Source organism: Crocuta crocuta, unplaced genomic scaffold, assembly GCF_008692635.1.
Source record: "Crocuta crocuta isolate KB4526 unplaced genomic scaffold, BGI_CrCroc_1.0 scaffold64, whole genome shotgun sequence".
Taxonomy (NCBI): Eukaryota; Metazoa; Chordata; class Mammalia; order Carnivora; family Hyaenidae; genus Crocuta; species Crocuta crocuta.
This window is the reverse complement of record NW_027530640.1, coordinates 16,543,440-16,615,528: the sequence shown is the minus strand read 5'-3', so window position 1 is coordinate 16,615,528 and position 72,089 is coordinate 16,543,440. Positions and strand designations below refer to the sequence as shown.

Sequence of the window (72,089 nt, the reverse complement as noted above, 5' to 3'; positions counted from 1 at the left end):
TGGATGAAACACCTAAATGTGAGACAGGAAACCATAAAACCCTAGAGGAGAAAGCAGGCAATAACTGCTTTGACTTCAGCTGCAGCAACTTCTTACACCATGTGTCTCCAAAGGCAAGGGAAATAAAAGCAAAAATGAAATTTGGGGCCTCATCAAGATAAAAAGCTTCTGCACTGCAAAGGAAACAATCAACAAAACTAAAAGGCAACCGATGGAATGGGAAAATATATTTGCAAAAGACGTATCAGATAAAGGGTTAGTATCCAAAATCTATAAAGAACTTATCAAACTCAACACGTGAAAAACAAATAATCCAGTGAAGAAATGGGCAGAATACAGGAGCAAACACTTCTCCAAAGAGGACATCCAGATGGTCAACAGACACATGAAAAGATGCTCAATGTCACTCATCATCAGGAAAATACAAATCAAAACCACTCTCTGATACCACCTCACACCTGTCAGAATGGCTAAAATGAACAACTCAGGAAACAACAGATGCTTGCCAGGATGTGGAGAAACTGGAACTCTCTGGCACTGCTGGTGGGAATGCACACTGGTGCCGCTGCTCTAGAAAACAGTGTAGAGGTTCCTCAAAAAATTAAAAATAGAACTACCCTATGACCTAGCAATGGCACTGCTAGGAATTTATCCAAAGGATACAGGAGTGCTGATGCATAGAGGCACATGTTTATAGCAACATGTGCCCCAATGTTTATAGCAACACTTTCAACAAAAGCCAAATCATGCAAAGAGCCTAAATGTCCATCAACTGATGAATGGATCAAGAAGATGTGGTTTATCTATATAATGGAATACTACATGGCAATGAAAAAGAATGAAATCATGCCATTTGCAGCAATGTGGGTAGAACTGGAAGGTTTTATGTTGAGTGAAATAAGTGAGTCAGAGAAGGATAGCTATCATGTTTTCACTCATATGTGGAACCTGAGAAACTTAAGAAAAGACCATGGGGGAAGGGAAGGGGGGAAATAGTTACAGAGAGGGAGGGAGGCAAACCATAAGACACTCTTAAATACAGAGAACAAACTGAGGGTTGATGGGGTGGTGAGGGAGAGGGGAAAATGGGTGATGGGCACTGAGGAGGGCACTTGTTGCAATGAGCACTGGGTGTTGTATGTAAGTGATGAACCATGGGAATCTACCCCCAAAACCAAGAGCACATTTTACATACTGTATGTTAGCCAATTTGACAACAGATTATATTAAAATAAATAAAATATATAGTTCAATGACAATCTGTCTTTATAGCACATCTGTCCTTTTGAGAAGAAACTATATAGCCATTAGCAGTAGTTTTCATTTCCCCCCACATCCCACCCTTAGACCTATGGAATCAGTAATATACCTTTTGTTCCTAGAGACAGATATAGACCCATTACAGATATTCGGTACAAATGGAATCATTTGTGACTGGCTCCTTTACCATCCCTTTTATTGCCAAATTTTCTACTGTATGGAAGTTCCACACTCTATCAATTCATTATTTGATGAGCATTTGGGTGTTTACCCCTTTTGGCTCTTAAGCACAATGCTACTATGAACAACTTTATACAAGGTTGTGTGTGGATGTATGCTTTTAATTTTCTTGGATATGCAACTTGAGATAGAATTGCTGTGTCATATGGTAACTTTATATTTAATCTTTTGAGGGACTGCCAACATTTTTACAAAGTGACTGCAGCATTTTATATTCCCACGCACAAAGTACGAGAGATTTGACTTTTCTTCAACTTTGCCAGCTCTGATCTGGTTTTTGCCTATAGTCATCCTAGTGAGTGTGAAGCAGCATCTCACTGTAATTTTAATCTGTGTTTCCTTAATGACTAATAACATTAAACATCTCTTAAGGGGCTTATTGGTCAGTTGTGTATCCTTTTTATGCTTTGAAGAAGTATTTATTAAATACATTATCTGAATTTTTTGTCCTTTTTACTGTGTTGTAGGAAGATAGTCAAATGAGCTATATCATAAACAAATATTTTCTCCCCTCCTGAGGGGTGTCTTTTCACTTTCTTTGTAGTGTCCAGGCTTAAACTAGTTTTTCCTTGTTTTCTCTTAGTCTGGATACTTAGGGGTTATAACTGCATCAGTTTAAGCCTCTTATTGGTTAGATAAGTCAAGCTCCCTTAAATGGATTTTTACCTTTTGCCATTTGAGGTCTCTGTGCCTCAGAGGCTGCTTTCACAGTTCATGAAGTTTGCATTGTCTTGTTCCCTGCCCAGACAGGGATTAGTAGTTTGAAGATTTCCTCTGTGATCTTTCTTGAGAGGGTACGGCCTTGGACAGGGACACAGTCTTCCAGAATCACAGGGATGAATGTGATTTTGTTTTTAAGCCTGGATTTCTGGAAGTCGCTCCTGGGTTAGTGCAGCTTATCGTTCAGTCAGTGTTTGGTCAGAGGTTTAAGCCCAACCTCACAGTAAGGCTTCTATTCTGTGTGGATGAGTCCATGGGCAGCTCTCAAATCTGGCCACAGCCTAATCTTAATGCTCCTGTGTACATGTACCCTCGTCCACTTCAGGACATCCTCCCTGACCCCTAAAGTTGGCCATGGTCCACAGGGGCTCTTCTTACCTTTTTCCTTTCCCTAACTTTCTCAGTTACACTTCTGGATGTCCTGCTAATGGGTATACAGTTTCTTCTTATAAGGACAGATGTGCTCTAAAGACATGTCATTCCAAGCAAAGTCAGTCCCCTCAAGTAGAATGGAGGAGCTCTTCCTCCTTAGGGCCTGATTTTCACACTGGGCAGAAAACGTGCATGCTCGCACCAGAGCTAGGGACAAGGACTTGCTTTCCTAAAGTGATACCCTCTACTCTACCAGCGAACAATGTGGGTGATGGCAGCCTCTAAGCTTCTCAGTTTATACCTCTTATCATGGAACATTTATTGGGGGCAGGGACAGTCAGGGCCCCATTATTCTTGGCCTACTGTGCTAAGTAGAGCTTCTGTCCTACAAGTGAGATTTGGGTTGGGGGAAGAAGACCCCATTACCTCTGCCACACCTGCTTATAAAAGAGCTTTTGCAGTAGAGCTCTGGATGGGGATCAGAAAGGCTGGCAGGACAGTAAACCTAGCTTTTCTAGGCCTTACCTGCCTGAAATAGAGCACCCGGGGTAGTTTCCTAACCACTAGCTGGGAAGAGTGTCAAGAAAAGGCATAAATGCCATAGACTCTGACTGTGTGGAGACTTAGTAAATTTTTATTAATGAATTTTGCTTTTCCATTTACTGTGTGCCCTTACTGCATTTCCCCAAGACTTTAAATGATGTCTTGTTTTTAAAAAGTATGACTAAATAAATTGTTTTTTGGGGATAGGGTCCATCCAGCTTCTTACTTCACCATTCTGGAATTCCTGTTCTACCCTTGCCCTCCATAGTTTATATCCATTGTCATTTGCTCAATGCTGTATAAGAACTTTTAGTTCTGGGGCACCTGGGTGGGTTAGTTGGTTGGGCGTCCAACTTTGGCTCAGGTCATGATCTCACAGCTCCTGAGTTTGGGTCCCATATCCGGCACTGTGCTGACAGCTCAGAGCCTGGAGCCTGCTTCAGATTCTGTGTCTCCCTCTCTCTCTCTGCCCCTCCCCTGCTCATGCTCTGTCTCTGCTTCTCTTAAAAATAAACATTAAAAAAAAAATAAACCTTTTTGTTCCTTCGGGTACCTATACCATTTTATGTTGATAGATAATTAATTAAGGCAGCTTCCAGTCTGTGGTGTTATAAACTGTACTACTATTATAGTGTATTCATACCTTTTGCTGGAAACTCATGTCTTTACACATTTCTGTCAGATATACACACAGGTGTGGAATTGCTGGTCAAGTTATGTGTGTGTTTAGCATGAATGTGTACTACTGAATAGTTCCCTAAAAATGTTGTAGCAACTTACACTCTCACCAAAAGTTTATGAAAATCCCAGATGTTCCATTATCTTCACTGATAGTTGGTGGCTTTTGTCTGTCTTACTGTAGTCATTCTTGTGTGTGTGCAGGGAAGTACCGTGTTGTGCCTCTTGTTCACATTTCTCTGTTGACTGACAGTGTTGGCCACAGTTTCGTCTTCACATTCTTACTGACGTTTGGGACTGTTCTCTTTGCAAATTAGGAATTGTATGTCTGAGGTTTTTTTGCCCATTTTTCTGTTGCACTGTCTTGTTAATTGATTAGTATAAACTGCGTCCATATTCTGAGTATGTGATTATCTTTTAAAGGAAAGGAAGATAAAATATATAAATAAGGAATCTGATAGGTATATTTTGAGATGACATTAAGAAAATTTCAAAAGTAAGAAGTAGTTTTTATAGTTAATAAATACTGTTAAAAAATAAGTGAGGCAATTTAGAAGCAGAAAAGGATTCTGAAGTTATGTTGGTTATGGTCACTTAGGGTGTGGGTATTATTAAAGATTGGATATATCTCTACCCTAAAAATTCTATAACAATAGCACTAATTTTCAATGAGTTCCAGGCACTATGTTAAGTACTTTGCATCCATCATGCTTAATTCTTCCCATCCCGCAGGGAAGATTATGTTAAATTCTAAGGGAGGCAACTGAGGCAAATTTGCCCAAGGTTATACACTGGGACTAAGGATTACTGACTCCATAAACCCAGTGATTAATGAAATACAATTGAAAAAGACCAACCATCCTTTTAAATACACAGAGCGACTGCTGAACAAAAGAGCTTTAAGCAACAGAAAAGAACGTAGGTCCTAAAAGAAAATGTTAAATACACTCTTATTTATCTTGAAGAAAAAAAGTTTTGTCTAAATTAATGCTTTTAAGTACATGAAGATCTTCTAGGGAAGAAAAATCCTTGGAAACTCTAAGATATGGAATTGGATGCATATTGAAGCATGGAAGATTTCACTTATTAACAATAACTTCCCTGCTTATGATTGATAGCAATTCGAAAATTATTGAGCATAGCATTCAAAGTCTAACCTCATTACCTTATCATTCAATATTCCTTTCAGTCTCCTGTAAAAGCCCAGCAAACTTCTGGGTGCCAAATGCACTTTCATATCTCTCTGACTTTTTGTCTTATGCCCCTTCTTCATCTGACGTCTTACTTCTACAAAAGCTTATTTAAATAACACTTACTCCGTGAAGCCCTCACCAGTTCTCCTTCTGTGTCCAGGAAAAAGTCTCAAATGTCTTTAAATGAGCTTTAATTGAAGCACAGATCATGTGTTATACATGAATTAGTCACTTATGTATGTATCTGTCCCACAGGATTGAGAGTTTTGACTGGGGGAAGCGGGGGAGGGGGAGGGAGCAGGGGTGTCTTTCTATCATTATTTGTAGCTGGCATGTCGTGAGTACCAAATACATATTATTAAATAAAAGTGAGAGCCACAAATGTGTGAAAAGTTTGGTGCATTAGAAGACCAAAAAAAAAAAAAGCATGCTAGCACTGTGATGTGTTGAAGCTGACACTTTGGCTCACTGCCAAGGGACAAGTAAGGAGGAGGACTGTGGAGAACAGAGAAAGCTAAAGTGGAACTGATTCCTGAGCTCTGATCAATTGTTGGAAAGCTGAAATGCAGACACCATGATGTCAAAACCTCCCGTTTAATCAAGAGAGGCAGAAATCAAAACCCATTTGTTCATCCATCCATCCATGTGTTTGTGTATGTATGAAACCACCTGATGTTTACAAAATCTTGCTAAATGACTTTTAAAAATTACTCTGTTGGGGGGCGCCTGGGTGGCTTAGTCGGTTAAGCGTCCGACTTTCGCTTACGTCATGATCTCGCGGTTCGTGGGTTCGAGCCCCGCGTCGGGCTCTGTGCTGACTGCCAGCTCAGAGCCTGGAGCCTGTTTCAGTCTGTGACTCCCTCTCTCTCTGACCCTCCCTGCTCACGCTGTCTCTCTCTCTCTCTCTCTCCTAGAAATAAATAAAACATTAAAAAAAAAATTAAAAAAAAAATTACTCTGTGGGGCACCTGGGTGGCTCAGGTGGTTGAGCACTGGACTAAGGCTCAGGTCATGATCTTGCAGTTTGGGAGTTTGAGCCCCTCACTGGGGCCCCTGCTCTCAGTGCAGAGCCTGCTTTGGATCCTCTGTCCCCCTCTTTGTCCCACCCTCGCTCACACACTCTTTCTCTCCCTCAAAATAAATAAATAAATAAACATTTAAAAATCACTTTATAAGCCAAAAAACAACAAAAATATATCTATAGGTTAGATTTGACTAGTATGTCTTTGACTTGTAATTCCTGGCACAAAGGAATTATTTCTGAACATTCTGCTACCTACCCCTGTTTCCCAGGAACCTATGGAAACACGTGAAAGACCTTTAATAAAACCAAGGAAACTATGCCCTGGAATGGCCTGGAGAAGTCTACTTGTCACTCTGTCTTGGAATTACTTAGTCATTGACTTTAAATCATTGCAGGAGACATGATCTTGTAGGACTCATGCCACTCTGGGGTCTGACAACCTGTGAGATTAGTCACAAAGGGTAAGTACTCAACTAGCTAAAATATGACTCCACATTTGCATTTTGTGTTTTACATAAAGCCTATCAGATTCTTCAAGGGCCTTATGTAAGTGCTTACGTGGGAGATTTGGAAGTGGCTGAAGACTGGCACAAGTCTGATGGTCAACTGGCTTACTGAGTACATGCTTAGCTGGTTTCTCCAACCTCACAAAAATCATAAATAACAAATCAACAACATCGAGGGCAACAACCCAATGTCATCTTTATGAACTCATCTCATGAATCCTGATCAATAGCTTAGTTCAACTAAGTTTTCAAAGACTAAAGCAAGGACTTTCATCTTTTGCCTAAATACGATGACTCAAACAAAAATGAAAAGACCAACTTGCATCTGTACTAAACCTAGGGCTCTTGATGTCATAAGATTCATTCATTAACAAGCCTCGTGAAGCTTTTGTGAAAATTAAATAGGATGCTATAAAGAATTTCACACTTCACCCTGGAACATAGTAGTGGCATGATAAGTATTACTAATTATTTTACTTTTGCTTTTACGCAAGCTAGCCCGACATAAAACATATGAATGCTTTAAAGATAAATGGTTATCTTCTGACTTATGCTCAGGTCATGATCTCACAGTTTTGTGGATTTGGGGCCCACGGTGGGCTCTGTGCTGGCAGTGTGGAGCATGCTTGGGATTCTCTAACCCTCTCTCTCTCTGCCCTTCCCCCACATGCACTGTCTCTGTCTCTCTCAAAGGAAATAAATAAAAACTTAAAAATATTAAAAAAATTTAAAAACAGATAAATGGTTATCTGTTTATTTTTAAGGATGACTGTAGGAAGTTTCCTGTGCCAAAGCTCAAAGAATGTGCTTTCAGGATAGTTACATAGAAACCATCAGTGCACCGGGGTCCAGGGAAAAATAAGCTCATCTAGAGGCCATCTCACTCCAGTCTGATCTAATCTTCTGATGACACAGAGCATGCTTTCCCCACGCCCCCAGGGAAGAGGGTACTTACTAAGGCGTTAGGAGAGAATGGGAATCTATTTCACCATTTCACCTTAGAGTTCAAGTCGGAAATGTCAACTACTATGTCTGGATGAGTGTTTGTAACTTTATAGGACTAGAAAATCTTTCATAAGATACAATTAATGTTTTAAAAATAAGTCCTGCATTTTTCAGTGGGGATGATATGGAGTTATAATTTACAGTGTTAAATGTAAACATTTACAAATGTCTTGTAATTCTGAAACTCTATTCTGGGATTTCTTCAGTTTTTAACATATGAGATTACATAAATAAGTCAGGTGACCTGAGCCTCTCTCCACCTTTGAAATGGTCTGTGGTACTACAGCCCATTTTGTAGAGGAGCTTTGTCAGGACGGTAAGCTCCTGGAGATGTCAGATGTTCATTTCTGGAATAGGGATGCTTTGCTTCATTCATTCATTCATTCATTCATTCATTATTTCCTGTTGCATTTTTCATACCGTCCTTTCTCCATAAAGACTCCAAGAACACTGGGAGGGGGCAAGATGGCGGAGAAGTAAGGAGCTCCGTACTTGCACTCGCGCCCATACATCACACAGANACAAAAAACTTAAAAAAAAAAAAAAAAAAAAAGACTCCAAGAACAAACAACATAACTTCAGTGAACAGTGCCGAACAGCTCCGTTGGTTACTTACATCACATTACTTTACAATGATGCTAGCAGAGGCAATAGAGAAAATTACTTTTCTTTGTAGCAATTTTGGTGATGCTTTTGATACACAATTGATGTTAGCAGTAGACTCTATGCAATCATTTGGAAAAAATGAAGCCATTTCAATAGAACGAAGTGTTCTGATACTCTTATGCATTCATGACTGGTATATAAAACATTGTGAGATGTTATGCTCTATTTCTCTGTTCTCTCTCTGTACACACATACATACACACATATCCACACATCTTTATTTAAGTGGGAAATAAACCCTTATGGAAAGGATGAAGACATTGGTGGGAAGAAAAATGCCTTGAGTCTTGTCTGGGAAATGCGGTATGTGCTATACTTGCATAATGATGCTCAATTAAATTCGAGTTTGAGATAAACAATAACTGTCTCAATGCAAGTGTACAGTATATATTTAGTATACACACATCCCATTGAGTGCTAAATCTGGCAACTCTAACTTGGAAGTAAAGAAAGAACAAAACCACAATAGATGAAACAGCCCTGTGTGGAGTGAGTGAGAGAATGCCCATAGAAGTGACTACACATTCTAGGTGCTCAGTAAATGGTAGCTACCAACATCCCCCAGGTAGGAAGACTAAGTAGGAATTCCTTGTTTCAGATCCTTTTGGAAGATAACAGAAGCTTAGGAAGTCTGAAAGCAAAGATAGAACTCCGGCATATACAAATATTAATATTTAACAAATTAACACCTTCAACACCATTGAGACTTGAGGTGATAAATTATTTATAATTATGGGAATTTTTCCTCAATATTTATTTACCAGGTTGTAGACAATGAGTGGCCCAGAGATAGTTACAAGTTTAAAACTACCTGACAACTTCCTCCTTCAATACTGTCGGTTTATCATTTCAGCTGCTAAATCCACATGGCCCTTGTTGACTACAGGGCCTGGGTCAGTGATGGGATTTGTCTCCATGTGACAAATGTGAAAAGTGAAGTCTGGCTGAGGCTCAGAAAGCCAAACAATGATGGAACAATGTCTAGAACTTGGGAGCAGGACCTCCTTCGTGGGCTGAGATCTGAACAGTCACACGGAGCCTATGTTCAGACATGTCCTGCTCTCGGAGTCTAATGTTTCTCAGTCATTGTCTTGAAATTCTTAATAATTTGTTGTCTAAATTTGTGTTGTGGAAGTGGGGTGGGACAATGGACCATATATGCATACACACATATATAATACACAAAGCATGATCACATATATGATGATTCCATAAATCACCAAATATCCAGTCCACTTTCAAAATCCCCCCAAAACAATGTTCCCAAAAATGCCTGTTTTTTAGCAGTTGATTTGCTCTATCCTGCATCTAAACAGCTCCCATATGTTGCATTTGATTATTATGTCCTTTACGTCTTTTTCCTTTTATAACACAGCCCTCTCCCTTTTCTAATGCTATTAATCTGCTGGAGAAGCTGCTTCTTTTGTCCTGTAGTATGTTTTATATTCCGGCAGAAGCCTGGGTTATTAGCTATCGTGGCACCTGCCTGACATGGTGCAGCATGAGCCTACCAAAAGAGGTCAGCATGTGAGGAAGGAAAATCATGTTATTCCTCCTCATCATTATATATCAATGATTCACACATCTTATTTCCAGCTTACCCTGTGCACTGAACTTCAGACCCATGTATTTTACTCTTTTCTTCCTTTACCTGTCCAAAACAGAGTCTGATTTGTCACCTTCTCTTCAAAAGCACATTTGCAAAATTCTGCATTCATTTATTAAATGGTCTCTATCTTTCTAGTCTTTCAGAGCAAACACTTGATGTCAACACTCTTTCATCCAAACCTATGTCTTTTCCTGCAAGAGAACATGTTTGTTCCAACTTCAGATATATACAGAACTGTCCATTTCATACCATCCCCACTGCTATCAGTCTCATTGAAGCCACCACCATGCCTCTCCTGGACTGGTCCCAACTTGTCTCTTTGCTCCTGCCCTTTCCTTGGGCATCTATTCTCAACAGAGCTACTAGAATTATCTGGTTAAAATGTAAATCCAATCAGGTTACTGCTCTGCTCCCCATCTCTTGTTGGCTTTCCATCTCACTCAGCATAAAGTTGATGTCCTTGCTATGAAGTACTAAGAACTACAAGCTTTACATTATCTGGCCTCCCATTAACTTTCTGACCTTATCTCATGTTTTACAGCCTTTTGTCCATTTTTCCCCCTTGACTAAACTGCTTTTCTTCCAATATAGCAGGCACATGCTCACATGACTTGTTATTCCCTCTGCTTAGAAGAAGCTATTTCCTAGCCCTTTTATTGTTAATCCTCACTAGAATATCAACTCCTTCAATATTTCATATTTTTCTTTGCTGACCGATGTTTCTACTTAGCATTAGAACTCTATAACTGTTCTAGTCTGAATATGTGTGTCACCTCAAAATTAATATATTGAAACCTAATGTCCAATGTGATGGTATTAGGGGGTGAGGCTTTTGAGAGGCACTTAGGTCAAGAGGGTGGAGCCCTAATCATGGGATTAGTGCTCTTGTAAAGTAAAGTTCACAGAGATCCTTCAGCCCTTTTAACGCAGTGCGAAGACACTCATCTAGGAATCAGGTAGCAGGCTCCCACCAGATGAAGGATCTACCAGTGCTTTGATTCTGGACTTGCCTTCCTCCAGAGCTGTGAGAAAACACTTGTTGTTAATTAGCCACCTAGATTATAGTATTCTGTTACAGCAACCTAAGTAGACTAAGACTATAACACATCTTATTTGCTGACTCTTCGACGAGAATAAAAGCATCCTGAGGGCAGGATTTACTTTTCTATCTTATGTACTACTATATTCTCAAGCATGAGGAACAAAGCTATGCACTAAGAATCACTCAAGGAAGTACTCAATATGAACTTACTGAGTAAATGTAGGATAATCATCACCACCACCACCATTGTATCCATTTTATTCTATGAATGTGAGACCTTTTCTTTGATTTCTAGCTGTGTGGTACCTCCCTCCTTATTTGTATATCTGCTTCTCTTTTTATCTTCCATGTTATTCTTCTCAGAAACAGGTTCAAACAAAGCCTTAAGAGCTTCCGTGTCCTCAGTTTTTTCTACCTCGGTGGTCACTGGTATGAAAGCAGTAGGTCTAATTACTTCACTAGACAATTTCTTCTCTAGTATGCAGACTGTCTCTGTTTCTGGTCCTCCAGGCACAGACACACCAAGAAAACAAAGTTAATTAGGCACTTCGGAGTCTAGACAACTGCAGGACAAAATCAAGCCAGAGGATTTCCATTTTACCCTGAAGGTTGGGAGAGTCAGTGACTGAGAGAAATGCTTCCAAGATGCGCTGGTAGAAAATGATGCTAATCAAGCTATCATTGAAAGGCAATTCAGCCATGAAATGGGTGGTCTGCCCTTCTGTCTAGAGTAAAGGCTGCTGGCTTTCTCTTGATGATTTGCAATGTTCCTAATAGACGATCAGCTCTGCTTTAACCCCAAGATTTTTCTCCTGCAGCCTGCTAGAATTTCAACTTGGCAAGGGCTAATAAATGAGAATAATGTAAGTTAGAACATATGATGTCCAACAATGCCTTTCAAGTGGGGTCAATATGGTCAGGAAAAACAAACAAGCAATGTCTGCAGACATTTTTGGTTGTCACCACTGGGAGCATGCCACTGGCATCTAATGCATAGTGACCACGGAAGCTGCTAAACATCCTGTAATTCACAGGATACACTCCAACAACAAAAATGTTATCTGGTCGAAAATATCAGTTGTAGCTTGGTAGAGAAAGACTGTTCTAGAAGAATCATATCTTGAATCTACAAACACTATTCCTATCACTTGACTTATAAACAGCATTTAAGAAAAAGAATCACCACTATCTTCATGTGGATTCAGAAAAACCCACTTTCCTGCTTATTCTATCTTTTTCAGCAAACTTTCTGAGTTTCATTGTGTACTTCTCCTTATCTTCCAAACCTATGACTCAAGGCTCAATTCTTGAATCTTCTTCTGCTACATACTTCTTACATAATCCAGTCTTAGGACTTGAAACACCAATGGCATATTAAAGATTCCTAAGTTTATATTATTTCTGACTTAGAACTCTAGACTAGCATAACCAATTGTTTCTTGACCTGTCTATTATGTGACTATTATATATCTCAAGCATTATATGTCTAAAATTATGTTTCTAGAAGAGGGGTCCAAGAGGGAGTGTGGAAAGACCTAAACTCACCTTCTCCCATGGACATACAAAATCTACACCTGAATATGGAGCAGTTCTTCTGGAAGAACTGACCGCTGACTGAACAGCATCTACACAGCAAAGCAAAGGGTAAAAGAACAACACAGAGAATGGCAGGAGAGACAGAGAAACAGCAATGATGGAAACGCACTCCAACGTTACCAACTGTAGTAGGAAGGGATAACATTGAAGGATCCACAGAGAGATTTAGTCAATCTGGGGCAGAACAAAAAAAACAAAAACAAAACAAAAACAAAAGACTCATTGGTTTAATGGATAATTAGAGAAGAACAAAGATGGTGGTATAACAATTTCAAATTTTAAACTATACTAAAAAGCTATCATCATCTAAACACTACTTTATTGGCACACATAGGCACACAGATCAACAGAATATAATTTGGGGTCCCAGAAATAAACCCATGTTTACATAATCAATTAATCTATCACAAAGGAGGCAGGAATATACAATAGGGAAAAGACAGTCTTTTCAATAAATCATGTTGGAAAAACTGGACAGCTACATGCGAAAGAATGAAAATGGACCATATTCTTACATCACATACAAAAATAAATTCAAAATGGAGTAAAGACATAAATGTGAGTCCAGAAATCATAAACCTTCTACAAGAAAACATAGACAATGATCTCTTGGATATTGCCCTTGGCAACATATTTATGGTTATTTCTTTCCAGGAAAGATAAATAAATGTAAAAATAAATAAATGGGACTATATCAGACTAAAAAGCTCTTGCAGAGCAAAGGTACCATAAATGGGAGCAGGTATTTGCAAATGACATATATGATAAGTGGTTAATATCCAAAACATATAAAGAACTCAACAAAACTCAACAGTGAAAACTCCCCAAACAATCCAATTAAAAATGAGCAGAGGACCTTGACAGACATTTTTCCAAAGAAGATACACAATGGCCAACAGACACATGAAAAGATGTTTAACATAACTAATTATCAAGGAAATGCAAATCAAAACTATAATGAGATGTCACCTCATACCAGTCAGAATGGCTACTATCACAAAGACAAGAAATAACAAATGATGACAAGGATGTGGAGAAAAGGGACCATTGGTAAGAATGTAAACTGGTGCAGCCACTACAAAAAACAGTATGGAAGTTCCTCAAAACATAAATACAAGTATCATGTAATCCACTATGTGTATTTACTTAAGGAAAATGAAAAGTCTAATTTGAGAAGATAAAGGTACCCCTATGTTTACTGCAGCATTATTTACAATACCCAAATTATGGAAGCAACTCGTGTCCACTGACAGATAATGGATAAAAAAGATGTGGTACATATAGGCAATGGAATACTAATCAGCTATAAAAAAATGAGACCTTGCCATTTGTGACAACATGATGGACCTACAGGTATTATGCTAATGAAAGAAGTCAAACAGACAAAGTCAAGTACCAGATGATTTCACTTATATATGGAATCTAGAAATCAAAAGCAATCAACCAATGAACCAAGGGAAACACATAAATAGAGAAAACCATCTGGTGATTGCCAGAGGGGAAGGATGTTGGAGGACAGGCAAAATAGGTAAAGGGAATTAAGAGGTATAAACTTCTAGTTCTGAAATGACTAAGTCAAAGGAGCAAAAGTATAGTGTAGGGAATATAGTCACTAATATTCTAATAATGCTTTATAGAGACAGATGGTAAACACACTTTTCATGGTACAGAATTGTTAAATCATGATGTTGTACATCTGAAACTAATATAATACTATATGTTGACTATACCTCTCTCTCTCTCTGTCTCTCTCTGTCTCTCTCTCTCTCTATATATATATAAAGGACAACTAGTGAAGGGAACCCATTTAGTAACCCTAGAGCATCCACTAAACAGTGAAGGAGCTCCTGAAACTCTCTGGGGAGGTAGGTACTGGTGAACACCATTTTTATGCCCTCCTCTCAAGTTGACAGCACACACAGGAGCAGGGCACAGGTGCTCTACCTCGCTTGCAACTCAGCAAGCTCTGGTCCCCTAGCCCTCACCAGCTTCAGCCATCCTCACAACATCCTCACAAGGCGGCCCCCTATCCATGCCCATCCCAGCTCCATCCATCCTACCAAGGCTGCTCTGGTAACACATTCTGGGAAACCCCCAATATGCACCCACAAGTGCTCTAGCCATTTTGTCTAAGTGATGTGGGCATAAGTACCTGGGACATCATTGGCCTGCACCCACTTCAGCTCCAGATGTCTTGCAGAGGTACCCCCTGTGTTAAGTGCCCCAGCTCAAACACACCTGAGATACAGATGTCCCACCAGGACAGCCTAAGCACAGAGCTCTATGGGACACAGTGGTCCAAAGCCACTTCAGATCCAGCTGGCCCATCAAGGCTCCACCTATGTAAAGCACCTGCCATGGCCCCAGTTGCCCCACTGAGAGGGTCCAGCATTGGGGGACACTGGGATCCACCAGCCCATACATGCTTTAGCTCCAGATGTCCTGCCAGGGTGCCTGCTGCACAGACTGGCTCAGTCACACTTTTTGCAGTTACACATGGTGCCCTGGGACACCTCAGCCTACACCCACTACAAGTTTCCAGGCACATATGGTCTACACAGAGGATATTCCTACACAAGTCCTCTCCTTCAAGACTAGGTGAGGTAGTTGTCTCCTTTAAGCCATAAAAATGAACACATAAAATCAAACAAAATCAGGACACATGGGAATAAGCTCCCAAATCAAAGAATAAGACAAACCTTCAGGGAAAAAAATAAACAAAAATAAAAAAAAAAACACACAAAACACTAAATGTAACAGAGATAAGCAATCTACTCAATAAAGAGCTCAAAGTTACAGTTGATTTTGAGGAGAACATCCTCAGCAGTCTTGAAGGAAAAGTGGGTGAATGGGTGAATTCAGTGAGAATTTCAACATAAAAGATAGTAAATATTTAAAAAGAATCAGACCTAAAGAATACAATAACTAAATTGAAAAATAATCTAGAGGGGGTCAACAGATTAGATCATACAGAACGGATCAGTGATTTAAATGACAGGGGAATGGGGGCGCCTGGGTGGCTCAGTCAATTAAGTGTCCAACTTGTTGGACTGATGGGGGTGGGCAATAGGGGAAATGGGGTGATAGGCATGGAGGAGGGCACTTGTTGGGATGAGCACTGGGTGTTATATGGAAATCAACTTGAAAATAAACTATGAAAGAAAAAAAATATTCCATTAAGGAGAAGACATTCTTACAATATTTTTCTTCAAGAGCAGCATTACCCTAATTCTAAAACCAGGCAAAGACACCACAAAAAAGAAAAAAAAATAATAAAAAAAATACAATTGCAGGTCAATGTCCTTGATAAACATAGGAAGAATTCTCCATAAAATATTATTAGCAAACCAATTTCATCAATACTGTAAAAGGATCATTTACCACCATTAAATGGGATTTACTCCAGGAATGCAAAAATGGTTCAAAATCTGCAAATCAGTCAAAATAATACACCACATTAAAAAATAAAAGATAAATAGCCTATGATCATCTGAATAGATGTTTTTGCAAAATTTAACATTCAGCATGGTAATAATTTTCAATCAGTATGTTTAAAGGAGACATACCTCAATATAATGTAGGTCATATATGTCAAATCCACAGCCTACATCACACTCAATGATGAAAAGCTAGCTTTTCTTCCAAGGTCGGTAATAAGACAAGAATGTCCACTTTTATTCAACTAAACATCCTAGACACAGCAATCAGACAAGAAAAAGAAATAAAAAGCATTCAAATTAGTAAGAAAGAAATAACATTGTCACCATTTGCTGATGACATGAAACTATACATGAAAAACCCTACAGACTCTACCAGAAAGCTACTAGAACAAATGAATTCAATAAAGTTGCAGCATACAAAATTAAGAGACAGAAATATGTTGAGTTCTTATACACTAGTAACAAAGTAGCAGAAAGAAAAATTAAGAAATGGTATTACTTATAATATCCAAGATTCAAGAGATGAATGGATAAAGAAGATATGATACACACACACGTGCACATGCAATGGAATATTAATCAGCCATGAAAAACAAAAGAAAGAAATCTTGCCTTTCAGTATAATGTGGGTGGAAGTAGAGGGGATTTTGCTTAGTGAAATAAATGAGACAGAAAAGCAAATACCATAAGATTTCACTTACATGTGAAATCTAAAAAACAAAACAAATGAACAAACAACAGAAACAGAGACTTATAGAACCAACTAGTGGTTGCAGGGAGGAGGGTGGAGGATGGGCCAAATAAATGAAGGGGATTGATGTATAAACCTTCTGCTGTACAATGAGTCATGGTTTTAAAAGTATAGCATAAGGAATATAGCCAATAATACTGTAATAACTTGGTATGGTGACAGATGGTAACTACACTTAGTGGGATGAACACTTCATAATGTATACAGTTGCCAAATCACTATATTTGTACACCTGAAACTAGTATAAAATTGTATGTTAACAATACTGCAAAAAAATAATAATAAATAATGTCTTTGTGGCTGCTTACTGGTTAACAAAAGCAAAAGAAAATACATTAAATTAAATTAACTTCTAATTCTCTCTACCTCTGAAAACTGCTCTATGCACAGTAACTCAGTTGAAGGTCCAAAATACTGCAGCTACATCTGATCTTTCTTTTTCTCACGTCCACATTCCATCTGCCAGCAAAAAGTGATAGCTCTACTTTCAAATTACCTCTAGAATCTGATCAATTCTTATTACTTCCACTGACCCAGGGTCTAGTCCATTTGAGCTGCTATAACAAAACACCATAGACTGGGAAGTTTATAAACAGCAGACACTTTTTCTTTATAGTTGCTGGAAGCTGGAAGTCTGAGTGGAGAGTGCTGACACAGTTGGGTGAGGTCTGTACTCTCCTCACTGTGCCCTCACATGGTGGAAGAGGCCAGAAAGCTCTCCGGCATCTCGTTTGTAATAGCACGAATCCCCTTCATGGGAGACCTACCCTCACGACCTGCTCACCTCCCAGGGGCCCCACTTCCAACACCATCGCATTAGGTGTCAGGATGCTGACGCGGATTTTACACCAACACCAACATCCAGATTACAGCACCCAGGGTCAAGCCACTGTCTTCTGTTGCTGTAGTTACTTCAGTAGCCTCTTCACTGCTCAGGATTGCTGCTTTGTGCAATGAGGTCAAAATGACTACAGATATACCAGTATTAAAAAATATGTGAAAACATATGGTATTTGTCCTTTTCTGACTGACTTATTTCATTCAGCATAACACCCTCAAGTTCCATCCATGTTGCTACACATGGCCAGATTTCATTCTTTCTCATTGCCATGTAGTATTCCATGGTATAGATAAATCACATCTTCTTCCNTGGGTTGTTTCCTTGGCTGTGCAGAAGCTTTTAATCTTGATGAGGTCCCAACAGTTTATTTTTGCTCTTGATTCCCTTGCTTTTGGGGATGTGTCAAGTAAGAAGTTGCTGCGGTGGAGGTCAAGGAGGTTGTTTCCTGCTTAGGGTGTTGATAGTTTCCTGTCTCACGTTCAGGTCCTTTATCCATTTTGAGTTTATTTTTGTGCATGGTGGATAAACCACATCTTCTTGATCCATTCATCTATTGATGGACACTTAGGCTATTGTCGAGAGTGCTGCTATGAAGGTTGATGGGGGTTGGCAATAGGGGAAATGGGGTGATAGGCATGGAGGAGGGCACTTGTTGGGATGAGCACTGGGTGTTATATGGAAACCAGCTTGACTCTAAACTATAAAATATAAATTAAAATAAATTTAAAAAAATATGTGAATGCAAGTTTGCAGACTTACTAAGATGTCACATGCCGATATGTTATATATAAATCAGACATAAGCATTGTTGCTAATTATAAGAGTTTTCTTTTATTGATGTAACAAATTTCCACTAACTTGGTGACTTATACAACACTAATTTATTTTCTTACAGTATGGTTCAGAAATCTAACTAACAGAGTTCTCAAAGGACTTAAGTCAAGGTGTTTACAAGGCTGTATTCCCTTCTAGAGGCTTGAAGGGAAGATCTGTTTCCAGGCCTTTTTCCAGATTCAAGAGGGATTCCTCATTCCTTGGTCTGTGGCTCCCTTCTTGTATCTTCAAAGCCAGCACTGTGAGTCCAGTCTTCCACATATTCCATTAATTTCTACATCCATTTCCTTTTTCTACTTTTTAATTTTTTCTTTTTAATGTTTATTTATTTTTGAAAGAGAGAGAGAGACGGAGTGTGAGTGGGGGAGAGGCAGAGACAGAGAGAGACACAGTATCCATCACAGGCTCTGGGCTCTGACTTGACAGCACAGAGCCCGATGCAAGTCTCCAACCCAGGAACCATGAGATCATGACCTGAGCCGAAGTCAAGGCTTAACCTATTGAGCCACCACGGCACCCCTTCCTAGGTGTTTCTGAGGCTGACTTGTTTTCATCATTCAGGGCTTTGCCTAACCCACCCAAGCCTAAAGGAGCTTCTGCTACATGCCCTCTCACTCTCTATTCCTTTAGCCTGTCTTATTATTTTTTTTAATGTTTATTTATTTTTGAGAGAGAGAGAGAGAGAGAGACAGAGAGTGAGTGGGGGAGGGGCATAGAGAGAGGGAGAGAGAATCCGAAGCAGGCACCAGGCTCTGAGCTGTCAGCACACAGCCCACTGCGGGACTCGCACCCATGAACTGTGAAATCATTCATGACTTGAGTCAAAGTCCAGGCATAACCAAATGAGCTGCCCAGGTGCCCCTCCTTTCCCTACTTTCAAGGACCTTCGTGATCACACTGGACTGAGATAATTCAGGAAAATTTCCTTCTCAGTTAATTAGCAATCTTAATTCCATATGGATTCTTAATTCCTCTTTGCCATCTAACTGCGTATTCCCAGTTTCTGAAGATTAGGACGTGGATATCTTTGGGGGCAGTGAGAGTTTCTCTCTCTACCACACTAATCAGAGCACTTTCTAGTCCATAGCTGAAACTGTGATCCTTATTGCTTACCTCCTCCAACTTAATTAGAGCAAACATTTCACATTATATATTTACAACATAAAACAACAAAGGAGAATGATGTATCATAAATGAAATATTGAAGTTTAAGCCAAAGAGACTTTCATGGGAATACCTCTTCATTAAAAACATCAAGTCAAAGAAAAAAAATCCTGCTTAGACACGAACTTGGTTCCAAAACCAAATTTTCAGGACACTGTTCATAAAAATCAAGTAACATATCAACTTATTTCTTCATGGGTCACTTCATCTTCTCTATATATTCATTTCTTTGAGATGATAGTAATAACAATCATCGGCTGAGTGCCTGCTTCATGCTGAGCTCAGTTCGAAGTATCTTATCACATGATTCATTTAAGCTCACATAGCATTTTGAGAGAGTTGTTATTTCCTTCTTACAGACAATATAATTGAGGCTAAGACTGACTTGTCTGCTCCAATAAGAGACAGAGTGGGCATTTGAATTGAAGCAAGACAGCCCATAGAGGTTTAAATTGCTTTCCATGGGGAATCCAGAAAGATGGCAGCATCTGGCATTCACGAGTCTCCAATCCAATCCTGTCACTTTTTGTCATTTTTGTCACTGATTGTGAAAAAGATGAAAATTATGCTGATTAAACTTTTTGTTTTTTAAGGGCCTCTTCTGCCCTGGAGAGCCCTCCTTCATAAACAAGTAGTTGGGAAAAGCTCACTTCCAGTGGGCATGTTCACTGTGTTCCTCATTTGGAGAAAGTATATACAATTCCAGGAATATTTTTGCCAGCAATAAATTCACTATAACTGGAAAAGTTACAGAGGATTATCTTAAGTGCCTGCAGAGCAGAAATGACAAGCCAAAGGAATCATCCATTACATTCACTGGTAATTGGATACAAAGTGCTGACCCTAAAAGACTGTGCTCCAATAATGCAATTATTTGCCAAAAATCTTAATAAAAAGCACATTTTTTTCTCCTTGTGCTTCTCAGAGGCAAACCACTTTAAAAACCTCAACCAAAGACAAATGCAAAGGTTCAGAATACTTGAGGTTCTGGTTACATACCCGCACTCTGATCTTAAACTAAGAAGATGAATATAAACGGGGCTGTCAGGACCAAAACACTGCTAAATATGACACCATAAATCATCTCCATTAGTAAATGTAGTGTCAGGTTCTCATATATTTAAGACTATTTTAAACTCACACTTCATTATTTCATGATATGCCTGAATGAATCCTGGTGGTTTGATACTGCAAGTGGGTCAGCAGTCAAATCAACTTGTCTTCACCAGCTCAACTCCCAGAGGGTCCTGGAGGCTGCACTTCCGGTGACAGACTACATCACCTTACCTGTCCCCCAGCTGCTAGACTGATGGGACCCCTGGTCCTCTTCTGCAGAAAACTGATTATACCTCCCCCCATCCGCACTGGAAAGTGTAAGGAGAGGCGAAGTCAGCACATACAAAAATTCACTGGTTCTACCATCCGGGTAGAGCCTGGTTGTCCATCTCCTCTCCTACACCAGAATGACAGCATGACCTTTCACTTCAAAAGCCTGTTCCTTCTTGAAGACTCTAACTTGCAATACCAAGTTTCCTTGCCTTTCATGCTTAAAGGTTGAGATCTATCAGAGGATCTCAAACATCAGTGGCTTCTGGGGTCTGTAAATCCCTAGAAATTGCATATGAAGTTTTATGTGTATAAAGGGGGAAATAGGCATTTTTTTAGAAACATGAATTTATCAGATTTAAAACAAAAGGAAAAAAAAAAACCCCAAATTCTCATGGTCCATAATAGTTTAAAACCACCTGGAGAGACAAATGATAGAAGGGTTTTCCTCCCCTAAAATCAAAATGGAACTCCTAAGTGTACTAATGTTGCAACTCTGCTTTAACAGGCACTGATGGGTACTATGCTTGTTCTATGCCAGAGATCATTTGGAACAAAGCTAGAGTTAAACAAACAAACAAATAGAAAAGGCCAATAGTTAAATTAGGTGCTTGTGATTGGCAGTTAATGAAAATTAAACCCTCCAATCTACCTGGTAATGGGAAAGGAATAGGAGTGCCCAACAGTTTCTGCTGTCAAAACCATAGAAAAGCACCACTTCCAAAAGCTTGCCATAATTAATCATAGCAGGTTCCTTCCTTCCCTACGATTTTCTCTTATATATGGATATCAGTGAAAATACAGCAAGATAAGAGGTACCATCAGGTTACACAGAGAATGCTGCAAGCAATTACAAGAAGCACCTAACCTAGTTTAAGGAGTGGATGGATGCAGAAAGCTTTTTTAAAGGATTTGAAATCCTGAGTTTAATGCTCAATTCTAAGGTCAGACTTAGCTAGGCAAAGATCAGATATTGGCACGAGGAAGGAAAGAGCATTTCCTGACAAGAAGAATAGGACAATCAAAAGCCCAGGGACTGGAAAAACCATGGAATCCTTAAAACATTGAAAGAAGTTCCAAATGGCTGCAAATTAAAATGAGCAGTCTCCTGTCTTCAATGATCACACTGTCCAACTAGCCTGTTTTCAGTCACCAGTGAATTTCTAGATCAAATTCCTTTATAGTACATAATGCCATATGAAATTACCTTTATTCAGTCTTTCTATTGATGAACAGAATGCAGAGCTGAGAGTCATGTCATAGTGAGGACACTGTCAATGACGTGGAGCCTTCATATAATGCTGGCATTGCCAAAGCCTCTGAAGGTAAGCTAATGTGGGAGCCATTTTATGAAATGGGTCAGTTTTCTGAAGATTTCTTCCTTATTTTGTAATTTTGAACAGTTAAAGAAGAATGATATTCTAGACCCTGAGGAGACACCATTATCTCTGAGATAACACACTTTGTAATGATGAGGCTTTGTAAGGGCAAGAGATTTAGGGAGGACTCCTTGAAGGAGGTAGTCTTTCTGCAGGGAAGCAAAATAGTGGTGTTTAAAACTCAGCACTCAAAGAAAGGCTTCAAGATTATATGCCTTTAGTTTAAGAAAGTCAGCTTATGTTTCCTTAATTCTATCCCAGATTGAGTTACTCTTCCCAACTCTCTGGTAGGAGAAAACAATGACATATACATATATCTGAAGGCTGGCAAACAAGATTTATAAACAGCTCTTACACCTCAAAGATAAACAAGCCAATTTAAAAAATGGACAGGTTTGGACACTCCACAAGAGAAGATATATATGAATGTGCACTAAGCACATGGAAGGGCGCTCAAGATCATCAGTTAGAAGGGGAATGCAAATTAAAACCACAAAGAGATACCAGAGCACACCATTAGAGTAAAATATGATAGTGATAACAAATGATAGTATCACGTAAAGATGAAGATACAGAGCAACTGAAACTCTCAGACATTGCTGGTAGAAATGTAAAATGGTCTTGGAGCCTGAGTGGCTCGGTAATTTAAGCCTCTGACTCTTGATTTCAACTCAGGTCATGATCTCACCATTCGTGGAATCAAGCCCTGTATCAGGCTCTGTGCTGACAGTATAGAGCTTGCTTGGGATTCATTTTCTCTCTCTGTCTCTCTCAAAATAATGAATGAGCATATAAAAACATAAAGAAAGAAATGTAAAATGGACTAATCACTCTGGAAGCCATCTGGCAGTTTCTTAAAAGATAAATACGTACTTTTCACATGAACCAGTATTCCAATACTTGGCATTTATACAAGAGAAATGTAAATGTACCTCTACAGAAAGGCTTGTACTGAAACATTCAGAACATGGTGAGTAGTTTGCAACAATAAGAATAGTTAAGACTGTTCTTGATGACAAAGCAATCTTATACTAGAGACATAAAGTACAAAAGGAAGTTAACTTTGTAGATATTTGGGACAAGTGTATTCCATACAGAGGAAACAGCTAGTGCAATACTCTTAGAATCATGTGCAGCATGTTTGAAGGATACCAAGAAGTCCAAAGTGATAGTAGTCTGAGATTGGTTCAGAAAAGAAAAACTGTGGGGGAATAAAAAAGGGGTGTCTGGGTAGCTCAGTCGGTTAAACTTCTGACTTCAGCTCAGGTCATGATCTCAAAGTTCATGGGTTTGAGCCCCCCATCAGGTTCTATGCTGACACTTTGGAGCCTGGAGCCTGCTTCAGATTCTGTGTCTCCCTTTCCATCTCTCTTCTCTTCTCTTCTCTTCTCTTCTCTTCTCTTCTCTTCTCTTCTCTTCTCTTCTCTTCTCTTCTCTTCTCTTCTCCCTCTCTCCCTCTCTCTCTGCACTTCTCCTGCTTGGGTTCTGTCTCTCTTTTAAAAATAAACACCAAGGGGCACCTGGGTGGCTCAGTCGGTTAAGCGTCCAGCTTCGGCTCAGGTCATGATCTCACTGTTTGTGGGTTCAAGCCCCACATCGGGCTCTGTGCTGACAGCCAGCTCAGAGCCTGGAGCCTGTTTCTGATTCCGTGTCTTCCTGTCTCTCTGACCCTCCCCTGCTCTCTCTCTCTCTCTCTCTCTCTTTCTCTCTCAGAAATAAATAAAACATTTAAAAAAATAAAAAAAAATAAACACCAAAAAAAAAATGATGTGGGAATGAGGCCATATAGAGTCTTTCAGGCCATTTCATTTCACTCTGTAAAACAGGAAGCTATTAGAAAATTTTAACCACCTGAGTTACACAAGTTGACTTATAGATTAGCAGAATAACTGTAGATGGTATGCTGAATGCAGACTGTAAGAGACAAGGACAGAGGCAGGAAGACCAGTTTGGATCCTAGAAATAATGTAGGGGAGAGAGACTGACATCAAGCATTTTGGCTGGACCACTGGAGACAATGAAGACGTGGCAGGCTGTGGAAGGAGTGGATTTGAAGGGGATGATGAAGACTTCACTTTGGAATGCATTCAGCTTGACAGGTCTAACTATACAACCATATGTAGATCATAAGGAATTGGGGACATGCATGAGAGGTTGAGGAGAAAGGTCTGGGACAGAGGTATAATTTTGACAGTGGCAATATATCAAAAATATCATATGTTTGCACGTATAGGAGGATTGGGAGGAGCTTGACGGAGGAACAAGGGGGAGAAGAAGGGCGGAGGTGGTGGGGGAAAGGGAGAGAGGCAAACCATGAGAGACTCTTGAATGCTGACAAAAACTGAGGACTGATGGATGTGGGGGGAGGGGGGGATGGGCATGGAGGAGGACACTTGTGGGGATGAGCACTGAGTGTTATGTGGAAACTAACTATAAACTATTAAAAAAAAATATTGAAAGTCACATGACAGGGTAAGAATCACTGTGGGAGAGCATGTATGCAGAAGAGGAGGAAGGAATGAAAGGAAAGATAAGGGAAGGTGAGAGAAAGAAAAGGAAGAGGGAAGAAGAAGACAAGAAAGCCTGATTCCGGAAAGTCAACATTCACATGATTAGAAAAAGGAGAGAAATTTTCCAAGGAACTGCAAATGAACTGCCAGTGGAATAGGAAGTAAATCAAGAATATGATGTTCTAGCGGCACCTGGGGGGCTCACTCAATTAAGCATCTGAATTCAGCTCAGGTAATGATCTCACTGCTCCTCAGTTTGAGACCTGCTTCGGGCTCTGTGCTGACAGCTCGCAGAGTGCAGCCTGGAGGCTGCTTTGGATTCTGTCTCTGTCTCTGCCCCTCCCCTGCTCACATTCTTTCTCTCTCTCTCAAATATAAATAAATATTTAAAAATTAAAAAAATGCTATGAGGTTCTGAGCACCAAAAGAAAATATGTTGAGTGCAATCAAAGATATCAAATAGTCCTGATAAATAAGATGAGAATATAACTGTCCACTGTAGTTACCAAGGTTTAGACCACTGGTGACCTTGATACGAGTAGCTTCAGTTGAGTGGTGAGGATAAAAGCACAATTAGAGCGAACTTAGTGAAAAACTGAGGAGTGAAGTTGGAGACAGGTAGTATAAATGACCTTTTAGAAATGTTTCAAAGCACAGAGAAACAAAAATAAGTTTTCATTTTCAAAGCAATAGAAATAAAAACATATTTAGAAGTTGATGAAAACAATGATGTAGAAACAAAAGAAGACAATTTCTGGAACTGTGCCCCTTGAGTAGGCAATGGGGCTGGAGTTTAGTACACAGTGAAAGTAACAGTTTTAGAAATGGGGCACCTGGGTGGCTCAGTTGGTTATGCCTCTGACTCTTGATTTGTGCTCAGGTCATGATCTCATGGTGGTGAGATCAAGCCCACAATGGGCTCTGCACTGGGTGTGGAGCCTGCTTAGGATTTCCTCTGTCTCTGCCCCTCTCCTGCTTCTTCTCTCTGTCTCTGTCTCTCTCAAAAAAAAAAAATTAAATAGGAAAATGGAGACATCATCTTTGTTAACAAGTAGAAGGTAGAATATGTGCGTGGACACTGCTAGATAGGTGCATAAATAATTTCACTGAATCTTTCTACAACCTGACCTAGAAACCATTTAAAAATTTGCGCTGTACATTCAGACTCTTTCCCCTCCCTTTGGTATTATCTGATTCAATATGGTTATTTTATGCTCAGAGGAAAACACAGCACCCTACATTGGAAAACATCTTTTAGATTACTAATTTAAACACGAATGTGCAACATGAATGTCCTCAACAACATTCCTGAGAAAGGTGACTGTGCTTGTGAGAACACTCTCCATGAACAGTCCACTGTCCTAAAAGAAAACCTGTTTCACTGGAGCAAGAATCTTTCATCACTTGTCAGGAATCCTTCCCAGGTTTGGAGCCCAGCATTTTAACATTCACTGCTCATTGCATGGTCCTCACAGGAGCAGCGAAGCCAAACCAGTTAAGGGTGGGACTTCCCAAGTCATGTTTCTAAAAACACTCTTCTGGGAGATGATGTTTGGCATCTCAGAAATAACAAGTGAGGGAACGTCGTTGTATACATGATCACGCGGGAAGCTTGGAAAACCCTGCAGCGAAGAGAGACTTTCACACTATTAGTGTTCTAATAGTGTTCTAAAACTGCTTACACATGGAATCACAATTCCTCTGTCCATCTGTCTCTCTCTCTCTTAGTACAACATATTAACCATGTGCAAAAGCATTTTTCTGAAGAACAAGTTTAGGACTTAAAAGATGACCAGCCTGTGGGCATCTGCCCTTTTACAGATTCAAGGTCTAGAGACTGCTTTTCAGGATGTGCTCTTTAGAGCTAGGGGACTTGTTACATATGCAAGTTCCTGGATCCACTGTGTCAAATTCCCTGGGGGAGAGTCCAGGAAGTTTGTGTTTAATAAGGGCACCTCATGATTTTAAAGCACACCCTAGTTTGAAAACTACTGTCTCCAAAAGTGGTCCATGAACCATCAGCATTGGCATCATCAGGGGATTGTTAGACATGAACCATCTCAGGCCCTACCACAGACAGAACGAATCAGAATCTGCACATTGACAAGATCATCACAGAATTTATATGTGCATCAATGTCTGAGAAACACTGTCCTGAGCCACATGAAGCTCTTGGGGAAATATTTTATTTTTCAAATTTCTCAAAAGTGAATTGTCTAATTCTCATGGACCTTTCTTGCCACTCAAATCACCCCAGATATGTAAATACCATCATTTACACTTGCGGACCATTGATGTCACCTGGAATCCCATGTCACGTGGAATCACAGAGAGCTATTCATGGTCACGTGGTTTGGGGCATAAGGTGATGGTTGACAGCAGGAAATTTATTCCATGGCCACATATGCAATTTCATCTTCATTAATTCTTTGTAGACCACTTTCCAGACATACGTACAGCCAGGAAGGCAAGCCTAATAGCAGATTATAATAATAATAGGAATACAGATGCTGCTAATAGTGAGCTTTTACTATATGCCTGGTGTTGTTGTGAGTGTGTTTGTGTTAGTGTAACAGATTATACCTGATAACAACCCTAAGAGACTGGTATTAGTTTTGGTAGCCCAAAAGACAGCGTGATCTTCAAAGAATCCATTACTGAGGAAAATGAATGAAGAGTTAAAGAAAAAAAAAAGAAAAAAAAAACTGAACCATTTGAATTTTTCCAGACAGGTAAATTAGAATGCAATGAAAGCTTAACTGTAAATAAGGTAAAATCCAAACCATAAAACTTTCTTAAAAATAAAGGGAGTATGTTTTACAGTTTAATTGATTTGGAGGTAGAAATTGCTGAGCAGGTTCTGATTACCTTGCTGAAGATGTGAGCAAGTAGCAACAATCATCCCGATTACAAGCCATTTAAGCAACCTCAATTCAATTAGTGGTAAATCTAAACTACTCCATCTTGCACAGAGATTGGCTTACAATTTTTATGTACATTCAAATTCTGGTTGTGTAAATCTTAATTGTTTAACAGCATTCACGGTAGATTATTTTCATTTATCTTTGTGGAAATCTCAAAACTCCATTCAAAGCTCTGGTAGGTGCTCATAAAGATTGAAATCATTCTGGCAAGAAAATCGTGCAAGAAAGTCTCAAAGATCAGGCCCATTCTGCTAGCTTTAAGGTGACAGACACACTGGGTGAAACCAGGAGGAAGTGACAGACCAAGGATCATCAGGATTTAAGAGCCTGAGAGAGTAGAAAATACACTGGAGTCACAGTCTGGAGCCACAACCTAATTCTGATTCTGCCGTCCACTTGTGGTGTATCTTCAACCGTGTAATGACTTACTGAGAAACTCAGTTAGTTATGACTTACTGTGTGGTACAAAACCACACATCATCAATGGATTAAAATAACAAGCATTTATTTCTTCCTTGAAAACACGCATATGCATGTTGGCTGGGGTTTGGCTGATTTTGGCTGCCCTCACTTGGGCTCGGCTCTACGCTACTGTGAGAGTCAAGGTGTGTTCCACGTGTCACTCATCCTCCTTGAGCCAGTGTTGACTTAGAGCACATCCTACCCATGGCCAAAGGCGAGAATAGAAAAGAGTGTGTTCAGGCACACCAGCTCGTTTCAGATTCTAGAGTCACGTCTGTTTGCCCACATGGCCAAAGCCAAATGTAAACTAAGCCTAACTTGAAGGGGGAGTGAACTCTTCTTCATCACTGTGTGGCCATAACGTGAGAGAGGATGACCAATAATTGAAACTATTACATTCTTCCCCTTTTCTTTAATCTCCACATCCATAAGCTGAAAGAGGTGGATTTCCTAACTATCAAGGTACTTCTAGTTCTTAATATCATCCTGTGAATGTAAGAGAAACTCTATGAAATTCTATAGTACTGTTTATAAACTATTGCTCTGCAGCCTGGATTCCATCATGTTTATTTTATCTGCAGAGTGTTTTAAAATACATTTGACCCTGAACAATGCAGGGGTGAGGGGCACCAACCCTCTGCACAGATGAGAACCTGCATGTGACTTTGGACTCCCCCCAAATTTAACTACTACTACCCTACTGGTGACTGGGAAGCTTAAAGATAACACGGTTGATTAACATATATTTTGTGTATTTATTATATATATTCTTCCAGTAAACTGAGATAACATTATTAAGAAAATCCTAAGGAAAAGAAAATACATTTACAACACTGTGTATATTTATTGGAAAAAAACCCTGCATATACGTGGACTCGCTCAATTCAAATCCATGTTGTTAAGGCTCAAAGGTGATGTCAGTTGAAACTACTTTTAGAATCATGGTATTTCACACAAAAATTCAGAATCTAGATTTATCTTAAGGCTCTGAAGAGCTGACAAAAGCGGTTTGACTAGCAGCTGCCTCCTTCACACAGGTCCTACCTCTCTAGATCATCACCACTTCACCCTCCAATCCCCGATTATTGTCATACACCCAACCCACGTCACATATTTATACCACTTGCCTGAACCCCGTGGTTACCTCGTTTGTTTCTATCGCAACATTGCAGGCTTGAGCTCCTTCCTGCCCTTCCTTCTCTCACCAGGTACTCACCTGGCGGGGTCAGTCCTTCGACATACCTGGATTATAGTTTTCTCATTTGCAAACAGAAAAGGGGAGTTCTGGAAGCATTTAAAAGGCTTTCAAGCTCTACCATTCTGTAGTTCTAAAGATACGAGGTAAGAGAGTACATGCTTTAGGACATCTCACAAGGGAAGGGCAGTTTCACGGAGGAATGGTGGGCCTTCAGTTGGGGAGTCGCAGACCCAGCGCTGCCAAGTGAAAGCCAGCAGGCAACCAAGAGTGGCGCTCAATCGCACTGTGGGTCTCAAAGGAGCTCAGGAGAGAGAGGGAGCAATTAGAGGAAAAGAGAAGTTGTTGAGTGAGGCTGAGATTCAGCAAAGTTTTCCTACTAGGCAAGTCTTTAAACTGGCATTGTCTCCCAGGAGAAGTAGCAGAAAGTTACTTAAAATAGGGCCGAACAAAGCATTTCAATAACCCACTGTAAACAAAATTTAAACTGGAGCTACCCACGCAAGGATAGGTTGTTTCTTCCACTTTATTTTCTAAATTGATTTTGTTTCCAATTGAATAAACAATGGCAAAAATCAAATCCTGGGATGGGGGCTGGGAGATAGACACATTCATGCTATGCTCACATGTTCTCTTGGCCTTATTAGGTGAATGAGGACAGTTAAGGCATCTCAGAAATGATGATCTATTTTGCACCAGCCATCTGTGTTAAGTAAGCATATATAAAGCGTGGATGTGGATATATTGTTTTGCACGTTGCCATGAACGTGAAGTTTCAGGCTGTCACCCAGTTTGCCCTGTAGAAGGCAGAGATTTTTGTTTTCCTCTTTATCTGCTGCACATCTTTTTTGGAGGTATTTTGGGATAATAGTGCTTGTTATTCAATTATTTAAGACAGAGTGTTTGCTGACAACTCGATAATCTATTTTTTCCCCCTCTCTTCTCTTTGAATTGGAAAGTGCAAAATGGGTAAAGGAAAATAACTGGCTTGGCTTGGGAATGGAGGTGGAAAAACTAACAGACTAAAAGCAAACAAGCAAAGCCCCTCTCCCTCACTTCCTCAGTCAAGGTATTAAGAGTGACCAAGGAAAACGCTTATAGAAAAACACTTTGAGATGCCCCGTCAAATACATGTTCTCCTAGAGGATTAACATAATGAGAGCAAGCAGGCCCCTGGAATCAGCTCATTGTCATAAAGGACAAATGTGATTAGAGGCATACAAGAATGTGAACCGATTACATTTGTAATAATCCATTATCCAAAGCTGAACTGTACTCATTCACTGAATAAACATTTACTGTACATCAGATTTATTCTCCTAAATATGGAGAGGGTAGCACTACTGCACTACTTAGTTCTCATATACCCCCCCCCACACACACACATTCTATTTTATTAACCTAACCCATCAAATTCAGTAACTCCTTTCCTTTTGGCATTCTTGTGCTGCCAGGACATTGCCTGACATTCGTGAAAGTCATGTGATAAATGCATTCAGTCCACAAATTCCAGGGTGTGGATCTAGAGAAGAAACTTATTAAAACAATGATGCGAGTCATTGAGGTAGGATGATGGGGAATATGTCAGAAGAGGAGAGCATTTAAACATTCTGGAGATTCCTCTCCCATAGAAAACTTGAAAAACAATAAATCCAGGGAATTCATAGTAAAGGAGACACAGGGGCTCCAGGGTGGCTCATTTGGTTAAGCATCTGACTTCAGCTCAGGCCATGATCTCATAGTTCGTGAGTTCAAGCCCCACATTGGGCTCTGCACTGACAGACAGCTCAGAGCCGGAGCCTGCTTCAGATTCTGTGTCCTCCTCCCTCTCTTCCCCTCCCCTGCTTGAGCTTTCTCTCTCACTCTCTCTCTCTCTCAAAAATAAACAAACATTTAAAAAAAGAAAAGGAGACACAAACTCTCAAAAAGTTTAAGAGGTGTGCCCCATAAGTCCTCAAGAAAGTATAAAACAAAGTAATAAAATAAAATTTTAATCTATTAAGTTGGGCGTGGGCTGGGGGGTAACACTATAAAGCCTAAGAGCAGTTGTGAGGAAAAAGGAACCACTACCTGTATGGGTGAGACCATACATGCATCAGTTCAAGTGCTTTGGAGGGCAATTTGGTCACATCTGTTAAAATGTTGACTGGCTGTGCCCCATGGTCTAACAGTCTAACATCCCAGAATCTACCCTAGCAACACTCATTGCTCTTTAATAGAAGGCATGTTCAAGCTTTGTTTACATTATCAAAAATCCAGAGACAATCTAAATACCCATCACAAAGGAAATAGCTCAATTTAGATTGTGAAATCCTCCACTTTAAAAATATATAAACTAATCGAAATCTATAAAAGCAAATAAACATGCATATATACAAAAGCAAATCACCATACAGATAGACGAAAACGGGGCTGTAGGCAAAATTCAGTCCAAGGACCCCAGTACACAAATTCTGTTTGAATAATCATCCAGTTCTTTAATTCAAAATGTAACTATGTAAAATGAATAATGAGTATCCACTAGGTGTCAGTTACAATGTCAGGTGTTACATACATATTTTTTTTCTTGTCCTTGCAATAACCATGCAAGATACTTACTTTTGAAATGTTCCAAGTGGTGATTGTATGGAAATTTCTGTCTGCAAGAGGACAAGCTATCTTTTTCACCAGTGTAATCTTGCAAGAGAGCCCAGGTTGGGGCTCAATTTATGTTCCCAGGGAAATGAATCCAGTTTCAATAGCTTTACAACTGAGCAAATCCAAAAAGATGCTAGCTAGATTCATTTATGCAGCTGCTTTAGCTGAGCACACAAAGACCGTGCTTGGGGGAAACATTCGGTGCATCTCATTTTGGTTGACCAAGAAAGCCATAACATTTCCCTCAGCCAGATGAAATTTTGGCTCTTTCTTGCTGACCTTCCTTTTCTTGAAACATTTTCTTTAGAAAACTTGTAATTATAATTCTTTCTTTGTTCCTTTAAGTGACGAATATTTTGTATCTTGACACTTGGGACTGTTTTTCTCAAAGATCTGGGAGCCCTTGAAATGTAAACATTAAGGGAGTTTGCACCCCCATCTCCTAAGTTTCCATGGCAGGCCAGAAGCTGAACTTTGGTGCATTTCTTGTTCCAAGGTGTAAAACACACATGAAGACTCAATAATGTATACTTTTCCTCTGCTAAGGCCAACTAACAAATACAGATGGCCTGGGACAAACCTCTCCTCATCACCCTACCCTCAACCCTGGTATTCAAAACTCTCCAGTCTTTTGTTTGAGCAGAGTTTATCTCAGACCCAGTTCTGGCCTCTCTCATCTAGTACAAATAGTTGGAATAAAGCCTCCCTTGCATGTTTCACTTTGATGCAAGTTCCGTGTTGACAGGCTCTCTTTTGAAATTTTCAAGTGCTAGGAGAAACTGAGGGGCATATTAAGTAAAAGTACTTAAGGAAAATGATACAAGAGTTAACATGTAGAAGGGTGACCCACATCTCTTCTGTTAAGAGAAAAAAAATAATAAACTGACAAGGCACATATATTTAAAGCCAGTCTAGCGGGTTATATAAAAAGCCATCTTACATTTGTTTAGCATTTAGTATGATTTAGATATTTTTCACATTTTCCCTAATCTGTGTTTCAATGTCCAAATATCATCCATCTTTTAAAACCTCTCTTCCAGGGATGCCTGGGTGGCTCAGTTGGTTGCGTCTGACTTCGGCTCAGGTCATGATCTCACGGTTCGTGGGTTCAAGCCCTGAGTCGGGCTCTGTGTTGACAGCTAGCTCAGAGCCTGGAGCCTGTTTCAGATTATGTGTCTCCCTCTCTCTCTGGCCCTCCTCTGTTCACACTGTCTCTCTTCTCTCTATCAGAAATAAATAAAACATTAAAAAAACCAAACCATCTCTTTTCCAGGGGCACCTGGGTGGCTCAGTTGGCTGGGCGTCTGGCTTCAGCTCCAGTCATGATCTCACAGCTTGTGAGAACGAACCCTGCATCAGGCTCTGCGCTGACAGCTCAGAGCCTGGAGCCTGCTTTGGATTCTGTGTCTCTGTCTCTGCCCCTCCCCAGGGCTCATGCTCTGTTTCTCTCTCTCAAAAATAAATAAACATTTAATAAATAAATAAATAACCTCTTTTCCAGTCAACACTTGTTCTTTTGTAAGAGACAGAAGAGCTTGAGTATAATTTATTGTAACAATCATGAAGAAGTTTAGGGGCATTTAAGCAAGGTGGTATATAAGTGCTCAACAATGGTTTCAGCAGTTGTTCTGTCTCTAGGTCTTGATTTCTTTTTGGCCTCCATTTTTAAGGTGAAGCTCATCTTGAGGCCACAAAGTCGGTGCCAATATCATAATCACATCATATCCGGTGGAAAAGAATATCTCCCCAAAGTAGTTGCCTCCAAAGGCCCAGAATAGGCTCTTGATAAAACAAACTTGTATCATGCAATTTTGACCTTGTCAATGGGACTTGCAAATATTTGAAACAGCCAGACTTGAGGCAGAAGCCACCATACCAGTGTCACATGTGACCCAAGTAGAAAGAGAGGGTGACTCCAGAGAAAAGCAGGGTATATTACCCAACAAAGAAGAAATGAAGACTGTAACAATTAGGCTACCCTAACAGATTTCCACTGCAAATGTTTAGAGCAGACTCTGTTGACAATACATTCTGCACCCACCCAACGAACACAAGATTTTAGTTGTACTTCTTTTCTTTCAGGGCAGGTGGCTCCTCTGACTTCATCTTATAGTTCCCTGTGGTTTCTTCAAAGCAAAATCAGGTTTACCTTTATCTCCAAACCCAATCGCATGCGTGCAGTAGGCAAAAGGTGCATAGACTTTCTTAAGTTCCTTATTCATCCTGTGCTCCAATTTTTCATCATCCTCAAGAGCAAGCATACTTATTTCTATTCAAATGCTGATTTATTCATTCAAAAATTATTACTTCCAATCACTAAAACCATAACCATGGCAATGCTAGCAACTAACATTTATTTAGTCCTTGCTATGTGCTGGTCAGGATTTTAAGTACCTTCTGGCTCTTTTCTCTCCCCCACTCTATTGCCTGTAATACAATATTGATGATAATTTCCCTCTGGCTTATTGTACTCCAGCTACCTCAGCTTTCTTGCTGTCCCTGGGTACCCAAAGTTCACTTCTCTGGTAGAGGTTTACTGAGCCCTCTGACTAGAATGGTCTTCCCTCGGTTATTCACACAACTAGTTCATTTTTGCCATTCAAATCTCAGCTTAAGTATCAGATCTGCAGAGGGGGCATCCCTGAACATTCCGTGTATGCCACCCACATGTCTAAATCCACGTGCTCTTCACACACTTTCATTCTCCTTTTAATTTCACCTATCACTCCTTAACTTATCTTGACTATTTGTCTCTTTTTTTCCCTGTTTTCTCTCCCCATGGAATACACACTTGGTATGCTTGGTATGAGAGCAAGGACCTCTTTGGCTTGTTTATTGCCACCTTCCCAGGACCTAAGAACATGCTGGGCACTCGGCTACGCATGCTTTAATTGTTATATGGATGCATCTTCTTAAACTTCATAATGATCCTGTAAGGTAGATACCAGTAATCATTTCCATTTTCTATGTAAGAAGATGGATTCCAGAGAAGCTAAGTGACTTGCCCAAAGCCACATAATTAGTAAGTGGCAAAACTCATATTCAAAATGAGGAATTCTGACTCTGCCATTCGGGTTCAAAGATAACTGTATAAACTTCTGTGGCTAGATTCTGTGCAGAGTTTATAGCATTCAGGGGTGAACAAAACAGACCATGCCCCACCATTCAAGAGTTCATGGTTGAGACGTAGCTAGACTTCAACAAGTAATCAATGACTACAGATTTATAATTATATAATAAGTGATATGAAGGAAAAGCACAGAATGCTATGGGAAACACTTAAAACCTAGACTTAAACTATGAGGGGGTCAGTGAATTTAAGACTTTAAGGATGTATAGCTTTTATCTAGGGTAAGGAAAGTGGGAAGGGAGCTTCAGATGAATCGCATGGCAATGCCAAATCCTGGAGATATTTCATCAGTGCCTTCTAAGAGATAAGAACAGAGGGTATGAAGTGACCCATCTTCACCCTTGAGGTACTTTAGTTGGTTATGTGAAAAAGAAACCTGGTGTCAAGAGGTACATGAAGTATATTAGAGGAGACTTTAAAAGATTCTTCAATTTTTAAAAGATCAAATAGGCTATAAATAAACATGGAATTGGAAAAATAAAATAATTCATTAGGCTGACTTGCAGATATTCATTGAATTTCTCTACTCTCTAAACTAAGAATAGATCCTCTTTTAAAGACCCACAGAATATTTGCAAAACACTGCCTTGCATTATTCCAGAAGCATAATTTCAATCAATAAATCAAGAATCAAGAAAAGTAATGTTGCAGTCTACTTTCTCCATAATCAATGCCATAAAGCCACACATTAATAACGCCAGCCCAAACAAATCAGTTCAAATAACCTGGAAATTAGAATAATAATAGCTAACATTTACTGAATGTTTACCACATACTTTCAGCATGCTGAGATTTTTATCTTAATCAGCTCATTTAATCCTCACAAAATCTTTTTTCAAGTAGATACAGTTATTATTACCATTCTACGGGTGAATAAGCTTATGGCAAGAAAGAGATTATATAGGATGTGCCAAGCTACTCAGCTAGTAATTTATGTATGTGGGACTTAACCAAACAGTCTAATTACAATGTGTGTATGTGTGTTTAAGCATTTTGCTATTCTCTTTCTCCTCAGTAGTTTTGGGGTCAAAGACGGAATCAAAAGCATAATAGTATTTGAAAGGGAAGATAATGATAATATAAACAAATTAAGGAAAGCAAGAAGGATTATTCATGAGCAAAACCTGTTGATAACTGTTGAAGGTATAAAACGGACACATAAGATTTTATTGTACTGTTTGCCTATTTTTTTAATGTTAATTTATTTTGAGAGAAAGAGTGCGCACGCGTGTGCGCATGTGAGCAGGAGAGGGACAGAAGTTTCCACTTGCCAAAAAGACCTCAGTTAGGAAGTAGAAATGTGCAAATTTGAACCTTTTCTTTTTTTTCTTGAGAGACAAAGAGGGCACAAGTGAGCAAGGAGAGGGGAGAGAGAGAATGAATGAATCCCATGAGAGGTGGAGAAAGAAAGAGAGAGAGAGAGAGAGAGAGAGAAGCAGGACTCATGATCACCCAAGGTGGGGCACGAGCTCACCCATGTGAGACTCGAACTCACAAACCATGAGATCATGACTTGTGCTGAAATTAGATGCTTAACTGACTGAGCCACCTAGGTGCCCTGAAACTTTTTGTTCCGTCACTGAATTTAACAGCATGATGGAAGCAAGAGGGAAGTTGGCCATAATACTAAATGCTAAGATTTCAAGGTTATGAGTTTTTAAAAAAAATTCCCATTCATGTTTTACATCACCCTGCAAAAGTTATGATTCTGCACCCATTTGTTCTTCCTAGGCTTGAGTCATCTGAAATAAATAGAGTTCACCTTTGGTTTCATCCATGTAATTGATGAAAGCTTCATAAAGAAAAATCATTAAGGACTGACCTTACACTCATTCTTCTAAAGAACTTAAAAATCTGGTACTTCACACATCATCCTCCCACAGTAAAGCAAGAATAACTTTGTTAAAATTTTTTGCTGACATTTCTGATAAAATGAAATTGATGAAATTCCTATCACCTGCAATTTTAGAAAAATAACTTAAAAATCAGACCATTAATATAATATAATTTGTTCATTATGGATGGCCATGGATGCCTAGTGAGCCATATACTCACAAGTCTAGCCATAAATATGAATCTACCTGTGAATTTTTCCTTGTGATCAAAATCAGGTTTGCTGTTTATAGTTTCTGAGATCATTTTTTAATGAAAACTGGCACAGTATTTATCTATAGTCAGTTTCTGTTACCTTGTCTGCTTTGTAAGATTTATCATGCATTCTGAAATGTATTTCACTATTTGCGAGCATTAAAAGAAAACAAAATAATTTATCACAATGGAATTCATTTTCACTTATGACCCTCTCATACCATATTCCTGTTCTGATTATCGTGAGGACTGGCTAGCGTCACTTTTTCTCCTTAAATCCCCAAAATATATGCCTTGGGTCCCTCCATTTTTCCTACATCCTCGGTAATGCCTACTTCATCTGATGGTAAATGTCATTGAAATATCTTCATTTATCTCATTTTGACACATTTCTCTCTTTCAAGATATATCCTGCAAATATGTGCTTAAACTTTTGCTGTGATGTGGGCAAAGAACACTCTGGCCTTTAAAATATGTACTAGAATTTAAGTGGCTTTAAAAGCTTAAAATGCTATCTTGTTCATTATTAGCATAAAAAGAATCATAATATCAATCCAGTTAAAAATACTTTATTAATTATATTAAAAGATTAGAAAAATTGGCAGCTATTTCCTGGCATGTACCTTTTATTTTATCATAGTTTGTAATTGCTACAAATTTCAAATAATCTTAATGTTCAGCATTACAATGTATGAAATTACACCTTATCAAAGTAACAGAAGACTAGAATTTAAGAATAATGAGTTCTTTCTGTGTGATGACATATAAAAATCTCTAGGTCATATTGTAGGGCCAAATTTAATGAGATGAAGAGTAAAAATGTTATATATTTATATATCTGCTGCATAAATGTGTGAATATACATTTAAATAAAACTGAAAGAATAAACCTAAATTTGGAGGTATAAAATTATGAGATAACTACTTTACCATATTAACTTTTTATCATTCTAAATATTATCATAAGAATATATTAACTTTATAATTAGAAAACAATACAGACTTTTTTTAACCTGGGGAAAATATAGTTTTTACTCTTTTTTAATATTCTCTCTCACTATTGAAAACTTTATATTTTTATAGGTAATTTTGTGCTGTTGACACCATAGAAATATATTCTTCTATTAGAAGAACATTATAAGCCCTACACTAATATGGGCAATGAATATCAACAATTACAGTAACCCATTGAACTATTAGTATGTGCTAAGCCCTCTGTATATCATCACATTCAATCCAAAGCACATTACTAAAGGAGAACATCATTATCCATATTTTACAAAAAGGGTATGGCTATATGGCTATCTCTTTACTATCTCATTTGGGATGTCCACGGTGAAGTTAAAAAGTGCAAAACAAGAGGGGCACCTGGATGGTTCAGTCAGTTAAATGTCTGACTTCAGCTCAGGGCATGATCTCACCGTCTATAGGTTTGAGCCCCGCGTCGGGATCTGTGCTGACAGCTCAGAGCCTGGAGCTTGCTTTGGATTCTGTGTCTCTGTCTCTCTCTCTGCCCCTCCCCCCCCCATTCATTTTCTCTTTCTCTCTCTCTCTCTCTCAATTATACACAGACATAAAAAAGAGAACTATATTCAGCCGTAGAAAGATGCAGGTAGAGAGTCTGTACAACACCTGCCTATGAAACTTCCATTGCTTTGTTCACTGATAATCATTATTTCTACTAAATAAGTTTATTTTTTTAATCACTCACATGTGCAATGGCAGAACTCCCTCTGTTGGGCCTTAAGCTCCACTGGCCCCATAACGTTTAAAGGGTTGTGCATTTATATTGAAGAAATGTAAGACAATTCGAAGTATTTACCTAAGTTAGACATATGCACACTGATGATATGCAAGATGCAAACCATAGAAATAAAATAGTCTGGTTGACAACAAGACTTAGATTATAAAGGACTACTGTTTAATAGTCTAGCTGATGCTCAGTCTAACAGTTTTTCAGAAGCAAACTGTGTGGTATGGGAAACTATAAGCTCTTTACACTTCTCAGGAGAGAATCCTGGGAATATAAGTGTGGTGCATTCTTTGAAAACTACCCAAGCTTGATGGAAATGGTGTAAATTTAAATTACATGGCTCTTGAATACCAACAGGTACATTGGTTTAATTTGTATAAGACATGAGATTGAAAGTGGATTTTGTGAGTGTTGCTGGAAAAGTTGAGGTCTAACCTCTGGAAAGATGCGTGTATGTGTGCAATTGTGTTTGTGTATGTGTGTGTATGCACGTGTGTGTATGCACGTGTGTGTGCGCATGTGTGTCTCTGTGTGTATGCATACACAGTGTACGCACAGAGGTATGGAGGTACAATAAAACTATGGTTGTGTGTATGTACACATGTAAGTATTGAGAATTACATCTTTGAGAGATTAAACCTAAGACTTCTACTATACCTGGACGCGTTTAGGGGTAAAACTGGTTTCTTTTTGGTTAGGTTAATTTTAAAATTTGCAACTTGCTTATTTCTACAAGCAAGAGTTTGCTTTGATGCATGAAGTTCTTTTAACCCCATGCAAAACTGATCAATAAAAAAATCTATCACCCTAGCCTTTTAAACAAGTGAAAATTAAGGCAATTGAAGGTTGACTAAGTTGTCAGTGGCCAGTCTCAAGCTATAGATTGTTCATCAATCAGATCTGTTCTATGAAAATATTGCATTGAGTGACCCGGTGCAGACTGGGGTTTGGTCTTGGGTAGAGGCGGTGCAATGAAGAGGGTTAACACTCTGATGAGACATTGAATTCCAAAGTGGCTAAATGCCTTCTCTTCAAATCTTAACACTCTCTAGGAATAAAATTCTCAGTTTCCAGCTGCCAGCCAAGAAATTATTTCACGCCTCTCGTTCTCACTATGAAGAACTCTCTCCTAAAGCCTCCGCCGTTCCTGAGGTCTGAGCTGGTTGCCTGACCTGACAGCAGAAAGAGACATTTAAGGTCAGCTCTCTTAGTGTCTTGAAAGCCTTCCAGTGGAGGAGGCTTTTCAAAGGAAAAGCATTCTGACAGGAAACTATAATAGGAGGTTTTTCACATCGTGCACAAAAGATCCATTTCTCTGTTTTCTTTGTGTCCATTCTCTTTGGACCCTGGAGACAAATGTATCCATTCACCAAGAAGAAGACATTTACTAGCTGCTATATGCAAGACATTTATGGAATATTTATTCGACAGGTCTGCCTACCTACTGCTGCAAAGCCACCGTATGGCTGACTGCTCTGAAACAATCATTTATTAATCTGCCTCCCAGTGCTGAGGGGTGGCCAAGGTCAGTGAGTCAGTTCTCAAGGTCAGCAAGGCAGTTCTCACCAGTGGTCTCCCATGAGGTTGCAGGCAGACAGCAGCTGGGGTTGGAGTCATGGGGATGCTCAACTTGGCTGGAATCCACGATGGTCTCTGCGCACCGACCTGGTACCCATTGCCCCTGACCTCTTTCCTTCTCTCCACACAGTCTCGCATCTTCCACGGGCCTTCCCAAATGTATGGGTTTTCTGACAACAGCGTTCTTAGGATAGTCACACTTCTTACGTGTGTTTGACTTCCAAGAGGAATAATGAAATCTGCTGGGCCCGTGGAAGGCTACACTGAAAAGTGGCACGCTGTCCATTTGGCTGCACTGATAGTCACAGGCCTACTCAGACTCAAGGGTGTGGCGTGACAGACTGTCTCTGTGTGCAAGTGACAAATCCATACTACAGATGAGCACTGGGATGGGAGAGTTGAGGCACCCATCTGGAAAATGCATTATGTCACATTTGGTGTCTCAGGCATGGAGAACAGCAGGCTCTCTCTGTTCACATTCCAGGTTGTGTTTTCAAATCCTTAAAGCTACTGGCAACAGTGTTTCCTCCCAGTTTCTGCCACTGTCCCCACCCACCTCCTTTCTCTTACATAAACACAAACTGAGTTTCCTTAAAGGGACAGTCTCTCTGGTGCAGTCACATCATTGAATCTCAGTCACATGATGTTGTACTAAACAATTCTCTTTGAATGTATCCCTCCTCTTTTTGTTCAGAAAAATAAAAATTGGGGGCACCTGGGTGGCTTAGTCGGTTAAGCATCCGACTTTCGCTTAGGTCATGATCTCGCGGTTCGTGGGTTCGAGCCCCGCGTCGGGCTCTGTGCTGACTGCCAGCTCAGAGCCTGGAGCCTGTTTCAGAGTCTGTATCTCCCTCTCTCTTTGACCCTCCCCTGCTCACGCTGTCTCTCTCTCTCCTAGAAATAAATAAAAATATTAAAAAAAAAAGAAAAAGAAAAATTTATGGTTTAAGATGAAGGAAGAGAAATAACAAAGGATTAATCCTGCCATGTTAAGGATCCAATTTCTGCTCCTGATTAACTGTGGCTACATGAATGCTACGAAGTATCGTTTGTCTGTTCATTCATGGTTCTGACACTGCTGAGCACTGGGGACAGACATGGACCCTGTTGCGGATTATGTCTCCCCAAATGCGTGTGTTGAAGTCCTAATCCCTAGTCCATCAGAATGTGACAGTATGTACATATGTGTGTATGTATTTTGAAAGAGAGAGTGTTAGAGCATGAATGGGGGAGGGCCAGAGCAAGAGAGAGAAAGAGCATCTTAAGCAGGCTCCACACTTGACATGGGACTCGATCTCATGACTGTGAGATCATGACCTGAGCCAAAACCAAGACTCGGATGCCCAACTGACTGAGCCACCCAGGCACCCCAGAATGCAACCTTATTTAGAAATAACATAACGCGTATGTTATTTGTTAAGATGAGGTCATTAGAGTAAGTCTTAATCTAATATAATGGGTGTCCATACAGAAAAGAGAAATTTGGATGCTGGACAGATATGCACAGAGAGAAGATGATGTGAAGACACAAGGAGAATACGGTCAACCACAAACCAAGGACAGGGGTCAGGAAGATATCCTTCCATCAAAGAGTTCAGAAGAAACCAACCTTACCAATGCCTTGGTTTTGGACATCTAACCTTCAGAACAGTAAGACAATAAGTATCTGTTGTTTAAGCAACTCATTTGGTGGTCCCTTGTTATAGAAGCTCTCGTAAATCCATATTTTCACAAAGCTTATCAGGCAAATATTAATCAAGTAATTCCAAATAACAGGTGTGTAATTACAAAACTGACGTAAGTAACATGAAAGGAAAGGCAATTCTGTGAGAGCAGAGACTAGAGAAATCTTTCCTAGGTTGGTGGGTCAGACAATGTTTTCCAACAAAGTGATGCTGGAAAGGAGAGACAAAGAGTGAGAGAAAGGCAAGCATGCCCGGAGCTGAGAAGGGGAGTGCTGGAGTAGGTGTGCAAAGGCCACTGTCAGGTGACAGCATGATGATGATGATTGGTAAAGGAGGGGTGCCTGGATGGTTCAGTCCGTTAAGCGTCCGACTTCGGCTCAGGTCATGATCTCACAGTTTGTGAGCTTGAGCCCCTCATTGGGCTCTGTGCTGACAGCTCAGAGCCCAGAGCCTGCTTCAGACTCTCAGATTCTGTGTCTCCCTCACTCTCTGCCCCTCCCCTGCTCATTCTCTCTCTCTCTCTCCCTTTCCCTCTCTTTCTCTGTCTCTCTCTTTCACTCAAACATAAAATAAAAACATTAAAAAAAAGACTGGTAAAATAGGCAGAAAAGTGTATGCCTGTGCAGGCCTTGTAAAGACAATTTTCAGCATTTTAAATCAATGAGAATCCCTTAGAACATTTCAAGTTGGAGATGGCATGATCACGCCTGAGGTATAAAAAGACGACTTCCCCTGTTCTTGGGGGGAGCATGCTGGAAAGGGCAGGGGTGGGGCAGCGGAGGAAGACCAGGACTCAAGGACACTAACTGCAGCGGCCTATAGGGAGGACGCTCTTGCAGCTGCAAGAGGAAGTAGCTGATCCCAGGCAAGGGCCAGTGGTAAAGAAATGAATGCACCTAAGATACTTAGAAAGAGACGGGGTGAGACTTGCTGATGAGGTGGCTATGGCTTTCTGCCTTTGCTCAGGCAGGCTAGACAGAGACTCATTTTGCGGGAGAAGCTTACGGATCTCAGATGCATCATGTCCTATGGGCACTGGGGAAGTGCAAGCTGTAAAGTCAAGAGGCAAATGGATGTACAGGGAGCTCAAAAAGTGAGCTCTGGCTTAGAGATATGAATTCGTGGGTCATTCCCAAATCAATGGTGACTGGAGCAGTGTGGGATGGAGATGGTGAAAGAAAAGCATTCCAGGTAGGAAAAGACAAGACCCCGTTAACAGAGACCTAATCCACTCACAACATTTTATGATTTTTGTCTTATTTTGCTATTATTTCATAAGGCAATGATGCTAGAGTTTGTATCCAATTACCCCTGTCAGATCATTTCTTTTAAAAATTGAGGCCTCCAAAGCAAACTACATATCTCCAAGTTACAGTACCTACCAGCTGGGGTAATTGATAATTACATGTGCTCTCATTANGCTCTCACAAAAAAAAAAAAAAAAAAAAAAAAAGACATTGGAGTTTAGCTTTTCCACTTTAGGTTACAGAAGGGGAAAATGGCTTTGTAAGTATTTCAGATAAATATAAAGCAAGAATTGATTTTGCTTTTCATAGCTTTAAAAAAAAGTATCTTTAAAAAAACAACCTATTGCCGACAGGGAGAGAGAGTCCTTATCTGATTTTCATGGTGATTGGATTTTTTGTACTCACTGACATTTGGTACAGGCCCTATCTTTGAATCATTCCATTTCTAGCAGCATCGCGACGTTATCTGTAAGTGTTTACCGCACTGTTGAAATACAAAGACAAGAACACGTGCTGGTTCCCTTCTTAAAGGAAATCCACTGGGGTTGTGGCACTGCACTGGCCCTCAGAAGTCAGCAAAGTATGTCTTTGTTAATATGGAGGGAAGCAGAAGCCTGCTTACTTCACTACATTCTTATGACGCTCTTAGCAAGTGTGCAGATGTTCACAGCTGCTAACTCTATCTGTGAGATGGACATAGATGCCAACAAAATAGAACACAAAATAGGCTCTCAACAGAGGAGGCAATGATATTCCACCATTATCATGGATTGGCTACAGTCAGGTAAAAAACATGCTCTGAGTCTACATGTCCTTTTGATTGCTTTTAATGATGATACCCAGTGACAGTTACAGTGGGGAAAGTGCTCATTTTCTTTAAGGTGTATAGAAATCTTAGCTTTGATAATATGTGACTATATCTTACAATTTTCTGTATTAAATTACTCAGCAATTTTACTTCTAGAATTTCAGTAAGTTCATTGTGAAATTCTGAAAGGTTTACTCTAGGAAAATATCTCTATTTAGTTCTTAGAAGCCAAGTCTTAGGAACAATGGCCTTTCCAACCATAAAACACAGGTTCAGAAGGGTAACATGAGGTCATAACTCGTAGCCCTTAAAGTTATGATGTAAAAATATAAGGAAATGAAAATGGTCAGTATATAAGAGCAGTTTACAAGTAGGAATATAACGTACCACTTTGGTGCCTATGTGTGAAAATGGCTATTTATTTTAAAAAGTCCGAAATTGTACGCACTAAATTCTGAATCACTTATGTCTGAGTGTTAAATATATAGAAGTTTATTCCTCTTCAATCCCACATAAGTATTTACTTGAGAAGATATATGAAACCGTATCAGTCACCTCAGATTAAATAAACTTATTACCTCCTTCCAACATGCAAAATTTGATAGGCCCAAAAGAGAATAAACAATAGGCCAACAGGGCACCTGAGAGGAGACCAGTTTAGCCCAGGGAAGCCTTGAACTCTTTTCTATTCTAGTACTCTGGAGAGAGACTGATAGCAATGCAGCATCTAAGAACTCTGCTCAGGGTCTTGGCATTTGACAGTTTTATATCAATGAATAATAAATGCTTGGATTTATTGCTTGCTTTGAAAAAAAAATTTTTAATGTTTATTTATTTTCAAGAGAGTGCGAGAGACAGCGTGTGAGTGGAAGAGGGACAGAGAGAGAGAGACGGAGACACAGAATCCGAAGCAGGCTCCAGGCTCTGATCCTGATGCGGGGCTCGAACTCACAAACTGGGAGATCGTGACTCGAGCTGAAGTCAGGCGCTGAACCGACTGAGCCACCCAGGTGCCCCATTGTTGTTTGCTTTTAAGCAGATTCATGTGGACACCCCACCTCCTACTGCCTGAAGTGTGTAAATACTAAGTACAAATCTGAGGTCCATTCACATACTGCACAGACTCTGGCCCATTAATTCTGTTGGTCTTCACATGTTTAAAATATCCTAGACCATTCTGAGGGGCGCCTGGGTGGCTTGGTCGGTTAAGCATCCGACTTTCGCTTAGGTCATGATCTCGCCGTTCGTGGGTTCGAGCCCCGTGTCGGGCTCTGTGCTGACTGCCAGCTCAGAGCCTGGAGGCTATTTCAGAGTCTGTATCTCCCTCTCTCTCTCTGACCCTCCCCTGCTCACGCTGTCTCTCTCTCTCTCCTAGAAATAAATAAAAAATATTTAAAAAAAAATAAAAATAAATAAAATATCCTAGACCATTCTGAATCTCTTTTTTCTCTTTGACGTTTTCATCATTTAGTTATTTCCACTGGGAAAATTCAGTTTTGAGTAGGCTATCATTCAAGCAACCTAAATATTAGGTACAGACAGCAGATTAAAGTCGAATTAGGCTTGTAACATTATTACAAAATGCCCCCTACTTCTTCTAATACTTTTATTACCACTAACCCTACTGTGAAGGAGAAAGCATTTATTGATCATCTCCTAAAATTCAGGTACTTTATATAATTAAATTACATGTTAAATAATATACACATAATATATAAATTATATACGTGACCCTTTAGGGTCAGCAATTTACTCTTGTTTTACAGATAAGGAAACAGAAACGTCAAGATTCCAAGCAACCTGTCCAACTTCACACATCTAGGAAGTATCGGACTGGATTCAAACCTTGGCCGTCTTCAACCCCAAGGTCTTGCTGTCATCTGCTGAGCTATGCTACCTATCCATATTTTTAGAAGAAAAAAAGAGAGCCTTCCACACAACGCTAACACCGGAATCACTACTGCTATCACCGCCGACTAGAAAGTGATGTTTAGGTCCATTTTCAATAATACAATCTATCACTGTAGCCAAGCTGATTGCCTCTCTCCACACTTTTTAAAAGCAACTAAAGGTCAATCACAGAGTGTCTGATTCCTAAATGATCTGTGCTATCTAAAACACTCAGATAGTCCCAAAGTCACTCAAAATTCTCAGACATCCATCTCCACTTTTCTTGGCATAGCTGTCACTTGACATTTGAGTTTATTTCCACCATCTATCTTCAGAATCTTTGCAATCAAGTTATTTTAGACAATTGATGATAAAGCAGCACTGGAGTCACTATTTGGGATGATTTGAGGCCCTTATTTATTTTATCTCCTGGTCGACTTTTAGTATCCTGTAGGCTTATACATATAAATGACAACCTGGGTTGAATGTATTTTCAGTGCACTTGACAAGCTCACTGGATTGAAAGATCTCAAGCACAGGTAGGACTAAACATGCTGAAATGTCTAAATTACTTAAACATATTTTCTCTCAATCAGAAATGTGAGTTCTCACCAGGCTTGTTGAATGCAATCGGTCATTTTACTTAAGGCTCAATGGAAGCAAAGAGAATACAATGTTTCAAAGAATAGATGTACAGTCTTATTGACTCATACCTACTCTCCCACATGGGTATTTTCTGTGGTAGATTTGTTGGGGCTGAGGCAGAAGCAATAGACTGGGGCACAGCCAAAGGGAAATATATTTATATTATATTTTTACATATACTATGTTATATTACTTACATATGTATATGAAACTGGGAAATTAGTTGCTCTTTCAAAATATCAATAATACATTCCTTAAGACATTTTTAAAAGTATGACATATATAATATATATACTATCAATAACAACAATAGCGAGGATCTATTAAGCATCTACTATGCACAAGGCAGACTATGCTTTATACACATATACATACACATACCCACACTTATACGTATACAATTCTCACAAGAACCTAGCGAGTTCTCATTTTAGAGGTAAGATAAACGAGACCAAGAGAGGTTGAATAAAAAATCATTCAAATATACCTGGTCAGGAAGTAGCAAAGCTGGAAATTATAAACACAGTTCTTTTGGCTCTGCAGTGGTAGTGCTAATCTATGTACTCTACATCTTCCTGATGATATTTATTCTCCCAGGTACTAGAATTTCTCAACTTGTAGCCTGATGTTATCTACATTAAATTCGCCTGAGGTACCTGCTAAGGCATAATTCCTAAACTTTATCTCTGACTTTCCCAATGACAAGTTCTGAGAGGGAGGTCGCAAAGATCTACATTTTTAGTTTGCTTCGTGGGTGACTTCTTTAAAAACTGTGAATGTTTTGAGAGCCAGTGTGCTTACAAGTAGACCCATGACTGTGGCAGTAACATAATGGAAAGACCACGGTGTCAGAAGTCAGGTGATGGCTTAAGTCCCACCATGAAAGTTACTAGCTCTGTGACTTTAGAGAAGTCATTTTACCTTTCTGGGCCAGCATTATCCCATCTGTAAAGTGATAATGTTAGATCACATGCCTACTTAACACTGTGTAAATATTTTTAGTCGATCGTCACAAAATGGGAAAGATTTCTATTATAGTCTGCACTGGTCCATCAACCGCTAAGTTCTCTTTGCAGGGCCCGCCACTGCATTTCAGGGAGACTTTCCCTATGTGGAGAAGGGTCAAGGCTGGCCAGTGCCACTGATGGAGAACACTGTGACCTGGGAGTAAGACCACACGGTTCCTTATTCCAGGAACTTTTTTGCTCTTGCAGATATAACTGAAGATAGGGGAGTGATGGCTCTCATTCCAAATGTGCCCAAGTTGAGGCACAAAGGTAGTTTCCTTTGTTTTTGTTTTGTTTTTCTGGCATCAGCATATTTTTGGGAAAAACAAGTAGCATTTCCTTTTTGACAAAGCAGGGACTTTTAGAACTGACAGCAAGAGCTCTCTAATTTATTTCAGCAAAGAGGTAATCGTGTCCAGTCTCTGAAACTATTCCTGCAAATCCAACAGCATGCATTTCATTTGTGGCCCACGCAACCGTATTGGCCTTTACGAGAGAAGCAAATATGTCCTCAGTGGCAGCTTTGTATTGGCAATTAACTGATCTGTTGGCAGAATCTGGTATCTGCATATGCAAATGCACGTTTAGCAGCATACCGTAGAAGGCAGGGATACATTTCATTTTGCAGACATATTTTGGGAGTCTGGAGGAATATGTGGTCTTTGTTTCAATCAGCAGTGGCTTGTCCAGTGTTTTCCAGACCAACATGTTTACTAAATGAGTGTTTGATATTTAGGTCCCAAAATAAGCAGGTAATGAATATTCATGCCTATTGAATGCAGTCAGAGAAAAGCCAAGAATAGAATATCAGAGTGCATACTCCTACTCCCCATCTGTAACCATTAGGAAAACAGGACTACATTGCCACTAGCTAGGCATAGAGTCATTCATTCAACAAACAGCTATTAATTGCACATTATGTACAAGCCACTGAAATAAACACTAGAGGGTTTTTTTTTTTATCTCAAGGAGGACAAATTACCTGAAAGTAGAGAATAATGGTTTAAGAGTATTCATTCAACAAATATTTACTGAGTACATACTTCACATGAGACACTGACATAGGCACTTAAGCTTTAAGCAATGAATTTTTAAAAAGTGATAAAAATCATTTCCCTTAAAGATTATGTTTAGTGTAAGATAGACAAAGAACAAATGAATACAAATATACATACAATGACTGATGGTGGGATGTACTATGCAAAAAGATAAATAAGGAAAGGGAATGGGTGTCTCTGAAAGGAGACTGATTTAGCCCGGGAAATTGGGAAAGTCTTACAAAGAAGATAAAATATAGGGAGGCCTGGGTGGCTCAGTTGGTTAAGCATCCGACTTCAGCTCAGGTCATGATCTCACGGTTCATGGGTTTGGGCCCTGCGTCGGGCTCTGTGCTGACAGCTAGCTCAGAGCCTGGAGCCTGCTTCCGATTCTGTGTCTCCCTTTCTCTCTGACCCTCCCCTGCTCACGCTGTCGCTCTCTCTCTCAGAAATAAGTTTTAAAAAATTTTAAAAAGAAGATAAAATATAAATATAGATTTGGTGGCAAGAAGGGGAGTGTGCCACGGGGTTATCAATGAGTTGAATATTCGAGACATAGTAAATTTCTAGTGTAATACCTCTAAAGAAGGTGAGCATGCAGGAAGTTAGAAGTCAAAAAGGGAGGCTAGCATGGGTAATATAAAGGGAATAAGTTAGAAGAAAAATTTTAAGAGGATGTCAGATCATATAAGTCTATGTAAGCTAAAAAAGTCTTGAACTTTGACTCTAAGATGGAAAGCCATTGGGATTGAGGAGAGGAATGACACGATTCAACTTGTATTTTACAACAATGTCATTAACCTTTGAGCTCAAAGTAAATAGTGGGGCAAGGACAGAAGAAGGAAATCCAATTGTGTGGTGTTTACTATCAACAAGTTAAAGAATGATGGAGCACTGGATCGATTGGGATAAGTATGGTGGAAATGATGAGAAGTATTTGAATTTAGGGTATATTGAATGTGGAGTTACTATGATTTCTTGAACCATCTAATGTTTCACTTTGAAATACAATACCCATGCAGAAAAGTGTATGAAACACAAAGGTAAATTTTACAAATGTGATATAACGCCCCACTGTAATGCAAAGCGCACACCATGTATCCACCACCCAGGTTAAGAAATTAAACACTGACAGCACTGCAGCTGTTCCGTGTGCTCAACAAGTTAGAAGGAAGACTGAGCTTGTGAAGTAGAGGCATGGGAGATACAAGAGAGACCTACTTACAGAGCTACTTACAGAGTGAAAATGACAATGTCTGAAATAAAAATAATCAGTAGGTAGGATGAACAGAAGAAATAGTGCAGAATAAAAAATTAATTCTCTTTTGAAGATGGTGCCTTTAATGAAAAGCAATGGGACTACATTCTTGGGAAATATGATGGACATCTTCCAAAAGAAGTAAGTGCTCTCCTAAGGGTTCTGTCATTGACAGAGGAAAAGAGTGTCTTTACAGTAGAAAATATAGACTGAGTGTTATTGACATACAAAGTGAAATGAGACTATTCTTTTCGGTCCTGGTAGCCAATTATAGTGACTACAAATTCTAGAGAGCGTTAAGAATATCTTGGCCAAATATTTCTTAGCAACTTCTGATAATCTAGATGGTAGACAAGTTATGTGGCTTTGACTACAGAGGAGTCTCCTTGCAAAACACCACTGGCATACGAACGTCTGCTCACTTGGTTAACTTCAAAGGAACAGATACAGTAGCAGGAAGTGCTCTAATTAAAAATTCAGAACAAAAGATCCTGTTCCAGACTATTCTGTTCCATTGGCAGAATACCGTATCACAACAGCCTGAGGTAAAGACCATGAAAAAGATGCTTTTGAACATCAAGTAACAGCTTTCATCAGTGCTTGTATCTGTAGTCAGGATCAGCTACAGCATTTATAATGTGAGGAAATAGGGGATGACGATCTAAGACTTTTAAGAGTATCAAACTGTACAGAGGCACCACTAATAATTAGAGCTAATTCTCGAAATCCTCTTAACACTGTATTAAAGATTGTAGATATTTTAGGTAAGAAATTCCCTATTATTGAGAATTCAAAGGGCTACAAGTGGCTGCCATGTTATCTTACAGTTAGTCAAGGGAAGGGTATAGAAGCACCTCAGGTGAAACTGAAAGGTATAAAAAAATGGAGTATTAAAAATATTTCCTTTGGTTCTGGTGAAGCTCTGCTCCAGAAGTTAATAAGGTATCTCTTGAATTTTTCTTTCATGTACCGCATGGCCTTGGGATTATTGTCTTCAAGAATTCAATTGCTGATCTCAACAAAAGGCCCAGAAAAGGAGGATTATATTTAAATAGAAAACAGCTGAGAATTTTGTAGTTCTTGAGAAAAGGATACCTTGCAGAATTCTGTCATGATCTTCTTCCTGCCTTCAAGAGTGGGAGGATGACAAGAACCTGTTCATATATGAAGACTAAAGAATGGGCTGGAAACTCCATCACATTAAGCTTTGTTTTTTGACTGAGTATGTGAGCCTATTGGAGGTGGGGGAGGGGGCATGCATGCATGAAGATATCTATGTGTATGTAATACATAATGTTTATTGTACAGATGTATTTTGTCATCTTCTAGGGTACATTACAGCCATATTATTTGTTGGTTTATGAACATACTGTCCTTTTAATTTATTCCCAATGTTTAGGTAATTGTTAATTAGGAAATGCATTTAATCATGTAAGAGATTAATGGTGAAGTAAGCTTTTTAGGGCCCTATGCCAATAGATAGTAATTCAATCTGGTACATATCTTCTCACAAATAACAACAAGAAACTCTTATATATAACTGGAAATCATATGAAACAGATTTGAATAAAATTACCATGACTTTTTATGTTTATATTTAACTTGTATTTTTAAACAAACAGGATTGTGTAAGGTATATTTAAAGGCTTAGAGATTTAAGAGTCTTTCCGACTCTTCATGATTTTTGAGCACAGACTTTTAAAAAAGTATCTGAAGATAAAAGACACTGCTTTTTTTCTTCATTAAGCATTAAATAAAATATGGTCTTAACAAAGTTGTTAGTGTTATTAAACAGTTTGAAAATTATGCCAGGACAAAACCTGGAGAAAATAAGTTTGCAAACCTACAACATGTAGGAAATGTTGGGTAGGGAATTAGTAGGAAAATTCAGGAAGTCCAAGTTATTTAGCATTTAGTTGTATTCTAGCTGGTGAAAATGCTTCCTGAAAATGCCTTCATCACCCCTGAGGAGGAGCCAGTGGTATGTTGGAGTCAGGTCCCATGGGCTCCCCGGAGCAGGACTGTATGCATCTCTTCCCAGTTGCACTTTCGGCGACAGGAGTGTGACAGCTTGAAATCAGCCATGACGGGGTCACGACACCACCCAAACCAGCCAATGCCATGGATTAGTGCTTTTTTCTCTTTTGAAAAGTCAATCATGAAATATTTGGAGGATGATGAACCTACATACTATGCATTGTGGGTAGCAAAATGGAGGGCACCTTAGGTGTGGTTCCCAGAGAGACAGAATCTGGGACGAAAACTTCAGTGCAGGAAGCTGTCTGAGCCGTGTCTTTTATTTTCTGTACTCTGATGCTTTGGCATTTGGGGCCATGCCAACACTAAAGGGGTTGCCCAGTTGATAGAGATGGTATACAACCTGACTACCAGTGTGCTTTCTATTTTTTATTTTGGTACTTTTTTCAATTTTATTCCAATCCAGGTTAGCTAACATAATAATGGTTTCAGGAGTATAATTTAGTGATTCATCACTTACATGTGACACCCAGCGCTCATCCCAACAGCTGTCTTCCTTAATGCCCATCACTCATTTAGCCCATCCCCTCACCAAGCACCTCTCCAGCAACCCTCAGTTTGTTCTTTGTATTTAAGTGTGCTTTTTAATTTTAATTTTTTAATGTTTTTATTTTCTGAGAGATAAGAGATAGAGCAGGAATAGGAAAGCAAAAGAGAAATGGAGACACAGAATCAGAAGCAGGCTCCAAGCTCTGAGCTGTCAGCACAGAGCTCAATGCAGGGCTTGAACCCACAAACCATGAAGTCATGACCTGAGCAGAAGTTAGATGCTTAATCGACTGAGCTACCCAGGTGCCCCTTAAGTATGCTTTTTATTTTATTTTTTATTTTTTTAATGTTTTTATTTTCTGAGAGATAAGAGATAGAGCAGGAATAGGAAAGCAAAAGAGAAATGGAGACACAGAATCAGAAGCAGGCTCCAAGCTCTGAGCTGTCAGCACAGAGCCCGACGTGGGGCTCGAACCCACGAACCGTGAGATCATGACCTGAGCTGAAGTCAGACGCTTAACCGAATGAACCACCCAGGTGCCCCTTAAGTGTGCTCTTTAAATGCAAACCTATCAATCGAGAACCCACATTCCCAACTACCTCTTCTCACCACCACAAGGCCAGGTTCCTAACAGCAGCCTCCATGCCCCAGAATGCTACCAACATTTTCACAAAATTTTCTTCATTTATTCCTTCCTTTGAAACTCCTAGTAATGACTCTTGCTGGCACTACCTCACCCTCCCATCACCTCCTGACTGACCCTAGTGCTTCCCTACATTGTCCACCATGGTATGATGTGCCCCTTCCTCTTGAAAACTGAGTAACAAACTATCTTTTCAGTGAGGACCATCTCTTTCACACCTAAATAATAATAAAGCCTATATGTAAAGAGAAGTTCTTTGAAGAATGCTCTCAGGACCAACACATTTGACAAAAAAAAAAAATAGGGATGGGAAGAAGGGATTTACCTATGATTTAGTCCCAAGGAAGGCCTCAGTCAGTCCTACGGAAATGAGATGGCCCTTCTAAGTCATTCCCTTTGAAGCAAAGGGCCTGGGTTTTATAAGCCTGTACTGATCAGGGTAGGGTGCATCCAGACTGTACAGAGAGGATGTGACCTTGGGCTCTGAAGAAATTCTTTGGCTAAGACCATTACCCAGAGAGGGATTCTCATAAGTGTTATGAGCCACCAATATTTCAGCAGCTGGAGGAGGCTCTTCAGTTGTCACAGAGGGCTGGGGCGGTGCACCTCCGCACATGCCACGGAACGCAAGATAAAATCATGCACCTCCGCACATGCCACGGAACGCAAGATAAAATCAACTGCCAAATGCTAGCTGTTAAGATTCATGAGCTTTCTGACAGAGTCAACATCAGTGAGCAGAATAAATGCTGTAGTTGAAAAGGTGCTAAAAGTTCACGCCAAATGCAAAGCCAGATATGTCCCTTCAACCCTGGCAAAAAATGAAATAAAATAAATGTAAAATAAATTAGGCATTTACAACTTTGCAAAACCCAACACCCTGTGAAGATTTATCAGCTGGACCATGAAAAAGAAATTGACTGTCTTCAACAAAGCAATTAAAAATGAAGAGTGGTGTACCTGAAGTCCAAATAAAATAAGCTTCAAGAGTAGAAGAAATGTAGAAATAAAAGTTTGTTGGATTTCTCCCTCTCCCTACTTCCCTCCCTCTGTCTGTCTCTCTCTCTGTCTCTCTCTCTTCCACTCCCTGTCTCTCTCCCTCCCCTAATTTGCCTTTTGAGTTTTTTATCATTTTGTAAGCTGATGACTGACTAAACAGGATAGAGCAACTGACAATGGGTGATTAAGCTCCTCATCTCCCAAGAACAGTGAGCACAAGGGCATGAAGTCAGTGAGGATTCTGAGCAGCAGCAGGGTGATTCTAAGGAAATTTTCTGTTGTCCTTGGCTGTTTTCTCTCTAGCAATTAGGGAATAAAGGATGTGCAGTCCACACTAACCACTGCTTTGTTATTCTAATAAGCCATGATAGAAATAAAATATAAAAAAAAATTAAACAGACACCATGGTTGAGTCACAAAGTCCTATAGATTATTCCATAAATTGTAAAGGAAACAAACAAAAAAGAATGGGTTTTATTCAAAGAAACTGAGTAAATGTACACAGGAAGATAAAACACCTAGAGATTTTATAAGAATTCTCAGAAATAAGCATAGATGAGGGGAGGGAGCCAGTCAAGAGAGCAGCACGAAAGCAGGACCACAATCCATCATAACTAGTTGAATATGTGGAGCTTTCTCCAGGGACACATCTTCTTTAAAACATGTTGCCTTGGCACAGTGGTTTACTTGCTTCTTGATGCTTTCTTTGCATTCTATTTTAAATACCTATATAGCCTCAGATCCCTTACCTGGTTCTATACAATCTAGCACAGGGGCACCAGGATGGCTCAGTCAGTTAAGTATCCAACTTCAGCTCAGGTTATAATCTCGTGGTCCATGAGGTCAAGCCCCACCTCAGGCTGTGTGGTGACAGCTCAGAGCCTGGAGCCTGCTTTGGATTCTGCATATCTCTCTCTCTCTTTTTTCCCTCCCCTCTTCGCACTCTGTCTCTGTCTCTCTAAACTAAATTTTAAAAAACTATACAATCTAGCATAGATTTATTATTCTGGTTCTGTGCTTGATGCAGTTGAAGATACAAGGTTAACAACAGCTAACATATTTTGAGCATATACTATGGACTATACATAAATCTCTCTTTAAACTCTCACAAAAGTCCTTTGGTGATGAGCTTATTATAATTTCCATATATGGATGAAAAAGCTAACACTCAAAAAAAAAAAAAAAAGAAAAGAAAGCTAATACTGAAGAACATTAAATATCTTGCTTAAGGGTATGAGCTTGTAAGCTGCTTAAGAAAGACCAGAACCATAGTCAATCTGATTGCAGAGATTGACCTTTAAACCTAGTTTAAATCTAGTCTCTAGTTTCTGTAAGAGAGATTCACTGCTACTAATAGGATTCTAGAAGAAAAGAGAAATTTATTTTATGCTTGACAAAACCAGTTGAAATTAGGTAGTTAAAATTAAGTAGTTAAAATTAGGTAGTTAAAATTATGGCAGCTATGGAGGGAGAAATGTTCCAACAAACACAGAGATTTCATGATATTGTAGGATATCTTTGAGGAACCCAAGTTGGTATTGTATCAGCAATCACCAGAAGATAACACTGCGACAAATTATAAAAACTCTAGATATTTACCTTTCCCTTTGTTTGATTTCTAAATTCTATAACCAGAGAAAAGTCTTGGTTCACAGCCCTTAAGAATATACCTAAGAGAAGATGTACGTTGAAGGAGATAAGAAATAAACTATTGCCTTAGTGTCATATCTTCTCCTGTGACTCTCTGGATGTATTCTTAGCCCTGCCAGAGTCCCTCACCAGGACCAGGAAGCATCCCTCCTCTCAGTGCAGCCACTCTTTGTCTTCATTTCCTACCCAGACCATTCAATGGATAAAAACTCTGGAGGCCATACTGAATGGGTGTCTCTAGCTAGCATGAGTCATATAAACAGACTTATGGAATCCTGATCAGGGTCAGAAAGTAGATCACTATGTCATCCTGTGAATGCAATCGCACTTCTGATTTCCTTTCCTGGCTGAATGCTAGAGGTCACATATCCATAACACAGAAGACCATGCAGCAGAGAGAGAGAGAGGAGGAGAAACATTTGAGGTAGCCCAAATTCCAAATGAGGAAAAAACAGAATGACTTTTACTCCATACAGCATTTCTGCTACACTTTATCCCCTCAGAAATAAAAAACAAAGAATCAACTTCCCTCTTTGACAGTTAAAATGGTTACATTTGTTTTAAACACATAAAGCAACAGTTTTGAGAAGAAGGAGAGCAGACTTTTTTTGTTTGCTTCTCTAGCATTTACCTCTCCTTCCCTGACAACAGCACTAGTTTTTTATTGTTTTCTTCGGTTTTGGTTTTTTGGTAGCCTACTGTTTTTCTGTTCTCCGCTATGGGGCTGGAATGGGATTGATAACATCCTCAAAACAAATGATAACCAGACATACACGAAGTAACTCCTAAAAGGAAAAAAAGGGGAATCCCTTGACATTGGTCTTAGCAATGACTTTTTTGGATAGGACACTGAAAGTATAAGCACCATGAGCAAAATAAAACAAAAAAACAAAAAACAGAAAGCAAACAAATAAAATACAACAAAAAAAGTGGGACTATATGAAGCTAAAAAGCTTCGACACAGAAGACCAAACAATCAACAGAATGAAAATGCAACCTACAGACTAGGAGAAATGATTGCAAATCATAGACCTCACAAGGGGTTAATATCCCAAATACAGAATGAACTCCTGTAATTCAAGAGCAATAAAACAAATTACCTGATTAAAAAGTGGCCAAAGGATCTGAATAGACATTTTTCCAAAGAAGATATGCAAATGGGCAAGAGTAATCACCAATTATCAGGGAAATGAAAATCAAAGCCACAAAAAGATACCATCTCACACCTGTGAGAATGGCTACTATCAAAAAGATAAGAGATAACAAGTATTGGCAATGGTGTGGAGCACAGGTATCCTTTGTGCGCTACTGATGGGAATGTAAATTGTTATAGCTATTCTGGAAAATAGTATGGAAGTTCCTCAAAAAATTAAAAGTAGAACTACAAAAAAAAAAAAAAAAAGAAGAACTACCATATGATGTAGAAGTCCCACTTCTAAATATATCTCCAAAGGAAATGAAATCACTATCTCAAAGGGATACCTACACCTTCATGCTCATCACAGCATAATTTGTAATTGCAAGACACAGAAACAACCAAAGTGTCTCCGGATGGATAAACAGATAAGATGTGGGATATAAATGTGTATACACATGCATACATACATAGATACATACATGCATATATACAATGTAATATTTATTATTCAGCCATAAAGAAGAAGGAATTCCCGCTATTTGTGACAACACAGATGAACCTGGAAGGCACTATGCTAAGTGAAATAAGTCAAAGACAAATACTGTATGATCTCACTTAAGTGTGGAATCTTAAAAAACGACAACAGGGGCATCTGGGTGGCTCAGTCGGTTAGGTGTCCAACTTTGGCTCGGGTCATGATCTCACGGTTCTCGAGTTCAAGCCCCAACATCGGGCTCTGTGCTGACAACTCAGAACCTGGAGCCGGTTTCAGATTCCATCTCCCTCTCCCTCTGCCCCTCTCCCCATTCATACCCTCTTTCTCTCTCTAAAAAGTAAATAAACTTTTAAAAAATTTTAAAACACGACAATAGCAACAACAAAATAAAGTCAAATAATAACAGAACTTATAAAGACAGAGAGTAAACTGCTATTTCCAGGGGTGGGAAGGGAGGAAATACAAGTAGGTGAAATGGGTGAATGTGGTTAAAGACCACAAAATTCAGTCATACGATGAATCAGTTCTGGGGTTTAAAGTGCAACATGGTAATTACAGTTAATAGTACTGTAGTGTGGATTTGAACATTGCTCAGAGAGTCGATCTTAAAGTTCTCAACACACACAAATACAGCAATTATGTGACATGATGGATGTGTTAACTAACCTTACTGTAATTATTCCAGTATATATATAAAATCAAATCATCATGGTGCATACCTTAGGAGTACAAGTTTGTATGTCCAATGTATCTCATTAAAGCGGAAAAATAATAAAATTTTAAAAGAAACATTGAAAATCCTGGGAAAGCAAAATTTCTTCTTCCTAAAAGGGAACCTTGCGCTTTTTCTTCAGGGCTTTGTAGAAGGATAACAGGAGGTTTATTTAAATGGCTGTAGTCCTTTTCCTCCCATGAGGATAAAACCATACTTGAGGGAACAGAGTTGAGACACGTGGGCAAATTTGAGTTCAGAATCACGCACTACCTTAAATCAGTTTGCGGGTTCTTAGGTGAGCCAATAAATACTTTTTAAAAAGTTGGCTGAAGACAATTTTCTGTCTTTTCCCACAAGAAGTGACTATGGTAGGGCAGCCTCCTGTTCCCAGACCTGTGTATAGTCTGTTACAATGTAACCGGACTTGTGTAATACTCGAAAACATGTCAGTAATGAACTGACACTAAGAAATCTTACCAAGATCCCAGGTATAAGATCTAGTTAATATCATGTGAAAGGTGAGTTTCAAAATAAGGTAATCATGCTTTCTTAGAGCTTCCTGTGACCTGGCAGAACTTGACCCTAGACAGAGAAAATACCAAAAGTATCTCCCGTAAAGAACTAGGAAACTCCAAAGACCTTGCTTCCTGCTTCTCCTGATGTTCTATGCTCTAGTGAGAATATATCAATTAAGTTATCACAATGAAGCTTAAGTTCTATTTGATTTGTGAATCAAAAGTGGCATTTGTGTCAAGACTCTAAACCAGTCAACTGTGAGATGCATTCAAGAGATTCAGGATAGAGAGGTCCAAGATGAAGACATACATATAAACACGTGTACTGATTGTTTAACTGGGACACCTTGAGGTCAACTCAGGGCATAAAGAAATGGAATTGCTACATAAGGTAAATCCATATGGAGAATGAGCTCAACTATTCTTTTTGAGATCTGAACTCCTGTGGCATCAAGGAGATGCAGTCTATGTTTCCCTGCCCTGCTAACTCTTCTAGTGAGTATGTGCCTCTCTCTTCACATAACACAGGAAGATTTGAGGAGACTTTTTCCTATCAATTTCTCCCAAGGCAACTCTGCTTCATCCTGTACTTTATTATTAATTTGCATGAGTCAACCTAAAGCCTTCTCGCCTTTCTTCTCACTTCTTGCTCTCATGTTGCCGCTCGCTTCCTCTTGGTTCTAGAGCACATTAGGCTCTCCCTCTCTTTAGGCTCCTTGTTTTTCCTGGACTATTCCCTATACTCTGTACCTTGTTAAATCTTCCTTTTGCTTTGGTCTCTGCTAAAATGACCCTTCCTCAGCTAAAACAGGTGTCCCTGCTATAATCAATCACTGCACTTTATACTTTTGGTTCAGAGGCCCTGTCACACTTTGTGTTTATTTACATGCACAAGAATGTGATTGATGCCTTGCGTACCACACTGAACTAATCTTATCAAGGGCAAAGACTTGATGGATTTGTTTATTGCCATGTCTCCAAAGCATACATAGCACAGTGCCTGATGTTAAGGCAGACATTAAGTAAATGGTTTTGTATTCTCATTTGTTTTTAAGTGTATTTTCACGTGAGAGAGCAAGTGAGCAAGAGAGCGAGTGACTGAGAGGGTGAGGATATGAGTAAGGGAGGGGCAGAGAGAGAATCCCAAGCCTGGCTCTATACTGTCAGCTCAGAGCCTGACGCAAGGCTTGAACTCACGAACTGTGAGATCATGACCTGAGCCAAATCAAGAGTCGAGTGTTCAACCCATTGAGCCACCCAGGTGCCCAGTAAGTGCTTTTTTTTTTATTTTCTTCACTGAAATAATTACACATTTCTTATTCAGTCCTCTAGGAAAAGGCTGGGTTAACAACTGTGTGAATATGAACTAGAGTTTTAAGAGCAATTAGGTGCATTCTTTCCACAGCCGCTCTGAGCACACACAGCAACATTACTCACATTTTCCCTAACGTGCGTGCATTCCCGCCACCTGACTTGCAGAGCTTTCACAGGGGCCACTGGGGCCGAATGGCTCGATCGACCCACCCGGGAGCCCTGCGCTTGGCCTCTCCACTGCTTTTTGAACCTGACTTGTGTGCTCAGGGTAAATTAATTATTCTCTTCCTGTCCGAGTGCTTTTGAGAAACAACAGCTGCAAAGCCTGATGAGTCTTGGAAGATCAAAACACGCCTAGATACTGTTGTCGGCTTGTCATCCCCATTGCAGAGCTCTCTCAATGTTGGCAGCTTTGGCATTTGATTACTCTCCGCACAGCCCCCTGAGGAGGCATTATCTCAGATGTTCTTTTAAAAATAAATTCTTTGTATAAAATTTGTTGGCTTCAGCCCCGCCCTTCCTTGCCTTTTGCCTGTGAATCAACCCAGTCAGACTGGCCAACGCCTTGTTCACTGTCCTGGTCTAACAACACCACTTTGAGAATGATGCTCAAATACTATTAGTGACAGACGAGTGAGAACAGAAACAGCCCTTTTCCCTCTTTCTTCCCTCTGGAGCAATAAATCACCCATTCATCCCAGGCGATTTGCACAGACAGTCCCCTGAAAGCCGTATCTGGTGATTTAACAGGTATAATGTTTCTTCAACAGCCCATTTCTAACCATTCTTTCTCTGCATTTCAGTGATTTTTTAAGATTTTAATTCTTATGTTCAAATCACCTAATGGCCGAGTGGATAAAGTTCTTGGGGAATACGGTCTATGACTTCATGTTGTGAGTATTTTCCCTAGTCTGCCATTTCCAGGAAGAGTATTTCTTTACAAATAAAACAGCTATATTGGACTTGAACAAAGACTGTTCTCTGAGTGGGAATCTGCCAAACCAGACCACCTATTGTTTTAGAAAGAAACTGGCTGTTCTCATCTGTTTGACTTTTAATTTTTAAAGTATCTGTTAAACGAAATTTGACTTTAGATCAAAAGGGAGGCTTACGTGAATTGGTCCTGGAATCTCAGCTCTTTTTAAAAAATCTTACTGTGTCCATTGACATTAAGGAAAAGTAATTTCTGCAATTTAGCACGGAGGGGATTTTACATTTGCTTTTCTAATAAATTATACATAGAGTTTTAAGGATGCCAGGGAGGCTTTACACGAGGAGTATACTCAATAGGCATGCATGGGAAAATATATTTTGCTGTTTGCTTAATCTTCTGGTTTTATGTTAAAACCTTTAATTTAATTTTCCCATTAATATCCAAAGCTTGACTGTGCACAAAATGACACAATATTAAGGGTGGATTTTATGGTGTTTAAATTTCATTTTCCCCTCCTCTTTTACCCATTCATAGTGAGGGGAAATTTTCAAATTAAGTAAAATACAATGTTTAGGCATAAATGAGACAGGAGAGAAAAACCAAAGCAGTGTCACTTGCTACAAAGAGTCCCATATTCTGTGAGCATACTACAATTTCTCCTCACTGCTTCTGGGGGATAAAGCAATTAAAATTTACCAAGGAAATTATCATCATATTGCCAAACTGGGCTTCCAATTTATTACATTTGTGCTGGGAACCCCTTTTGCACAAAATCTTAAATCACATTCTCTGAATTCAAAAATCTTTGTCTGTGCGAAGGTCATTAATTTTCATTAAATGAAGATCTTTTCTTTTAACTTGCAAGAACATGAGGATTAGTCTCAATAACTTTCATTAAATAAATAGAGCAAATTAAAATTTATAATACATCTCTAGATATATCGAAAATGGTCTCATCAAAGCCTATTAGCCGACAAGGAGGGAAGTGACTCAGTGGGTTATGGTAAAAGATGAACCCAGAAGTTAGAAAACAAGATCAGTTTGCTGCTAAGCTAGTGTCTGCAGTTAATTTTATTTCATTTTTACATTAGATTTCTATTTCAGTGTTACAGTCGGGAGGTGAAGGTAACATCCACTTTACAGGCTATAGTTACAATAACTAATTTTTTGTAACCACAACCTGTATTTGTGTAGCTTATGGGAGCTTACAATATACTTTGATAAATATCAGCTCTTTCTGCATGATTTATTAGAAATACTATATGCTGTGGACATGAATGTGCTGGATCACAAGTCTATCTGTACCACTTAGTAGTTCTTACTTCAGGAAAATGACTTCAACTCTCTGAGCCTCCATTTTCTTATCTTCAAAGTGGGAATAATAATTCCAACCTTGCATGTTTAGCCAACGCCCCCTCCCCTCCCTTCTGTTTTATTTATCATGAGAATCAATTTTTGTTATAGGACCCAGAGACACCGCTGGTGCAGCTTCTTCTCCCAGGGCTTTCAGTGTGGACTCATTAAGGTTTGGTCCTGACTCTTCTTCTTTTCTTACTCTCTACTCTTTTCCTAGGTATTACCACTAATGACCTTGGCCTCACTTCAAAGGATATTTCTCAAATAGAGGTCTCCAGCACAACCCCCTCCTCTGGGTTGCATTCCATCTACCCAACTTCCTTTCCAACACTGTCACTAGGGGTCACACAGCTACTTCCCATTCATCACATCTCAGCATGGCTTCAAGATCTTCCCCCACAAAACTGGCTCTTCTCCTTCCCTCTCTCATGAGTATCGCTCCATACTAAACAAAAACAAAAGCAAGAACAAAACCCTACTCTCCATTTGTAATACCACTCTTTAGGGTTGCCTGGGACCACATGGTGTTAAGCACTGGGCCCAGATATATTTCTCAGTAGTTAATGGGATCAATGTATCATAATGTTAGAAAGCAGGGACTTTGACATCTGACACCTTGAGCTTAAATTCCTGCTACTTCTTATCAGATCTGTTAGATTATGAAAATTAGTTAATCTCTTTGAGTTTCAGGTTCTAAGAATATAAAACTGGGAGACTAATGTTAGTTTTCTTAACCTATCATATAGTGAGAATTAAGTTCATTTTTAAAAAGCATCTTTCCTCTGTGCTGAGCATATAGTAAGTGCTCAAGAAATGCTTATCATTATTAAGTTTACAAAGATGCCTGATTGAGTCTGGCCTTTCCATACAAGCAATTAAGACTTTGGTAATATTCCCTAATCATTCCTTTTTCTTTATTTATAAAATAGAAATAAAGCATGGAATCCACCTAACATCACTTGTGGTAAGGAGGAAATGACATTGTACTTAAACCTCACCTAGTCTACTTCTGCACGTATGACAACGTTTCAACAGCTATTGGTATGGTCTTCCACATTTCACTGCTTCAGTAAAGCCAAGTTTGTGACTTTGGTGAAAATAATGCAAATGTTACTAATGAAAGAGCAACATCAGCATTCACAAACTCAGCTGCTACCATCTTTTTTACAAAATATTTGAGGAATTCTGGAGTAAAGACAAAAAAATGGATAGTGAAAATATAGCCAAAACAATATCATACGAATTGATGTTTAAAACATAAGAGGAGGGGCGCCTCAGTGGCACAGTCATTTGAACATTTGATTTTGGCTCACGTCATGATCTCATGGTTCATGAGTTTGATCCCCATGTCAGGCTCACTGCTGTCGGCACAGAGCCTGCTTCGAATCCTCTGTCTTCTCCTTCTGCCACTACCCTGCTTGCTTGTGCTCCTCTCTCTCTGTCTCCCTCTCTCTAAAAAATGAATGAACACTAAAAAAATACATGAGAGGAAATGTTTTAAAAGTCAATATTCAGGCATAAGTGATAAATTAGTTTAGTTCTAGTTGAGATCTTGATTGTTTTTTATGATTAATATTGGAGCTATTGAGGTAACTAAAGACTTTGCTTTTTAAGTACATGTGAGTTAAGCAACTATAGTGCAAAGAGCTGAGTTTTATTCAGATACCTGGTTTGTGAATGTTTATGGCATCCATAGGTATAAACTCCAGGTCAGAATCTACCTGCTCAGTCTGTTTGGAGTAGAAGCTAATATGGACTGTGATGTGATCTCACAAAGCAAGGCATTTTACATCTCCCTTCCTCCCTTCCCCCCTTCCCCCCCTTCCCCCCCTTCCCCTCCCTTCCCCTCCCTTTCCTTCTCTTTCCTCCTTCCTTCCTTCCTTCCTTCCTTCCTTCCTTCCTTTCTTTTTTGAGAAAGAGAGTGAGAGAGAGAGCGAGAGAGCAGGGGAGGGTCAGAGAGGGAGACACAGAATCGGAAGCAGGCTCCAGGCTCTGAGTTGTCAGCACAGAGCCCAATGTGGGGCTTGAACCCACAGACTGTGAGATCATGACCTGAGCTGAAGTCAGATGCTTAACCAACTGAGCCACCCAGGCACCCCTACATGTTTCTTAACTGTGCATTCTCATGTTCTAGAAGTCTGTCTAGCACATGGTTGCTATTTAACAACTATGTGTTAAATGAATGGACGTATGATATATAACCTGCCTTCTAGATCTGTAGAGCCCATGATTCCAGTTTAAGATTCTAAGAGATTTAAAGAGAACCTAGATCAAACAGAGTCTCTCTATTTGAACATATACAATGTGTAAAAACACCAGAAAGAAAACAGCTAATGTGGGCCTATGTTCTATTGGTTGATACAAAGACCTCTCCATTTCCCTTCCTCTGTTGAGCACAGTGTCTTGGTGCCATGTTGATGTTCAAACTTTTGGTGATGGACAGTTGATGTCCAAAGGATTTGCTAAATAAATGAATAAATTAGGCAAATGATAAGAGAATCTTAAACACATATAACAAACTGAGGGTTAATGGGGTTGTGGGTGAGAGGGGAAAATGGGTCATGGAAATTGAGGAGGGCACTTGTTGGGATGAGCATTGGGTGTTGTATGTAAGCAATGAACCATGGGAATCTACCCCAGAAACCAAGAGCACACTTTACACACTGTATGTTAGCCAATTTGACAATAAATTATTTATATATATAAAACAAAATATAAAACAAACACAGATAGCTGAATTAAAAGTAGGCATCAAAACTCACTACAACCAAAAGCAATAACCAAGGCCAGATATGTGAGTAAACTTTCAAAAGGTAACTATATAAAGTAGGTTCAAACATTCTCAGACCGGATTTTTAAATTAAAATTTTTCTAAAGACAAATACTGAGACACGACGGTACATGCCTCATAGGTTGGCTTTAAGAATTAGTAGCAATTGAATTACTTGTGCCTTTATTTCTCCATCTCTACATGGAAATAGTAATGTTTACATTTTTACAGAGTTGAAATAAATGCTAAGAGACAAAGAAGGTTAAAATAAAACATTCTATGCAAAGGGCTATCTTCTTCTTTAGGAAATTTTTCACCTACGTTTTAAATAATAAACGAAAGCCATTAAATAAATGAGGGTTTCTATTTTTCACCAGATGACAGTATTCAGCCAAGGACATAATCATCTGACGGATGTAAGGAGGTCAATGGTTTTGGAATCTGTAGGCAGGGGGAGGTTCTGGGTAAACAACTCATTTAGAAGCAGGATATGGCCTGCCTGACTTAGAAAGTGGCTAGAAAAACCGCTCATTTCTCTGCAGCATGACACCATACACACATGCTAAATAAAATAAACAAAACAGTGTCAAATAGATGGGCATTACAAATGATCCAAATTCGCAGCTAGAGCAATTCCCTCATCTTTCCACAAGGCTCCCCCTCCCGCTGCGTTCAACATTAAAATCACAGAAGTGGCTTCTGCTCTGGTTTGAATTTCATTTTTCGTCAAAACTGCTCCTAACCCCTATTACATAGTTAATAAATAATAAAAACAACATTACCACCCAGTTCAGCTTTCATGATTATGTTTTCACGGTGAACCTTCCATAAAGTTTTCCAAAGATATACATGTGTGCATGGGTTTAAATTGTTTTTTAAAGTAAAGACCAGAGACATTAAGAGATATTTGGCAGCGGTGCCTATTCTTTCCCCTCTTTTGCTTCTATCATGCCAAAGAGGAAAATAAAAGGGAATGTAACCAAATTTATTTTATCGATTTTGTGAATAGAAATTGTCTAAACCATTGCTTGGATGTGAGATAAAATCCAGTGGCTTTGTTACTTTTGTCAATAATTGCTTCGGAGTTGTAAAGATACAGCTCCTACAGTGCTAAGAAGCAGCATAGTATATTTCCTTGTGAAACAGAAAACTGCATCTTTTTTTTAATTTTAATTTTTATTTAGTTCTAGGAGAGAGAGAGAGAGAGACAGCGTGAGCAGGGGAGGGTCCGAGAGAGAGGGAGTCACAGACTAAAACAGGCTCCAGGCTCCGAGCTGGCAGTCAGCACAGAGCCCGACGCGGGGCTCGAACCCACGAACGGCGAGATCATGACCTAAGCGAAAGTCGGACGCTTAACCGACTAAGCCACCCAGGCGCCCCAGAAAACTGCATCTTAAATAAATAATGTATGCATCTTGAGTAGGCCACTTTTAGGGCACAGATTTCCTTAATTACAGTATCTATTTCTGGAAGATGAAAAGAAAACTGCTGTCACCTTGCTGCATATCCTAAGATCATTCTGATTTTATCCCTTTCCTATAGGAGCAATTCCTAGCTCACTGAATTGGAAAGAAACAATAGGCACTCCACTGATCAGAAATTTACCTACAGGCAGAGCCTATGAGTGTGGTGGTCTCAGGGTTTGTGAAGAATTTCTGCTTTACATAAAATGCCTTTGCTCATACCTTTTGGTGTAGATGCTGCTAGAAAGCATGTTTCCTTTTTTTTTTTTTTTAAATTTTTTAATGTTTATTTACTTTTGAGAGACAGAGACAGAGAATAGGAGCAGAGGAGGGGCAGAGAGAGAGGGAGACACAGAATCTGAAGCAGGCTCCAGGCGCTGAGCTGTCAGCACAGAGCCCAAAGCAAGGCTGGAACTCACCAACCGAGAGATCATGGCCTGAGCCGAAGTCGGACACTTAACCAACTGAGCCACCCAGGCGCCCCTCTATGTTTCTTTTTCTAATAACATAATTTTCCTTTTAACTTTAAGTACATAAGAGTAATCATGATAATAATATGTGACATTCTAAATACTATCCATGTGTTAACTCATGTAGTTCTCACAAAACCACACAAGATTAGAATTCTTAGCCTTATGTTAAAATGAGTCCAAGATGTGTTAAATAACTTAATAGTAAGAGTTAGCTAAGAAGTGGCAGAGCCACGATTCAAATCTGGGCTGTCTGGCTCCAGAGACTGCACACTGTAATTATCATGGCCAGGAAAGACCGTATCTAAAAGCTGACATTTGAACAGAGACTTGAACATTGGAAAAAAAAAAAAAAAAAGTGAGGAATACAGATATTTGAGGAAATGACCTTCCCAACAGAGGGAACAACAAGTACCACGACAAAGCCTATAGGACAGAAAGTGTTTATATGACAGAGACAGTAGTGTGGGATGATGTTAAATATTTCTGCTTAGTAAATCAAAGAATTGCTATCATCTAAAATGGGGAAGATTCAGGTTATATAAACTTGGTGGGACAATCAGGAGTTTGCTTTTGAACAGGATTAAGGTTGAGGAGTCTAGGAGACGTTCCAGATGACATGTCAAGTAGTCAGGTAGATGTCCAAGTCTAGGTTTAAAGCAGCTAATGAATGTGCAAATGGATAGCTTTACACATGCACTTACAGCCACCAGACCAGCAAAGAGGACCAAGGGAGTAAATGAACATGGCAAAGTGATCCAAGAAATAAGCCCTCCAGTATTTATAGGCAAAAGATGAGTCACCAACAAAAGAGACTGACACAGAGCAGCCAACAAAGCAGGAGGAAAACTAGGTAAATGTGGAGTCCTGGATGCCAAGTGAAATAAAGACTTTCAATGAGGAGAAAGTGGTAAGATTTGTCAAACGCTGCTGGTAAATCAAGAAAATGAGAACTGGGAATTAAGCACTGGATATAACAATGTGGATGGCATTAGCGACCTCGACAAGAGAATTTTCACTGTAATGATAATAACAAAAATCTAATTAAGAGTGGATTTATGAATGATTAAGAATTCTCCCCAAATCACACAACTAAGATTTGTCAAAGAGCTAGTTTATTTCTTTATCCTTATTAATTGTATCCAACAGTGTATAGTTCTATGGAAATTGAAAACTTTTGAAATGGCAAATAATAACTGAATAAAACGCACAGTTCAGTAAAAAAGGGGGGAGGGGTAGTGAAAAATATGCAAATAATGAGGAGAGAGATTTAATAGGGAGGTGCATCTTGAAAGGACAGAGTGGACACAGGAATGTAACTGGGTTACAATGCTTTTATTTGGAAGTGCCAAACAATTTAACCTGACATAGGAAAAAGTGGAGATTTCTTGGCTAATGTAAGTGAAAAGTTCAGGCATAGCTCCATCAAGGTGACCCACGCCACTGCTCGCTTTCAGTCAAGCTCCACCTCCCAGCTCTGCTGTCCCCTTGTTGGCTTCACTTTTCAGGCAAACTCCCCAGTCATGTTGGCCACTAACGACTCCTGGCTCACCTCTCACTGGCTTGCAGTGCTTGTGAAAGAGACTTTTCTTCCTCGATAGTTCTTGTAAACCATATGTATTGGTTCTAATCAGCTCGACTTGTGCTGTGTATAGGTCAATAACCATACTGTGGGGGTAGATTAGCTAGATTTAGGACTCATCTCTACCTCTTGGAAGTGGCATGGTGAAGTCTGCTCTTCTCAAACCATAGATATTAGTAATTAAGTAGAGAGTTACCCATAAGAAAATTAACTCACCCATAAGAAAATACTATGAAAAATGGGGGACTAGATATTGGGTGTAGAAAATAAGATGTCCATGATAGAGTAGAAGAAAGAAGATTTAAAAGAAAGAATATACACAAGTAGTTATGTGCCATGTATGGAGACTTTACCCACATTTTTCACATTTTCTCATTTAACACTCATGACAACCCCAAGGTCTAAGGGCTTATGCTGAGGAAAGGTGCAGAAAGGGAGATGATCTCTAATAATTACTTCAAAGAACACCTGCCCCTAGTTCTCATTTATAAACGAATATTTCAAACCTAAAGTAACCATCTTCAAAACCATATACCGAAAAATATATGTATGGTTTACCTGTTTGACATTATAATAAGCAGCGATAAAAATAAATTGATATATACAAATAAATCTGAGAGAAAATTATAATCATATGGTCTGGTATCATTCTGGAGGTGTCTGGTTCAACATATTCACCAAGCGAAGCTCTTCTCAGCATATTCACCAGGTGAAACTCACCTCTTCTGAGGGTGAGCAGAGAGTGGGTGCACATGTATGAGAACTGAGTGGAGAGCTACAGTGGGGGTGGGGTGGTACCTCCAACTTACATGGTCTTTCAAACAGTCCTCTCAATTCAGCCTCACTCTCTCCATTTCCTTTAGAATTACACAATAGTTCCAAATCCAGAACATTTCCAGTTCTGAGGCTAACAATGAATTGTGGCAAATTGGCTGCTTCACTTTGGACAGGTGGATCTAGCTTCATATGTGCTGCCATTTTTTCATCCATTTCCTCTGTATGCTACTGACATCCCTCATTTAGGCCCTTCTCTCCCAGTTTTTTTTTTTTATTGTAGACTTTTACCTTTTATTTATTTTTTTTTAATTTTACTTTCTTCCTACTGGTATTTTGAGAGGTAAAAAGCATCAACATGTGTAGATTCAATCTACCTTTTTTGACCAGAATTCCTTTAATCCAATTCTACATCACCTATTCACATGTTTAATAACTGAGAATATTAAACATGCTATTATGAATGCCTGTCAGCAGTCTAAAGCCCCACCCTGAATTTCAACAAATCTACCCATTCCCAACATGTTTATATACATCAATCTCTAAACTCACCAACATGCATAAAATGCGAACAAAGTCCTAACCCTGTATATGATCACTCTGTTTTTAGGTTGGTTCCAACTGTGAAGTGTCATTATGTATCAAACAGAATGTTCACTCTGATCATAATGTACGTAAGATGTCAGAAAATATATGACAATGTTTAGATTAGTATTGTGAGGAGTGACTGAGTGGCTCAGTCATTTAAGCATCTGACTCTTGATTTTGGCTCAGGTCTCATGATCCTGGGATCCTGGGATTGAGCCCTGCATGAGTCTCCATGAATAGAGATTGCTTTGAGATTCTCTCTTTCTTTCTTTCTCTCTTTCTCTCTCCATCCTACCCCACTCCTCTTCCCTGTTCATACTCGGTCTCTAAAATAAACATTTTTTTTAAATAGTGTTTTGAGTTGTGGTCACACAAGTTTCCAAGCACTTAAATAATGTAATTCATCCAAGGTAACTTCTCATTCTATATGGAGGTTTCTGACCTACCATTACAAAGTTACACCCCCAATTTCCACATCTATATAAAACAAAGAAAAAAAAGAGACATAACGAAAGATCATGAAGGCTAGTACAAAGTGGTGCCAAAATGAAAATGCCATGCATCTTCTCCACGAGGCTTTAATATCTCAGAAAAAAATACACATTTGGGAAAGAAGGACACTGAATCATAGAACCAGAGAAAATGCAGCTTGAAGTAGCCCATTTCTTTTAGCTGTCAGTGAATTTTTGGTGGTTGGTTTGCTTTGTTTTATAGCTTTTCTTTGACACTATAAAGTATCTTGACATACTGCTTGAGACCTCTGGCTTGCTATCTATTACTTTTTTTTTTTTAAGAATAAGTGAGATGCCATTGTGAAAGGCACTGGGGCATCACTGTTAAATTATACCCACTGTATGTGCAGACAGCCATGTAGTGAGCTCCCTCCTACTTACTCATTCAGCTTTAATTTATTTCTAGCATAGAGAAACAGTGGTGATCACCAAGGTAGGAGAGACCTGATACTTGGATAACCTGGACATTCTTCCTTATAATGTCTAATTATTACTCCACATGTTACAGGGTAACATTTTACCTGGAATTCAGGTATTCTATTCAAATGAAGACTATGTTAAAACTTGGAACATAGGTTAATAACATAGCATTTTGACTGACATATATAGTTCCTCAATACCTACTAATTACTTTAAAAAATTGATCCTATTTCCCACACTGAGGCCTTTATCCTAACTGTTCCATTGCCCTAAATACACTTGTTCCAGATCTTAGGATTAATGGCTCTTCCTTCTCTTTCTGGCATTAGTCTAAATGTGTCTTTCTCAGAGAAAGCACCTCTGATTGAGTTATCCTTTTCCATAGTACTGATTTAAATTAAATTTAATGTTTTTTTGTGGGGTACCTGGGTGACTCAGTCAGTTAAGTATCTGACTTCAGCTCGGGTCATGATCTTGTAGTTCGTGGGTTCAAGCGATGCATGGGGCTCTAGGCTGACAGCTCAGAGCCTGGATCCTGCTTCAAATTCTGTACCTCTTTCTCTCTGCTCCTCCCCTTCTAGCTCTCTTTCTCTCTCTTTCAAAAATAAATAATCATTAAAAAATAAAATAAAATTTAAATTTTTTGGTACTTATCAGGCCTCATTCTTTACTTAATTATTTTGCTTACAGAACAAAAAGAGATAAATTCAATTTTGTCCTGTGTTTTGTTTCTATTGCCTAAAACAATGCCTGGAATATGGTAGGCATATCCCTGTCTCTATATACCAAGAAAGGGACTTTGGTGTTATCATTGTGGTAGCTTTAACGCTTTGTGCAGGTATGGTCTTCATATGTATTCAATTAATTAATTAATGACTTTCCTGTGTAATTTAATGCTTATATTGAATCTTTAAAAATAAAATACCCCATCCTTGATGTTTACCCAGGACAAATGAAAACTTAACAGGCAAAAAAAAAAATAATAATGTTTTTAGGGGATTTACTTACATTTGCTGAACACTGAAAAAAACAAATTCTGGTGAATGGAAAAATAAACTATGGTAAATCCATTTAATAGCATACTACCAAGCAACGGAAGGGAACAAACCACCAAAACACACAAGAGCACAGATGAATCTTGGACACACAATCCTAAGTAGTCAGACTCAAAAGATTACAAC

The 72,089-nt window shown here is 39.3% G+C and overlaps 1 pseudogene; it reads left to right on the top strand.

The window, feature by feature from the left end:
- Positions 1-50,108: 50,108 nt before the first annotated feature.
- Positions 50,109-51,119, top strand: LOC144235353 (nicotinamide phosphoribosyltransferase pseudogene; annotated as a pseudogene).
- Positions 51,120-72,089: the final 20,970 nt, after the last annotated feature.